Genomic DNA, 72089 nt, shown 5'->3' with positions numbered 1-72089 from the left:
GGAAACTAACAGGGCTTCAAATCATAGACATTTTGTTTTCGCATGTAACGCATGGTCAGAAGGCTGCAGGATTTGTGCAATAGTTGACCTGGGTATGACCTGGGTATCACAGGCACAGCAGGTTTTCTGTATGTTCCTCTGTACCCTGAATACACTGGAGCTTTAACTTCAGGTTTGGGAGCTTTGTGATTACAATGTGATTGCTCTAGTCCTAGCCAGCACACTCTTATCCATATTCAAGGAAGGAAGAAGGTTGAGATGTAAATTATCTTCTTATGTGTCTTTATCTTGCATTACAAACAAGTATTTATTTTTACTTTTTCTTTTCTTTCTTTTTTTTGTGGTAGTACTGGTGTTTGAACTCTGAGCCTTGCTGAGCAGATGCTCTTGCCACTGAGCCATGCCTCCATCCTTTCTGCTGGGGGTTTTTGAGCTAGGGTCCCTCTTCCTGCCTGGGTGCACACCTGGGTGTGATCTGCCTACATGAGGCTTCCCATTGTACTTAGGATAATGGACATGCACTGACAGACCCTGCTCGCTATGTTGAGATGAAGTTTTAAAAACTTTCAGGCTCAGGATCGCTTCAAACCTCAGGCTTCCCGAGCTCGGCTTTCTGAGTAGCTAGATTATAGGCATGCGTTGGGATTGGTACCCAGCTCAGGAGCCGTCAGCGGACTTCTTCTCAGGCCTTTCTTGGCTAGGTTTGGGTCAGTCACTGAAAGTCTGGCTTTGCCATGACCAGCGAGATTGACCAGGAAGCATCCCCAGAAATATAGGGGGGAGACACCCCTTCTTCCTACACGTGACCAGCATCTTAGTAAGGAAGTAGAAGCAAAGTGGGTCAGCAGTAACCATGGCTTATAAACCCCATTCTCTTCAACTGTCTCAGATCCACAGTAGGTTCTTATTGAATGACACACGATCTAGCCAAGAGGTGAGAAGTGCAGGGCCTGGGGCTCTGTCCTCCATTGGGCTTTCCTGGCCCACACTTGCCTGCTCTCTGCCTGCAGACTGCCTGGGCTCCCACTTCACCTGGCTGCAGGCTGTGTTCACCAACTTCCCTCTGCTGCTCCAATTCGTGAATGGGCTGCGGTGCGTGGCGGACCTCTGTCCTCGAGACTTGGAGGACTACGGCTGTGCCTGCCGATTTGAGATGGAAGGGCTGCCACTCGATGAGTCTGACAGGTGAGTGAACCTATGGTGGGCACAAATACTGCAAGCGCCCTGGACCAGAGACTCAGGAGGGCTCTCCCTCTCTCGGCTACTGGCAGGAGGCTTCGCTTCCTCCTCTCTGCGTTGCAGTGTCAGCTAGGATCCGCACTTCTACAGGCAGTTCTGCAGAGCCTATGTTATGACGGATGTACAAAAGTGCCCTGCAGACTTTTCCCACCTGCCTCAGAATCCCTGGGTACTATGTAACTCGGGATGCCTTTTGATGGAGTCCAGAGCCCTCCATGTTCAACAAGCTCCCCAAAGAACTCAGGTGCCTAATAAAGCTTTTGAATTTTGTGTATGTGGAGCAGTTCTGGCCACCAGAATAAAGGCAACTATAAAATACCAATGTATGGGAGTCCTGGGCTGAAGAGAGACAGAGACTGCCCCCCTACCTTTGAAGAGGTGAGTTCTGAGTGGGAAATGGAAGGAAGCACAAGGCCAGGAAAGATGCACTCCAGCTCAACACGCAAGCAAGGCACCTGCCCGACATGATGGCAAAGCTGTCAATGAAATTTAAAACCTAAAAGCATGGAGTGTCAGCAAAGGCATGGCCACACACAGACGGGGAGAAGAAGGGTCAGTTGGGATTTTGGCCAGTTTGCAATGTTAGATGCTCTCTGCTAAAATGTTAAGGCGTATTACCTGGGACCCAGTAATTCTCATTTTCAACCTCTATTTGGCTTTGTGATCTTAATTTACTTGTGCTCCACTTTCTGTATCTCCAAAGCAGAGGTGATAGTAATGTCTACTTTCTCATATTACCTAGCATCAAATGAGAGAATTGCTTTGCCTCTGAAGTACGTGAGCAAGTGTATTAGAGATTGGTAGCCATGGTAACAGCAGAAACAAGGTTGTAGCTACAGTAGTAACACTACATGAGTAGCAGCAGCAGCAACCCAGAGTAGCCACACTAAGTAAAGTACTGGTAATGACAACTGTCACCACAGCCATGGTACCAGCAGTAACAAATAGGAAGTGGAAGTGGATCACAGCCCCACTGCACTGGAATTAGCCCTAGCTCCAAATCCAGTGTGATGGAATATGTGCTTTTCCTATGAAAGCCCTGCTCATGGACAATCCCCTCGACTGTCTCCATCCCTAGGCACCAAAGACAGTTGCATGCTACCTGAATTGAGCCATGATTCTGTGGTTGAGTTCAAAGGAATACTAATTTGAATTGAACCACAAATCTGTCCTGTCACCAAAATTAGAGGACAGTGTCTAAGTTTCCAATGGACCCAAATGACAATCTTCCATGTGAAGGACCGGAAGCAGACCCCACACCTTGAGTAGATGGCTGGAACTGGGATGGGAAGGGACTAGATCTTTCTGGATCTTTCTGCAGGGGATATGAGGCCAGGGCTATTTCTTTCAGGCCTTCCCTTAACACTTTAACTGTTTAATGCCAGGTAGACCTAATCCTTGTCAAAGAAATGTAGCAGAAATTCATCATTGTATCCTACAATGGTGATCAAAGTGTGATCAAAGCACCAGGGACTTCAAAGTGACAGAATGTTGGCCCACACCTATGTCCAGGAACTTTGAACAAACAGTTCAGTTGATGGGAGAGATTTCTGAAATCTTGGAGGATAGCTTATTTCCATCTTGAACCTACACACTCAGCTGCTCTACTATTTGTTGAGTGCCTATCATGTGGTAAGATTCAGAGAATTGGGCTTCTAGAAATTTCTAAGGAATGCTTAATTGGTAGGCAGTATGAAAAAACGTAGCTTTTTGAGTGTCTGCACCTGTCTGTACCGTAGTCCTTCTTTACAACATCCTCCACTGTCCTCCTATCTGTACTGCAAAGACCCACCTGACCTTCTAGAACTTTCCTTCATGATCAGTATCATTGTCACGGATGATCCAAGCTGTTGTGGCTGTGGCGCCATGCTGGACTGCCTGTTTTTCCTGCTCTAACCCTGATCCTGCCCATCCCTCCCTCCTGCGATTCCCCCTTCCCTCCCCACCCCCGCAGCTGCTGTTTCCAGCACCGCAGGTGCTATGAGGAGGCCGCAGAAATGGACTGTCTCCAGGACCCCGCCAAGCTCAGTGCAGAGGTCGATTGCATCAGCAAGAAGATCACATGTGGTGAGCATCTCCTGGCCTGGCTGCCTCAGGGCAGGGCCCAAGGGTGCCAGAGACTCAATCGTGGGTCAGCAGAAGGTTCTTGGGTCCGCCTACATCATCCCCACCGTTGGTGTCTGTCACTGGGAGCCTGTGGATCTGTGCCTTTCATGCAGTAGATGCTGCACAGGCACACATGCAAGAATGTTTTAAAGTAATGGGGTTGATCCAGTGTAAGTTAGATTGCCTGATCTATGATGCATACTGTAGCAAAGCTGGGCATTTGTGAAGGGCCAGAAATTTGCAACCTATACACTGTGTTACAATGGGGGCATTTAAAAGAAAAGCTCAAAATAGGGAAGAGAAAACCAACGGGAGAGAGATGCTTGGGAAACAAAGCAGTGCTTGTCCAATGGTTACCGCAGTGACTGAGAAGCCTGGAGGTAGAAATAGTGCAAGATGACTGTGGCTTACGTTGACTGTAAAAATCAGATTCGTAAGTCCTAAACCGTAGCTTTCTACTTGGAAGTTTACTTGGTGTGTCTGGGCAATCTTGGCAGAAGACGTTGCATAGGAGAAGGTGTGGAAGGAAGAGGGAGCACAGCAGGCTGAGAGTAATGGGGCAGAGCGAATCTCCAATGCACGCCTATTTTACACCAAGGTCTTTACACCGAGCAACTCTGAGCTTCCTTCCTAACAACCCTGCGTGGCAGGACCCATGTTTACAGTTTTCAGGCCAGGGAAGGGAAAGTCAAAGAAATTAAATACCTCCCCGGAGTGGCAGAGCCCTTCAGGATTGCGACCTCAGTTAGGGAACCAGCCTTGCTGGAGCAGCGGGGAAAGACAGAGAAGTACCCAAGGATGGGAGGTACCCAGTGATCACAGGAAACAAAACCACTGTTCACTCCACACAGGCATGCTGCCTGTCTACACCAGCTCCAGTCACCACCACATGGAACCTGCTGACCTCGATGCACTGTCCTCAGCATGGTCAGAGGCTGAAAATACCCAGCAAGTGATATGTCAGATGATGAGGAGAGCTGTGGAGGAAAGCAAGCGAGGGGAGGCTCAGGGAGGGCTGCCTAGGTTTAAAGAGGAAGGGGGGGTGATTGTGTGACATTTTCCAGGCTACCCTGAAACGTTATTGAAGGGCTCTGAATGAATGAAGACATGCTTTGAAGCCAGGTGCCTGTGGTTCATGCCTGTCATCTTAGCTACTCAGGAGGCTGAGGTCCATCGGAGATCCACACACTCCAGGCAGGAGTCACTGGTGGCTTGGCCTGGAGTGGTAGCGTGGGGTGCAGAGACGTGGCCAGTGCCTAATGCAGTTGAACATCATGCCAGCAGGTGTTTCTGGGTGGGTTGGGTGTGCGATGAGAGACAGAGCAGGTGGGTCCCGAGGCTGGGTCCACCGAGCAGAAGAGGAAACAGTGACCTGCATAGGAGAGAAAAGACCCAAGGAGCAGGCCAAGAGTTCCACCTTGGAGCCCGCGTTAGCCCTTGGGATTCCAGATGAGCGCGGTGACCCCTGCACTGGCCTTCTCTGTCCAGAATCCAGGGACCCTTGTGAGCAGCAGCTGTGTGCCTGCGACAAGGCGGCCATTGAGTGCTTGGCTCGCTCTGGCATCAACTCTTCCCTCAATCTTCTGGACATCTCCTCGTGCCTAGTGCAGACGCCAGGTAGGGAGAGCTTGGCCTGCATTCCCTTGGGGTGGTGATCTGGGAGGGATCTGGCTTAGGGCCCACAGTGGCTGGGTGTCTAAACATGTCAAGAGCCATCCCTTCAAATATCCTCGACTGTGCTGCCCACTTCCCAACGTGTTCTCCCTTCCAGAGGTGACCAGCAGGAGCGGGCTGACCACACTGGTGCCTGCAGGTAAGGCCCCAGGTAGGTGGCTTCCAACAGGGCCCACGAAGGCCATGCTGAGCAGCCCGTGCCCCAGGAGTGAGGGAGACAGGGCATCCTCAGACGGGACAGGCAGGCTTCCCTGGCAACTCCCTTCTTGGCCCCTTCCTCCCTCAGCTCAGCAATTCCCAGCCATGGTTTTGACGCCATTGGTTGATCTGGCCACCATTGCTAGTGGGACCTCTCTTTCTCCAGAGGTTCCTGCAAAGCCCACGGACATCAGCCTGGCGGTCATTTCAGGAGAAGGTAAGCACAAGGTTCCGTATGTCAATTGCAGGTCCAGGAATGGGATCTCGGGGGTTTTAGGATTCTTTCTTCCTGGAAGGGAAAGTGGCCTGGGATGCAAAGGAAATCAGCTTCCTCCAGGAACCTGAAGGAGCTCAGCAGAAGGCAGATGCACATCCACGATCACCCTCATAGCTAGAAACACTCACTCCTGGGACTTGGGCAGGACACCAAGGGCCCATTGTCAGCAAGAGGACGCTTGGTTTGTGAGGTCACAAAACAGACTCCTGAGTGCAGGTTGGGGGAGGTCTGTGAGAAGAAGACACAGGGTTTGTCCTTGTGTGCAACACCAGGCGATAACACAGATTTCGGAACCAGGTAGATTTGGGCCTTGGCTTTCCCAAGTCACTGTGTGACTTCTGAAGGGATTTGACCTCTGTAAACTTCAGTTTCATCATCTGTATAAGCCACGGATTGCCCACCTTCTACTGTGGGTCAGGCGGCTCTGCCTGGGGTTATCTGTGAGTACAGCACAAGGGTAGCCACTGGTAACAGCAAAGCAGTGGGTGTGGCTGTAGGCCAGGAAAGTATTGTGTAAGGGCCCTTAGTTTACTAACTCCTGAAAAGCCATGATTCCTCCAGCTCGAGGGTGGCCTAAGGAGTAAATGAGAGCTTCAGATGAATGAGGATTTAACAAAAGCCCAGGAAAGTGTGGGCTGGCATCTTCCAGGAAGTCTGGAGTGGCTGCAATACTACTACTAATAATAATAATCATAATCATAATACTTCCCACAAGTCTCACGGAACAGTAGACAACTTGTTTAGAATACAGAATCTCATTTAGTGTTCATACAACCCTCCACAATAAAGACTACAACTGTATTTGAAGACAGAATTGAGACGCAGAGATGGGGCAGCTGAGGGGCAGGCTGGGGTTGCCGGACCCCATGCTGCCTCCTTGCTTCTGACCAAACACCCGCTGCCGCTGGCAGCCCACAGGATCTGTCCGGCCCACGAGGGAAATGACAGCTCTTTACTTCCAAAGATGGTGCTTGTTGGTCTTTCTGCCTGATGTAGGTCAGGTGCCTCCCTCATCTGCCCTGATTGGTGTGGTGGAACTGCTGGAGCACTATGGGTGGTTAGGCTTGGGCCCCTCACAGGTTTGTCATGAAGCCGGTTGGTTTATTTTCACAGTCACTGGTGACACCAGAGCTGACAGACGGACCACGCTCTCCAGGACAAGTAAGCAGCAGGACTCCAGAAATGCCACTTGTCTGTCACTAGTGTCCACTTGTACATAAAACTCAAGGAAATATCATTACACCCCATTCACAGAACACACAGGCACTGAGGCCCAGGGAGTGGCAAGTGCTAAGTTACTGGACACGTCATTTGTGGCCTGCATGGAGTAGAAGTCCGGAATTCAGGCTGTAAAACTGTTGTTTTGTTTGTTCTTGTTTTTACCCCGTACAATAGTGACTTACACGCTTCTCTACAGTTATCTAGGACAAAATTTCACCAGTACAATTTGATAGTTACAAAGGATGGATAAGTAAGCAGGTTCCTTGCTTAATAATAGTACTATGGTGCATGACTGTAATCCTAGCAACTCAGGACACTGAGATCTGAGGATCATGGTTCAACACCAGCTGGGGCAAGAAAGCCTGTGAGATTCTTCCCTCTAATTAACCACCAAAAAGTCTGAAGTGAAGTTGTAGCTCAGATGGTAGAGAACTAACTTTGAGAAAAAAAATCTCAGGAACAGTGTCTAGACCCTGAGTTCAAGTTCCAGTACTAGCACATGCGCGTGTGCGTGCATGCATGTGTGCACACACACACACACACACGCACACACACACACACACACACGCTACTGTGGAGGGCATCCAATGGGCTGACTTGATCTGAAGCTCTTCATGTACATTCTGAGCATGTCATTGCTGTGTCACCCTGTGAAGGAGAGGCTTTTGTCACTCACCGGGGTGACCTGACTTAGTGGTCCATGTTCTGAGTTGGTACATATTGTGTGAAGATCATGTTTGCTGTTAGAATGGTCCAGTCCTTCCCTCCCTCCCCACATGGTCATCTGTGCTTGTACCAGTGACCTTCCAAGCTAGATCATCACACACTACCATCAGGCCCTGATTTGTGAATATATTAAATAGAAGGCAGTTCCCCCCTTGCCACAGGATTCTTTAATCATCATCTCTAGCTCCTTGTGATTCAACCAGAAGCACAAGTTTGCTCTGGCTTAGTGTTTAAGAGTGCCAGCTTCAGCTGAGAGGTCTAGGTTTAAATCTTGTCACTGCATAGCTCTGTTGTAGACCTTGAGTTAGGGACTCCATCTCATCTTTCAATGAGGGCGAGCAGGTACTGCAAACCCATGGGATTGTTACTGAATTAAAACAGGAGTCTTGTCATGCTATGTGGCGGGAGGTCAGAGCTTGATAACAGCTCAAAATTCCCAGAACTGGGGCTCAGTCACCTTCCTGGGTCACCTAGCAGCACCCCAGTCTACTTACCTCTGTACGGTATGCCACTCATTGTTGCTGTGGTTTCTGTTCTTCCTCCAATTTCTGGAGAAGGAATAGTCCTCAAACCAAGTTAACTATAAGGTATATTAAATAAGTAGATTTCACTGGGTAGACGATGAAAAGAATACCATGTAGTATCCAGGCAAAAAGAAAAGAAGTTTATTTACTGAACTGCTGCCCCCACTGTGCCTGGTGGAGAGGCATGGCTGAAAGGAGGTGACCCACCCCTGGGCCAGGCCTTATCTAGGCAGGGATGGGAAGAGGGGGGGTGTCCACACTGGATCCAGATGTGACCTCAGGGCCTGGAACCAGGGGCGGCCCAGGATGTGACCTAGCAGGAGGGGGAGGTGACTGCTTCCAGGGTTACCAGTTACCTAGGTAACACAGATACCGGGTGGAAACGTAGCCAAGAGATAGGAAGGTGTCTGCACCAGGCCTGAATGGCCTCTATCTCCACAATGACACCAGAGATCTCATGTACAACAAGCAGAGGGAATAGCCGAAGCATAGCAGAAGTAATCTGGAGGCTATGATGCTAATGGCTGGAGCTGGTACTTAACCTTGTCTCCCTTCTCTTGGGGGCAGAGCTAGGCCAAGATCCAGAAGCTGACACGGCTAGGCCCACACTCCCAACAGGTAAGGGCCCTTGCCTCCTCCTGCCTTTTTATACATCACGGTCTTCCATACACTTATGAATCAGTGCATTCCAAATGAGCCTATGGGCCAAACCTGGAGTGGAAGAAGCCACTGAAGCCTATTCACTTATCACATGACCCCTCCCTAGAAAGCATCAAATGGCATCAGGACGTAGACAGATACATTAGCTGGAAGAAATAGAAAGGTCTAGTAAGAGATGCACCTAGCAAAATATAGAAAACTGTATCCTTTCCCATTTCAATAAGTTGCCATCCCATAAGTATAAACACTGTTTTTTCCCCATCCCTTCCCATCTCCCCACCACCACCACAAACACTGTTGAAACAGTATTTGAGGATACTTTTTGTGATGTCCTCCCTCCAAGCTTCTCTATGAACATAAATAAAAGGAACTTAAGATCATGTGATAAACCTAGCTTTGCAGTATGAACTGTGTCATGAGTACCATGTGATGCTATTTCCCTGAACTTATTATTATTTTGGTAACCTGAGTTTGTGGTAGCTGTAGAACAATTTCATATCTGGAAACATAACCATTTCTAACATTTCATTATAAATGGTACAAATATGCTTTCTTTAATCTCCCGCATCTCTGACTAATCTTTTAAGATAAAGTGTAGAATTACTGGGGAAAAGGAGTAACCAGGACCCTTGCAGACTTTGGGATGGACCATGCATTTAACTCTGAACAGCCCAAGAAGCTGGCATATTTGAATGAGAAAATAAGTTAAGGAGGACTTTTGCTTGTGTACCACAAGGCTTCACACTCTGTCCATTATTCCCTTCACCGCTTCACTATGATGCTTAGCACATACCAAGGGTGCAGGCATGAACACTGCAAGATCACAGGCCTGAGCAGCTGCCCTGGTTCTCATCGATGAGCCATCTAGGTGGTCTAGCACAGGCTCCTGGCAGGGATAAGGCTGCCATAGAAATATCATAGCTATCCTTACAGAGTTCATGAATCTCCGAACACTTACCACAATGTCAGCCAGCATCACTTTTCCCAGTGCTTCCATGTTCTAAGAGAACTGTCTCCACTTGACCTTGATCACATCTGCCAGTCTCTCCCTGAGCCCTCTCTGAACCTGAACCATCACGTTTTCATTGTCAGGATCTGCAGAGATTATTGCTACAGCTAAACATATCACCCTTGTCCCAACTGGCGTAAAATCTTCAGGGCTGGTGGTGTCATCCACTGACAGTGGTCCTGAGGAGGCAACTAGGAAAGGTAAGCGGGAGTCAGCAGAGGACTATGTGTCCTCACCACTGTTCAGGTCCTTTAGTTATATGTTAGCCAAGCACCGTGGCCACCTTATCTGATGGTGGCCCTCTCGTGGTGCTGTGACTACAAAACATCATCCCCTTTACTAGATGAGCATAGTAACACGTAAGGTCACGTGACCTGCCCAGCTATCTGCAGCTGTTCCAGGAGACGGCCCTCTCTCCATTCTGCTCCTCCCGTAGGAGGGGCTTGGCACCACACCACACTGTGGTTTCCCGGAAAAATGATGCATTTGGGTTTTGGTCCCTTTTTCCCTGGTCTCTCCTCTCTCTGATGCAGCTGAGAGAAGCCACAATAGCTGGACCTGGAGGAAGACTGTGTTAATATCTGGGCAAGCCCTCCATATCAGTCAGTGGGGTGGACAGAGTTGAAGTTGAAAGTTATAGGCAGAGGGGGAGGGGGAGGAGAGAACAAAATGTGGGTGGGGGGAGATAGAAGCCACAAAAACCAAGGGGCCTAAGAGGCACGCCCACCCCGGTGCTGAGCTCCTGGGGCCTGGAAGGTAAGCCCCAAATTCTGGGTTTCTCTCGGTGGTACAATGTGGTAGCCTCAATGTGGTAGCATCGTTGCTCCTGCAAGTCCTCATCGTAGGGCACAGAGACCCTCAGATTGCATGCATCCTAAAGAGAGGGCTAACCACCACCCAAGTCCCACAGCGGGAAAAACATATGGGAAGAGAGACAGAGGACTTGGGGTTTTGTCTGTCCAGCCTGGGGCACTGCCCTCCTCCCTCAGGCATGCCTGGCCTCCCTGAATCTCTGTTTCTCATCAGCCTGTGACAGGCTCAGCTTCCTGCACACAGGGGGCGAGGACAGCAGGGAGGCCATGCAGCAGCTTGGAGAGATGCTCTTTTGTCTGACGTCCCGCTGCCCAGAGGAATTCGAGTCCTATGGCTGTTACTGTGGGCACGCAGGAAGAGGAGAGCCCAGGGACACCCTGGACAGGTACGGATGGGAAGAGGGTGACCCAGGTGTGGTGCAGGTGCTGCCCGAATTCAGGAGGTAAGAGCCATCACTTTACGTTTCCCAGAGCTAGCTCAGCGCACTCGCTCTTACTCAGGGCAGCTCCATGGTGTGATGGGCTATTTCCCCATGAGAATCTGAGGCTCAGAGGCCAACCAGCTAGGAAAGGGCCAAGCCCGCATAAGCCAAATCTAGGGACCTTCAACCACAATCACAAGGATTTCCTGGCTGACCCAGGAGGGTTCATCTGCCAGCACTCTTCAGACAACCCCAAACTGACCTCATCTCCAATATGGAGAACTGGGGTCTCCACATGTTTCATCCCAAGAAAGCAATATTGGAATTAGCTTCTCATCAATTTCAAATGCTAAAACTTCTATCCACCATGCTGATCTCATACATTCATTATTTATTCATGTATACACACAATTCATGCCATGTTCTTGTGGTTTTCCTGTGCGCCAGGCACTATGCTAGGTGATGAGAATACAAAAATTGTAGCTAAATAAAGCAGGAAAAAGCTCCCATGCCCAACAGAAACTTGCATAGAGGAGATGTACAAGGAAGCAAAAAGAACACAGAATTTATGTAGTAAAAAGAAGACACTATGGGAAATTCAAGCTGCGTGTCACGAATATTTTGAAAGTAGAGATAGTAAGGCATAAAGACTAATTTCATTTGGGGGTTGTCTGTGGCTAATGGAGAAATCTGCATTCCAAAGTCAGACACCTTTTTTTGGGTGTGTGGTTGATATAGCTAAAGCAACAACGAAATAAATTGGAAATACACCAGAACAAAGCTAATCACAGTTCATGCAAAGGACAGGATAATGGTGGAACATGAAACCTTTCAAGAGCAGGACACACCGTGTCTGAAGGGATGGACTACTTGATTATTCACCCATCTTCATGCTCAGCTCCAGTACTTCCTACTCAGTCTTGCTGGCCTTGTTACCCAACATGAACAGACTTACTGAGGGGAACCAGAGCAAACCTTCAAAATGTACCTCTCCCACCATCTGAATGATATTTAGACTGTAGCAAAGTACAAGCCACATTATGGACGCATACACATGTTCACATTAGATTCTCTAGCATACCTTCCATTCTACAAGATGGAGAACACAAAAATAGTGTCCAGATTCCTGGGTCCCTAACACACAATGTGCTTAAAAAGAGGGAGGGGGACCTTCCCACCAGCAGCCTGTGTTGTGGTGAGTGACCACAATTCATCCACGTATGACGGCTTCCTGACATAGGAAGACTGCAAACTTGAATGCCATGAGAAGGCCTTTGGAGCAGTTAGTCAAAACTGGTTCTCTCATGATGTCTTTTCAAAACCATGTATTCTGTTCACTAGGAGCAAAATGAATGATGTACAAGAGTCTATGACTTCTGATCCATACTGACTTTAGATTATGACTATTACATTAACTGTCCACTTTGTCAAAAGCACATACCAGACAAACAGCCCAATGTGCAGGCACTGAGCTGCATCCCCTGGGTAACGTGGGCATCTGAGGTGGGGTGCTTCCCATGTCTGTAATGCTGACACATGAATGAGCACAAGGTAGGTCGACTTCAAGGCTGTGACTCACTCTTGCTTGGGCTGTGGTCTCTAAGATGTAATGACTGCTACGAAAGGGTAGGGGGCAGGTGAAGGAGGAAAGATTTGGGGAGTCATTTCAGTTTCCTGTTGTCTGGAGCCATCACAAGTCTCTGCAGAATGCCTTATGGATGGGTGTGAGGGGACAGTGGAGACACCACAAGACAGTGTGGGCAGGTGGACAGGGTAAAACGAAGACACAGATCCATCCCTGAGCGCTTACTGAAGTTCTGCTCAATGATGGGCCCTGTTCTAGATGCATTTCCTGATGGCTATTTTGCTTTTAGGCTAAGCATTGGGTGGGAGGTGGTTGTATCCCCTGTGGGCATGGACTTAAACTCTACTATGTGTAAGGTTGTTGGAGTGGGTCACTGCTACCCAAAGTCAACCTTTGTGTAAGAAAAAATGGTGACTGAAGACTTCATCTTTCCATCTGTTGGAAGACTGCTATAATAAATAAAGTCACCCGTACTTGCCATCAACCAAGTTATAATAAACATAAGAAAATACTTAAGGTCAAGGTATGTACAATGTGGCTGTTGCTACCCTGCATGTGGCCTCTCAGTGAAGTAACACCTACAACAGCTTCTGCGAGAGTCAGGTTAGGACATACCGGCTTCGCTCATCTCACAAGATGTAGAGAGCAAGGCAGCCTCCCTTCAGGAGAGACCTCAGCCAGTACGGAGCTCTGGGCAGTAAAGCGTTTCTTTGGTTTTAGGTGCTGTTTGTCCCATCGCTGCTGCCTAGAGCAGATGAGGAGGCTGGGCTGCCTACGCGAGAGGCATCCTGGATTGGAGACGATGTGTGTGGACCACAGACCCAAGTGTAAGTGCTGTCATCCACGGATCTCAAGACCCCCAGGTCAGCCTTCTGGCTATGGCCGCTTCTCCAAGTGTATCTCCATCTGTAACATGGTCTCCTCCTCTCCTCTTCCACTTTGAGATGCACATCATTATGCCTGTTCCACCGATGAAGAGGCTCAAGTTCAAAAGCTTGAGTCAGTTGCCTTAAGAGATGAAGCTAGTTAAGAGCATCAGGAGTGGTTTCCTAGCCCATGCTTCCTGCATGCATGCTATATGCTGGGCTAAGCTCTCAATAGCTATCAAAGGTTCACCCTGTGGGGCTGGGAAAGTGGCTCAGTGGTAGAGTGCTTGCCTTGCATGCATGAGGCCCTGGGTTCGATTCCTCAGCACCACATAAGCAGAAAAAGCCAGAAGTGGCACTGTGGCTCAAGTGGTAGAGTGCTAGCCTTGAGCTGAAGAGGTGAGGGACAGCACCCAGGCCCAGAGTTCAGGCCCCATGACTGGATCAAAAAAAAAAAAAAAAAACCCAGTTCACCCCATCAATTCCAGGCGGGCAGTCCTGTTCCTTCCCACATACAGCGGAGTTGCCAAGGGCCCCGCATACACAGGCAGAAGGGAGTCGTAGGATCATCACTTACCCAGTGGGGTTCAAAGCATTATCTTCTAAGCAGTCCTTGCTGTTAATGAGATATTCTAAGGCATCCAATAGGGAGGGAGGGAATCTTCTGATGAAGGGAAACGGAGGTCCTTTGTGGCTGTTCAAGGCCCCCAGCAGAGACAGTCTGCAAACTAGTTACATCTGTATGTGTACGTTTTCCAAACTTTCAGGCACATGGCCACGATGCATTTCCCTTGTGCTTTGCAGCTTAAAAAGAAATGTTGAGAATTTCATAAGAATCCTAAGAGGGGGTTGGTCTCATCTTCATTTTTGTCTGAGGAAACCCTGGTCATGTTCTTCTTCTTCCTTCCTGCCATTACACTTCCTCCATATGCTGCATGGTCCCATCTGTCATCTTGCCTTGCATGGTCATTTATGGCTGTGTGCTCACCTGTCACTCACCCATTCATTCATCCACTCACCATTTTTCATTTACCCACTCTTATTCATTCATTGATGCATTCAATAATCTACTCACTCAAAATATCTACTTATCCAAACAAAAACAAAAACTAACATCAAGAACAGAAAAGTAATGCTAGTAGTGTTTCCTCAGTGTATCCAAATACTAGAGAAAGCCAATTTACAGGAGGAACTGTTCATTTTGGGCTCCTCGATTCAGACTTGAGTCCACAGTCACGAACAGGCAAATGCCACCCTCTCTGACACTGCACCCTGCTCTTATCTGTCAAGGTGTAGGACAGAGCCTCTGTGAGAAGCTGCTTTGTGCCTGTGACCAGACAGCTGCTGAGTGCATGGCCTCGGCCTCCTTTAATCAAAGCCTCAAATCACCAGGCAGACAAGAGTGCCAGGGCGCCCAGATGGCATGTGAGGATGGATTGACACTGGGAGGGCACTCAGCCTCGTCTACGGGCTCCAGCTCTGAGGAGAACAGCGAAGAGGCTCCACCCCACACAGGGGGCCTTAGAAGAAGCAGAAGGTTTCTGGGGAAGATGCTTGGTCCCCTGGAATCCAGGCTACTCACTGGGAGATAGATTCTACGCAGCATGGCAAGCACATTGTAGTTCTGCTCCTGCTTCTGCCTTAGCTCTCTGGCCCCTAGGCCTCTCAGTTCATTGGAGCCTTAGTGGAGGTTTAAAGGAAACAGAGGAAACCACACTTGTGTCCCTAGGCCTTCTGACATGTCAGATCACAGATATGCTCTGGGAGTGGGCAAGGGACCAACACTTCTGTTATTTCCTGTAGTGCATGACTAGAGCTCAATAAATACTCCAATCCATGTGGTTTGTTTTTATGAATTTAGTTGCAGACACTATTGCACGAGTGAGCTATAAAGGTGAGATGACGAACATGGTGGAGGAAAAACAGAACATAGGTTTAAGCTAAACTACTGAAGAGAACATTTAATCAATCACCTCAGGGTTACCTAAGGGTAGCCTAGCAGGATGCCAAGGGCTGAGAGAATGGCTCTTCTGGGAAGGACCACAAATAGATTTCCCAACCTCACTGAAGAATAGCTTGGTGCCAGTTACCACCATGAGAAATCACTCAACACTATATCCTAGGTCTTACTTTTTTTCTCCTTACATAAAGATTAATCCTGTGGCCAACTTTGGGGGATACAATGGCCCACTCTGACAATTTAGTATTCTGGTGATTTTCAAGTCTGAAATCGCTTCCATCCAACCATTCATCCATCCCATTCACTCATGCAATAGTCAAAAAGACTTGATTGCAAACCAAGCACAAAGTCTACCAGAACTCCCATTAGTATCTAATAGGGACATACATTCTGTCACATCATGTCTTTGATTCTCAAGTCTCATAAAAAAAGTCTTGGTGCCAAGACATCAAGCTGACATTATTTCCCTGCCTTTAGAGACCCATGTGAGAAGCATCTTTTCATAAAGCCCAATATTTAGGATGTAACATGGAGATAATAAAGCCCATGAAGCCACAGCTGGCTGTGAACAGAGATCAAAGGGCAAATACTTCCCCTATTTCATGCTGTCTGTAGACAGGCCTGAGGTTACTTCCTGAGGCTCTGTGGCATGTTTTGTAGGAGGAATCTTTAGGCAGAGATTGTTTCTTGGCATTACTTCCAAAGGCACTATCTACATATAAAGCCTTGCCCTAAGCTCTGCTTTGGGGAATCCCAGACTATGGCAGTGCTTTGCTTAGTCGGCCTCTGTCTTTAAGTGTTGAGTTAAAGGCTGGATGTTGAAGAAGTCAGAGGCAGAGTTTGATCTCTACCTTGGCTTTGCTTTTCTCATTAATTCACATGCAGTACCAGAGGCCACCGTTTGTCAGATGGAAGAATAGGTAACAGAATCACAGCATGTGAAGTGGGAAAGCAAGCCTGCAGGACAGCTTTTCAGAGGGCTACAAAACAGATTCAGAAATGTGCACACAGTGCCCTACAGAGCTCAGACAGACCCAGCTTCCTACGTGCTAGTCCTGTCAACTCAAGGATTGTGATTAATGTTTATTGAATCTGAACTTATGGTGCCATGTAGGCATAATACAGTGAACTTCTATTCAGACCCTCAGATAGGAAGTCATGAAGCTGGATTTGAACCAGAGCCCAAGCTCCCATTTCTATGCTATACTGCTTAATACAGTGGATCTTTGATGTCCAGTGGCATAGGGTACTTCAGAGTAGCTACATTTTAAAGAGATGCTTCCTGTAATTAATAGAGGAGGTTGGATGTTTTTTGTTCTTTATATTCTATTGTAAAGATACTGCACAGAGGGGTCACAGTTACGTGTGTAAGGTAATGAGTCCATTTCCTATCTTGCATTGTTACACCCTCCTTTATTTCCCCTACCATCCCTTCACACCCCCTCCCTGGCCCCACCAAGTTGTAAAGTTCATTTTCAACATACTGTCTTGTGAAGAGCCTCGTGCAGAGAGGGCAACGCTACACATGCACAGGTTTCCCCTTGCTCTCCCTTGCTGTGACTGGCAGTTATTGTTCTAATGGATTCATTTCCCTACTTCCTGCCAATATATGTATGGATAAATCCACTTGGCAACTTGACATTTACCCAAAGCACTCTGTTTTCAATTAACACAAAAATGGAATAAGTTTAATTGAACAAAAATACTGGCTATTATAAGCTGTACTTATATACAAGTAACTCAGTTTCATTTTATTGCTTACATATGATTGCACAGTGAATTTTTACATTAAAAAAACTTACTTCATTACATTAACACATATATCAGCATGAATCAGACAAATAAGTAATATTCTCAAGGATGAGGAAAAAAAACCTTTTGGGGAGGGGGGAAGTTATCTGCTGGTTAAAAAATATGAAGTGTGAATATATTCATGTAAAATACAATTGAACTCTGAGCAGCTACAGACAACACAAGCCCAGTAAGAACACACATGAATGGTTCAAGGTCATGCAAAAGAATAATATAAGTGACTATGAAAAGCAGAGAATGAATGAAGAACTATTTAATTCGTTCTATAATCTATCAAAGTATAGCTACACAAGAACTTCAACAAATCCCGAAGTTGCAGTATCTGAACCAGCTACCTTGCAGCGTACACACCTGCCCCCTGCAATGCCTCCTGAGACATGGGAGGTCCGCCAGAGAGAAGAGCTATTTCTTGGGAATCCTTGTCAACAAGGCCAGTTCAGGCTACTAGACCTAGGTTATATAGAAGTCTACAGTGATTTAAAAATAACAACAATTAAACCTCCCCAACAAATAACAGTTTACAAAACCCAAGAGAGAACTATGGCCAACAATAATTGAGATGGTTTTCCTTTACATGCAACACATGCATTTTTAATATCACTGAGAAACACAAAATTTTGTAGAATAGTTTGGTTTCACATGAGTGCAAATGAATATATATTTTTCTTACACTATTAAATTATATTTATATATATATATATTTCTTCCATACAAAACCACACAGTGTTAATTTATAAAATGACATCCAAGTGGATGATGATTGTTTTTGCATGTCCCCCTGCTTATATCTTAAATGCAGTCAAAAATTAATATTCTAACTTACAAATGTAAAGAAGAGAAATAAAAAAAAATGTAAGACTTCACTGAGTAAGTGGTGATATGCTTTACCTGTTAGGAGGGGGAGTCACGTGACAGGGCCATGCAGGGCCTGTGCAGGGCCATGCAGTACTCCAGGAATAACTGCCTGTCACTTGGAAAGTAAGGTCTGGTTTATCTGCACTTAACCAGCAGCACCAGACCTTTCAGTATCTATGTTGCCCATTTAAACGACTAGACTCTTTCAAGATGTTACACTTCAATTTCAAGATTCAAAATTTTTTGTGGATATTTAGCATTATCATGTCCTTATTTATTTTCTATTTTACTAACAGTGCCCAAAACCATAAACACAACTTAACAAATCTCATTTTTTGCTGCAATTTTTCAAACAAAAACAAAAGACAAAATTGAATTTTTCGAACAACTTTAAATGCGTTAAAAAAACTTTTTTTTAAAAAAAAGAACCTGAGAAGGTAAAACTAAGGTGATTTTATAAAAACATCCTAAGAGAACTTTCTGAGAACTGCAAAGAAAGCTGTTCATTTTTACCCTGTGAAGAATTCACTGAAGTGTTAAGAATGCAGCTGGCCCTGTGTTTGGGAGCAGCTCACACTGACACACCTCAGCATTTGACTGCTGAGACACAGGAACTGTTAGGAAATAATGCAATTTACCCTAAACAGAGATGTGCCCAAGTTTCTGTTCAAATTTCACAAATTAAGATCCACTCTGGGAAATTTCTGACTATGAAGAGTAAAAGGAATGCACAATATAAAAATGTAAATTATGTGCTCTTAGAAACTGAAATGTATAGACTCCTCACAGGTGAACTAGTAGCTATTTTAAGTCTTTCTTTTCTATTCTAAATATATGTTTCATTCAATTAATAAAGCCAGGGCAAAATACGACTATAGGTTCAAAACACAGCCTGTAAACTATACATCTTATGATGTAAAAAATATTGCACAGTTCGGTACTCCAAAAAGTAAGCTCTAAGCAGTTGAACTTGACAGAAAACACAGTGTTACAAGAACCAGACAATTTTAAAATATGGCGATTTTCAGGGTCATAACCTAGCACTAGTATTCAATAGATGTGTTACCACCACACAGCAGCTGAGGAATACCTATTGCATGTGGTTACAGCAAGTGGCTGCAGGTGTGCTGCAGCATGAGCACAGGAAGCCGCACGGGAACGGTTCGGCAGGCAACCTCCGGAGAGGGAGGAGTACACTTACTTTTGCAGATAACCAGAAACAAAGCAATTCTACTTCTAAGCAGTTGTGCAGTGGTTTAAGAAATAATAGACACATTATACATCTTCAATTCTTTTCTTTTTTTAAAAAAATACATGTTTGTGAAAAGTTGAAAATATACTGTTTAACAGTGGAATTATGTGAGACCAATACATGTTCAGCTTTAGAAGCTAACAGGAACCTCAAGACAAATTCACATGGTATTAATCTATCTTCAAAGCTACTCTAAATAATATATGGTTCCCAAACTTCTGCTACAGTGTGCCAAACGCTTGGTTACAGATAAATTCCACTGTCATTTTCCAGAAGTATGATTACAAGCATTAAGTAAACCCTAAAAATTCAGCTGGGCCTTAAGTTTTAGGCTTTAAAATCCTATGCTGAGGTCTTCACTCAGTACACACAGAGGTCTGGAAACTTCATCTCATAGACTGGGACAGACTGGTACTGGGCATGCCCAGAAGTAATGGTCAGTGTTCCTGATGGACTGGGAGGAGGACTGTAAAAGAAGAACACAGCATTGTCACCAGGTGGAGTTAAAAGCTGTCATTTCACACTATTCAATGTAGTACCTGCAAACAGCCAAGTTAAGACTCCTTAGCTGCAGAGATCAAAACAATGTAGGTGCTAGTCAGCTACATTGATATGTAGAGAACAGACAATAGTGTGTGCAGTTAAAAACAAACATGGGTGTACACCTGTGTGTGTGTGTGTTTATACATAATATATATATATATATATACAATTTTTGTAATGAGATTATACTCTGTGAGTTCTTATGTTACTCTGTGTCCTAAATAAATCTTTTATATACATGTAGATTATTCTTATTGATGACAGTGTGATATTTCAACAAAGAGGCATATCATTTGTTTAATCCAATTAAAACGTAAGATCATTTTCACATTATAAATAAGGTACACAAGTGTACCTTTTGTGTACATAATCTTATCATGCCTGTCTTCAAGCAGAACTTCTGAGTCAAAGTAGATTCACAATTTTGACCCTGATATAACATAGCTGGAATGCTGACAATGTTAAGTCCAGCTGTGGAGTGTATTTATTCTCCTACACCGTTTTAAACACTGGGTATAGTCAACCTTTGTAATTGTTTTTGTATCCTTGCCCATCTGGCAGGCAAAAAGGAATTTCATTCATATTTTTGTTTTTAGTTTCGAGTTACTACTACAAATAAACTACTGTGTTATCTTCCTGCCACCACCCCAAAATACACACAGATTTCCTTAATATTCTCTAGGATTTCTGTTTTTCTAAACAAAGATTAATTTTTCTATTTTGGTAAAAGATAGAAAGTCATTTTTAGCAGCTGTCTGAATAACAGTAACTGAACATTTGCTCTTTTGAGAACCTGCTCTTCTTGCTATCTGAATTTTCCTCTATTCTACTTATTTGTTCAAAGGACAAACATCTACCACAGTTTTCTAATATGCAGAGCACTCTCCTTGCTGCTCTTGCATGTGGATTCTTCTACACTGCCCTCAAAATAAGTACACTGTGTGAACACTGACTAAAGCTACAGTTTAATCTGCAGAGAATTCCTTTACTGTATTATAAGTTTTCATTTACATAAATATTCTAAAGTATAAATGAAGAGATTCATAGTTACTCTGTAAGTCCTACATAGGTTTTTTTACTTGTTAATATTTTATTGTTACAATTTTATTAATATGAAAATTTAATAACTGTAATTATTTTCATTATAAACTTCTCAAGTTATTCAGCTAGTTTTGCTATATTTTCCTGACATGTTAAGTTCTGTTAACAATTATTTCAATATTTAATGTTGGGGACAGGTTTCACTGAGCGAAATACAGAAATCTCGGCTGCACTGTTTAACATGCATTGACAGATGTGTGCATACAAGTTAGTCAGATCACAACAAAGACTCTGAATACTTTCATCATCCAAAAATGTTCAAGAGCAAGCGTCATTAACCTTCAGTAACGGGGAGATGACCCTGTGAGCTGCCCACAGATGCATGCATGAGTGTGCTCCAGTGGGGAAAAGCTGGTTAGGGTCACAAGAGAACTTTCTGTACTCTATGAATAGCCACTCAAGTTGACTTACAGTATACAAATCTCCCTTATCATTTCTGAATTTTGGTTTACTTGAGTTATGTTTTGATATTTGCACAGAAAGAATGTAAAAATTTGTCTGTACAATTACTCTTTGAAACAAAATGACAGCGAATACAGTGGAAAATGAACAGGGAACATGGATCATGGATTTAAAATTTTGATTTGGCCACTCAGTAGCTGTACAACTAAAGCTGTTAGTTTAATTCTCTAAACTCTGGGGTTTACTCCTGGATAAGGAAGAAGAGCATCTCCCTAGCTTTCAGGGATGTGATGAAAATCAGAGATATAAGTGATATAGCTGGGTGCCGGTGGCTCACGCCTGTAATCCTAGCTACTCAGGAGGCTGAGATCTGAGGATCGTTGTTCAAAGCCAGACCAGGCAGAAAAGTCCGTGAAACTCTTATCTCCAATAAACCACCAGAAAACCGGAAGTGATGCTGTAGCTCAAGTGGTAGAGCGTTAGCTTTGAGCTGAAGAGCTTAGGGACAGTGCTCAGGCTGAGAGTTCAAGCCCCACGACCGACAAAAAAAAAAAAAAATAGGTGATATAAAGCATGCAATGTAAGAACAAGTATGCAGCCAATATTTGATATTACAATTAAAATACAACTTAAAAATAAAACCCTTGTTTAGCAACTTACTCTGAAAACAAATAGTCCAATTCTCTGAAATTCTGGGAATGTAGTAAATGAGTTCTGAACTTAAGTAATTCTCTTCTTAGTAAGAGTGGTAGGAATAGTGGGAAATTACCTAGATTAAAATGTAACACTAATGCAACTTACATATGGAAAGAGAAAAAAGGTGACATAAAAAAATCAAATGCGTCAGGCAGGTGACACATGTCTGAGTCCCACTGAAGCAGGGTCTCAAGTCCAGGCCAGAATGGATGACAGTGAGACCCGTCTCAAAAAGACAAAAACCAAGCAGACTAGAACAGTCACCAGCATTCTGAATTGTAAAACAAAAGGCAGAAGCAACACAGACTTCACTGATTAACCTAAGACCATGTGGAAGCTTTTTCTCTGCAGTGAATCTAGAAAATGCCTTTTTTATGGGCTGCATTAAAATATAAAATATGTTAGACACCATTAAGTTCTAGAGCCTAGTAACTCACAAAGGACTCATATGGCCACGATGTAGGAGTGCTTAAGGGAAGTCAATGATTCGAGTGTGCTATCTGCACAAGGTGCATTGTGACTGCCCTGGAAAGAATCACAGCAAACTGCAGTGATTCAAAGCAAACAGCTTCCTGGTGAAAGGTACTAGAACGAGTGTCTTCCTGGTCACTCAGAAGTCCTCTGGGTACCAGCATAAGGGAATGAATGTCTCAGAGGAAGCTAGAAAAGCTAGGAGAGAACTGGACAAGAAGCACCATCAGGCTCCACCTGTTAAACAGAATGACTATGAAGACTAAGGCTCACCTAGCACTGAGTTCAACCTCAATGAAAAGCAGTTACTCCAACACAACCAGCCACCTTCATAGAGGTCTACACGTTTCTATTTTGGTGCAGTTGTGGTATTACTATTCTGGTAACAAAATCCTTACCGTATGGTGAGTTCCAAGATCTGAGCAAGTCTATCATGAAGCAAATTTGCCTGTGAAGTTGAAAAAAGGTTAAGAAACCTTTTATTATCTTCAAAATACCTAAGAAACACATACTACTTAACTATTGAGCTAATGCTTTAATGTTTTGGTTTGATCTGTCCCTATTGCAATTTAATGTAGGATTCTTCTTTTTTTGTTCCCTTTTCTAATCTCACTACTAAAAACTACTGGAAAAAAAGTATCAAAGCCACAACCGTTATAAATATCTAATCTTTGATCTGCCATTCCCATCAGCCTTGCCAAATCAAGAATTATTTTGGCTTCATTCCGTGCCTTCTGTTCCAGTCCTGGTCTGATACACTTCCCTGTACTCCCCAGGCTTGTAACAGACCACAGAACCCAGCCCCCTCCGCCTCCTCTCCCTCTGCTCACTTACTTTGGATTCACACTGTGCTGCTATTTCTTCAAATGGTGCTTTCTGGAACTTCTCTATTACAAGTCGTCTCTTTTCCTTTTCCTGTTCTTCCATTCCATTGGTGTCTACATAAGTGTTTACAAAGACCCATTAAAAATTTCATGAAACAGAATGACCGTAAGAGTGAATGTTATATAAACATTAAAGCTCTTTTTTCTTTTTTGGGTCCCGTCGTGGGGCCTGGGCACTGCCCCTCAGCTCTTCTGCTCAAGATTAGAGCTCTATCACTTGAGCCACAGCGCCACTTCTGGCTTTTTTCTTTTCACTTATGTGGTGCTTAGGAATCGAACCCAGGGCCTCATGAATGCAAAGCAAGCACTCTACCACTGAGCCACCTTCCCAGCCCCAACATTAAAGCTCTTATAAAATATATATATAAATATTATTTTATAAAGTATTTTTTTTAGCCGGGCACCGGTGGCTCAGACCTGTAATCCTAGCTACTCAGGTGGCTGAGATCTGAGGATCACAGTTCACTTTGAACCCAGTTTAAAATAAAATTTTATAAACAGAAAATATGTAAGATTTAAAGGTCTAATTTTATAAGGAAAAAACAGAAAAGACAAGATACTTATCCCCCACATATGAAAATAGAAAAATGTCACAGCCTAAGATCCTCTTTCATAGAATACTTTTGTCAAGATATAATAAGAGAGAGCAGCAATTTCCTAGACTTTACACAACAGTTAGGTCTTTTCGTAAGAATGGTTCTACATCATCCTGCACATAGAAAACACTAAATATTTTCTTACCTGAATCTTGAGTAGAGTAACTAAAATTGAACGGGTTCATTTGGAACCATACTGTCTAGCCTCTTCTACAACTTTAAGAAAGATTATTTTTTTTTACTTAAGATCCTAAGAAAATTTGTGAAATTATTTAAAATTACAACTGTATCTTTTTGATACAATTCTGTTTAAAAGGCATAACTCTGCCAAACTACCTTAAGAACAGTAATGATGAGACAGGACGACTTCAACAGACTAAAAATAAATGATAACATGGTTTTCTATATATGCCTTGGTAAGGAAATTAAGGAATAGGTACACCTTAGGAGAAAGAAGAGAAAGTATGTCTCACCAATTGCTTTCTTCAGTGCCTCAAAGGTGATTTCTTCCGTGTTACTAACCTAGAAAAAATAATTTTAAGCATAAATAATTTTAAACAAAGTAGCTAAGAAATGTCGATACCTTTACCTAGTTACAGCTAAGAATGTTCACAATTACTTTCATCATCTTTGTGATTATACTCCAAACAACAAATACTCTCTGCTTTTTCTTAGGCTGTCAACCATGGCCTACTGCAATGTTCCCCAAACAAGTGCATGGACATATCCTTACAGTGGTGGAATCACCCTGGCTGCAAAACTCAACTTAGAGACAGAACATACTACAGTATGGCTACATGCAATGAGATTTGAAGCCCACTCACTGAATAGTACTACATAGGTACACAATGCTTCGAAACAGCAAAAGCTGAGATTATTACACAATCCAATCTAGCTAATATTCTATAGCCTTTATGATTTTCATGCAACATTTAGCTTTCTAATCAAACACAACATATCTAAGATTTTGAAAGGTTTCAAAGTAAGAAATCAGAGGTGTCCATTGTAAAGTAAGAACATTCCATCTCCTAAGGTTTTTAGTTTTTGTAAATACCCTTTAATTTTATTTCTCAGTATCTTTTTCTTCCCACCCCTGGGTTCTGTGTTTTGAACTTTGGTTCTTACGCTTGCTACACAGCATTGTAATTGCTGAGCAATATCTACAACCTTATTTTCTGTGTTATTTTTGAGATAATGTCTTGCTTTCTGCCATTCTGGCACTATATGCTAGTCTTCCTACTGTAGTTAGGATAAGAAGTGTGTGCCTCTGTGTCCTGCTCTTCACTAACTCTCAACAACCTCAGCCTCCCAAGGAGCTAGGTTTACAAGTGTAATCCAACAGCACCTGGCTCAAATATCTCTTACTTTGAGATATGTAAAAGATATTAAAATCAGCTGCTTTATTTTTTAAGATTTTAAAAAGCTAATGATACTTTTTGTGATAAAAGACAATAATACCTTCTGTGGCACCAGAACATTTTTAGAAAAAATAATATATCCAATCACTATAGTATCTCTGACTAAAACTTAAGAAACAATACATGAGAGCACATGCCTGAGACTTTGGTCATCCCTAATTTTAGCTCATAAGCTTTTTTTGCTAAGTCTAAAGCAGCAACACTATGAAAGCAAAAGACTTCATGTTCTGCATCTTAGCCTCTCTGCAATACAATGGCTTTATAGCTGGAAATCTGCAACAAGAGTTCCACTACCTCAGTTTTTCTACTGAAGGTTCATATTCTAGTTGAGGTCAGGTTAAACTTGGGAATCTTCAGTTGCTTTGTTCTAGATATTTGGAGCAGACATATAAGATTATGTTCTGGCTGGTCACTTACTTATACCTAGAAACAATCTAACATTTTAATGAGAAAGCTTGTTCTCAGACTTGGCTAATAGCTTTGGACTTTTGAAAAATAACTGTAGTAAAGGAGAAAGAACATGGGAAAAGTTAGGAAGCCATACTCTTAATTCCATTAACTTTAACTTGTAAGTACTTACTAGTAACTGGTCAATAACTACCTGATGTAAATTGCTCCTGCCCATGCAATAAAATTAGTTTTCACCTAGAGAGTAATTTTGTTCTACTGTCTGGAATTTGAACAATCATCTCTGAAATAAAAAAAGCATATTTAAAAAAAAAGCATAGCTACTGAGTTTGAAACTCAAACATGCTTGAATAAATGTGACAATGTACTGTATTTTTCAGATGTTCAATGTGAGATATATTTTAGTTAAGATTGATAGCAAATGGGAAACAAAATCTTTGGAGAGCTAATAAATGTATCACTAATGGACTTTAACATGAAATTCACATCTCATAAATTAAAAATTTTAAACACCCATCTTACCCTTATATTAAGTCATATAAATCCTTTTTTGGTTCATTTTATGCAATAGGCTCAAATGACAGGTACAAATTTTTGGAAGGCATAAAAACAGTTAGCAAAAGGAAAATGGAAAAATAGCAATGTAATAAAGCACTATAGAAAAGTCTATAAGTGGAAGTTTTAAATAAATTTCTTCATTCAAAAGGTAATAGCAATTTCTTAATCATTTTGTGATAGAACTAGCAAATAATCTCTTTGTTAGCAAGAACTGAAATTAAAGTGGCTTTGAACAAAGAGGTGAATTAAGGTTAAGTAGACAAAAAACTTTAACCAGAGGGGACTGAATTAAGGTTAAGTAGACAAAAAACTTTAACCAGAGGGGACTGGAAAGAGCGCTTGCCTTGCATGCGTTGAGGCCCTGAGTTCGATTCCTAGTACCACATAAGCAAAAAGAAAACAGCCGGAAGTGGTGCTGTTGCTCAAGTGGTTGAATGCTAGCATTGAGCTGAAGAGCTGAAGGACAGTGCCCAGGCCCAGAGTTCAGGCCCCATGATTGGACCGGAAAAAAAAACAAAAACAAAAACTTTAACCAGACTTATGTCCTAATTTTTAAAATGAATTCTTAACTACCTAATGTTAACCTTCTAGCTAAACTAGTTAATACTTAACTATTCCCAGTGCTCAAAAAGTCTTAACAGAAATTATTAATGGGAAGTTGAATGGTATAGAAGATAGAAGTTAGATGGTTGTTTCTTGACCACTGAATAATCTTAATTTCTGAAAATGAAAGAATTGATAGGGTTTGGGAGGGGTGGGGTGAACGAAGGCTGAGAGAAGATGTGTTCAGCCAACTTCCTTTCCTTTCTTTAATGTGGCTCTTTCCAAAGAGAAATCAAATGAACTATACAGAAGGCAAACAATGGATAATTCACAGGAGAAGGCTAACTTACAGACTAGCATTTCAGCACTTTTATTTGGCTATCAAAAAATTCAGTGGTGATTTGTATGGGATAAAACCTGATTGCCTGTTGCTTTTCTCATTTGTAACTTTGAAAATTAACTTTGGTGTTCTACCACATAGGAAAACACTAAGCATATAGGGAGGTGCAGACAGTCAGAGCTCTTACATAGTTCTCCAGCACAGCCTGAGATACATCCATCACACCTACTACTCAAGGTGATAAATTGGTCTGTACAGGGAAAGTCTGATGCTTTCTAAAGGGAGTAGATATTTGATTCCACACAAGGAATATAGTTCCACATACTACTGTAACTTATGCTTCTTGAATTAAAAATAAAGGCTCTAGAGAGTTTAGCAGTTTACTAACAGGCCTTGTATGGCATTACTTATGAAAAACTTTTATTATATTGAAATAAAATGTAAAAACCTGATAATATACAGTATTAAATTTATGTATCTTTCCAGACTGCTGAAATGAGTTCCATTATACCTAGTTAGATTTGGTATCTCCTAACAATGCAGTTGATTTGGGGATTAAACATAACAAAAGTAGAGCTGTAGCTATCCCTGTTTGTTAGTGTGGAGGGCAAAAGTTTCTTTTAAGGGATGTCAATCTTAGGACAGTAGTGCAGCTTAAACTTCCAGAACTTACCACATCATCAGAAGGAATGCTGTTAGATAAAATATCCACTTGAATTGATACAGTATCCACAATACTTTTCCTTCTAGAAATACGATCTTCATCTAAAATAAAAAAGGGTTTCTCCATTATTTGTTAGTCAAATGTTAACTGATTTTCATTTATACTCTTATTTCGGACCCTAAAAAAATTTCAGAAAGTTAACAGGTGGTATCAACCACTTGTTTTCAGACTTGAAAAAAGGTAATCATTTTATATATACACACACACATACACACATATATATACACATACATATAGTATATGTAGAGAGAGAAATGTTTGGGTTTATGATAACATAACACAAAAAGGATACATAATCAGAACTAAATATGCTTAGCTTAACTGAAAATTAACAGAATTGGCTCACATCTAGATTTTTTTTTTACAAAACAGTAGCTGTTCTAAGATCGTAGTTTGAGAACCAATGTATACAGTGTTTACAGTGAATTTGTGAATTAAAAATCTGGTTTGGTTTGGTAAATAGTTAATTCTCTACAATTTAAATCATTCTATCCAGTGTTTTTTTGTTGGTTTTTTTTTTTTGGTTTTTTGTTTTTTCCTTTGTAATTTGATCACCTGAAGAGAAAAATTTCTCTTCATCATGGAAATGTGATTTGCTCTTTACAAATATCTCTGCATACTTCCTTTACTATTCCTTTTCTATTTCAGTATGCCATATTCAACAGACCCACGTTAAGTGATCAGAGACTATGTTAGGTGTTACACTGACAGGACCAATTCGGGAGCACCAGTCCACAACGTCATACAGTTTAGTAAAGCAGGAAGACAGAAAATAAGCACCATTATACAAATAGTAAAGTGTGATAAAGATGCTGAGACCACCTACCAATTCTCACTACATCAGAAAGAAAGCTATCCTGTACATCCCAAAAATACAGTAGATTAAAGGCTGACTGACATTTTCAAGTGTCTACTGGCATTTAGAAATGGCTACTTCTAAAGAAGGATCTAGGAAGCTTCAAGTCAGGTTGTCTGTTCACTCAGATGCTCACACCAGTTCTGGAAGATAGCAATAATGCCTCCTCTCCTACGTTCGCATGTCTCCTGCTTCCCACTGCCCTCTCAGAACTGCAGAGCTCACGTTTCCTCCTCCATCCCTAAAAGAAGGCTGGAAGTGGTCTGTCCACCTGCCTAACACACAAGCCCTGAGTTTAAATCTCAGTTCTGCCAAACAACCACTGATCATCCCTAAAAGAAATCTAAAGTTACCTAAATCACATCTTTGGTCTCAGAGTTGCAGCTGGCACCTTAGATGTAATCTACAGACACATGGAAGACTGACAAGTGGAAGTCCAGCGTTTCTTTTTCTCTGTCTGATTTCAATTCATCAATTCTCTTTGGCATATCCTAATGCCAATTCTAACATTTTCTAATAAACCATCTTTATTTACACACTTTCTTTGAAAGAGTGTGCAACTATTCAAAATCTTGACCTTTTTTAACCTTAACCTTAACCTTAGGGTAACTTTCAATCTTTTTTACTAATATATCTCCTCCCTTTACAGTACTGAAAAAGATAGAAACATTAGAAAAGAGAATAATGTCTTTTCTAGAGTGGAAGGAACTGAGAAGTAAAAACCACTTGTTTTAAAAAATGTCTACAAACATTCACTACAAATGAGGAACTAATGCAAGAGGGAAAAAGGAAAGACAGCTAAAAGGAAGGAACAGCAAATTAATAACTAAACTAAATTTACAACTATACAGCCACGGGCTCCATTTTCTAAAAAGCACATTTACTGAAGCAAGGCAAGGGAAAAGGTCATCTACACTAATGGCTCAATTTACCTTTGTACTTGTGCCTGTGCTTATGAGGCTTTTTGCCTGAAGGAAAGAGAGCTAAATCCAAAGTATAAGAAAATGTAAAGTCTTAAAAACAACCTTTAATTAAAAAGTGGTACTAATTTATTTTATGTTTTATGTTTTTGATACAGGTCGCCGTAGGCAGCAGTGCGGGGTGACCACAGACTTGCTATGTAGTTCATGCTGGCCCCAAACCTGTGATTCTCCTGCTAGACTATGGATGTGGATCACCACACTTGGCCTACTCATTTTATTTTGAAAGAATTTGTGAGAACAGGATCTGCTATAATATTTTAAGGAAAATGCAAACGTATCTGTGGCCATCTGAAAGACTATAATGCAAATAATGTAAGAATGTGTATGTTTTGGGTCTATGTCATCGAAAAACTGCTACTTGCAAAAAGTATACTACTTTTTTGAGTAGTCTAAATGAACCGGAATCCAAGAGTTCCATTACAGCACAGATGTACCCCAAAGGAAAATCTAGTTCTTCTAGCACATTTAATATAATCATGAACTGACAATACAAAAAAACTGAATCTAAGATACCATGTAGAGTTACATTCTAACTCAACAGAACTATTTTAGTCAATGGAAAGAATAGAAATACATAGCAGAAAAAAAGTATTCCTATCATGAATATATCTCGTTTTTAATAAATTCTTTCAAATGAGAAGTTTCCTAATGTAAACTCAATAATCACAAGCCATTTATTAAACAATTTCTATACATTACTTTAGTGAGGAACTTCTATAAGGATACTATGGTTTAATGAAAAAAATTTAATTTTTCTTGTTTGTTTAAAAGACAGTAATAGGCATAATAACATGACTGAAATACTAAATAAAAACCTGTAAGAACACTTTTTGCTTACACTTAGAAACAAGGTTTTCAAAAGCAAAAACTTAAGAACTCAAATCGTTTAAAACAGTTTAAAAAGGCTTTCTATAGTAATGACACATACTCAATTTTCACTACCATGTAGGATAGTGAATTTGGAACTAAATCTAAATCAGTCACAAATGTCAGAGCTGCAACTCTTCCTCTTACCTGTTACTTGCGGCACATAGGGTACTGAGAGTTTCTCAACACTATACCCACTTCCACCTAGGGACTCTGCAATCTTGTTGGTCAGGAAGTACAAATTTTTGTCATGCTTTTCTAAAGACTTTGGAAGCCTGTTGGGTTGATAAAAACAACAGTCATCTAATATTAATTCCTAAGCAAAAACAAGTAAGCAAAAAATTCTAGGTTCAGAACCTCGATATCCTAAACACAAACAAAAACTGTAGTTAATGCAAAAAGCAGTGTATTTTAAGGGAGTAATCTGAGTTCTTTAAAAAAACATAGGGCTATTGTCCTATGTATTAAATATGCTATGATTTTTCTCCCAGCAATATTTTACTAATGAATTCAACCTTGTATCACTCTTCTGACATATAAATACTAAAGGATGAACAAATAAAGTTCAGTCTTAATTTCTGTGCTAAGTAAAAATCTACTGAGAGGGAAAAGCAAAACTGCAGTTCACTGATTGTTCACGGAAAGCCCATCAACCAGTAAGCTTCAGCGCACTTATTCAGCCACAGCAGGCTCACCCTTCCTATGTAATGCTGCTGGGCTCAGCATGGTGTTGTTTCCAGAGCCAAAAGTTTGAGTTAAATATGGGAGCACTATTATTCATACAATTGCTTTTTGGAAAGCAAGAAAGAATATTAAGTATAATATATCAATTTTATGAGTATTACTATCTATTACTGAAAGGTTTTTTTTGTGTGTTTTGTTTTGATTTTTGGGTCGGTTACGGGGCTTGAACTTTGGTCTTGGGCGCTGTCCCTGCGGCTCTTCAGCTCAAGGCGAGCACTCTACTGCTTGAGCCACAGCTCCACTTCCAGTTTTCTAGTGGTTTATTGGAGATAAGAGTCTCATGGAGCCAGGATCCAGTGGCTCACGCCTGTCATCCTAACTACGCAGGAGGCTGAGATCTTAGGATCTCAGTTCAAAGCCAGCCCGGGCAGGAAAGTCCATAAGACTCATATGTCCAATAAAACACCAGAAAACCGGAAGTGGCATGTAGCTCAAGCTGTAGAGGACTAGCCTTGAGCTGAAGAGCTGAGGGACATCAGGCCCAGAGTTCAAGCCCCACAACTGACAAAAAAAAAAAAAAAAGGCTCTCACAGACTTTCCTGCCTGGGCTGGCTTTTAACCGTGATCCTCAGATCTCAGCCTCCTGAGTAGCTAGGATTACAGATGTGAGCCACTGGCGCCCGGCTATTACTAAAAGTTTTTAATGGGATATTTTATTTTTGAAATGGAGTGCTCATTGAGAACAGGCAAAAAAAAACACTAAAGAGATATTTATATTTTAAAAATGAGATTTTTTTCATTTGTTTTCCATAGTGCCTCCTTGTGTGTAGGAGTCTACATTTATAATATACAAAATACATGTTATACATCTCCCTTCTTTATTAAGGGAAAAAGAATGACAGAAAAATGAGAAAATGATTACGATAAAGTATCATTGTATGTGTATACATACAACAATGATTTGTTTTCTATAATCATTGCTGTTTTCTCTAGGCAGCCTTAAAAATGTAAAGAATTAACTTACATGCACTTATCTCTGAAAATATGCTCTGGGAGAAAATAAGGAGCTTCCATAGTTCTAATTTCAATAACCTGAAAAAAATACAAACACCAAATAAAAGAGAAATCAAAAACTATTAGGACCCTGCAATAAAACTAGTAATCAATTGAAGAAACCAAAAAACAATCTTTAAACATATATGCAATACCATCACAGTTTCTTTAAACATATATGCAATACCATCACAGTTTATTTTAGGATTCAAGTTAAGAGTCCAGATATATAGTTCATTTTTTTTTACATTATTTTAAAATGTCAAGGGCTGGGAAGATGGCTCAGTGGTAGAGCGCTTGCCTTGCATGCCTGAGGCCCTGGGTTCGATTCCTCAGCACCACATAAGCAAAAAGGAAAAAGCCGGAAGTGGTGCTGTGGCTCAAGTGGTAGAGCGCTAGCCTTGAGCTGAAGAGCTGAGGGACAGCGCCCAGGCCCAGAGTTCAGGCCCCATGACGGGACCCAAAAAAAAAAAAATGTTAAGTATTAAAAAGCAGATATACTTAAAAAAATTTTAAACAGAGGCACTCTGCACATATTTGTGTCTCTGACTATATAGGCACTGCCTATTTTCTCAAATGCTTCTTTGATGAATTTTATTTTCCCGAATGTACTTAAGATTCTGTATTTTAATAAAGACTGAATATGTGCTTTTAGTTTCATAAAAATGATTACTTTTGACAAATGCGTTTAATGGAGACATTTTGCTGCCAAGTAAGTTAGGTATTCTGAAACATAAAATCATGCAAGTGGACGAGTTATTGTTGAAAAAAAACGAAATTAAAAGATGACAATATTCTAAGAGGCACACTAGTCCAACTTTGAGATCTACCTCAGATCTACTATTATAAAATAATAAAAGTAGCACAACTTATGGAAATTTAGATAAGATTATAATAATGGCTCAACGGACAAAAGTAAAGAAGAAATGATATAGAAGAACAAAACATATTCTAATGATTTTTAAGATACTAACAGCTGCAGTCTCAATTTAGTCACCTCATATTTTTATGGAATTGTATTTATAATTTGACATATAATTATCAAAATTAAAAATAATCATTCTGGAAAAAATTAGCCATTTTTTGAAACAAATTTTAAGGAATTTTTGTAACACATTACCTTGCTAATGTGCTGGCAAAATGCAGGAACAGCTATCATCTGACTTACGAAGTTGAGATAAGCGGCAACCAGTGCCATAATTCCACACCGATGGAACATGGGCAAATTATCCTCATTGATAATCGCACTGTCCTTTAATAAAAAAGAAACACATACCCAATAGATACAGATTTCTTCTTCTTCTTCTTTTTTTTTTTTGTCGTGGGGCTTGAACTCTGGGCCTGGGCGCTGTCCCTCAGCTCTTCAGCTCAAGGCTAGCACTCCACCACTTGAGCTACAGCGCCACTTCTGGCTTTCTGGTGGTTTACTGGTGATAAGATTCTCACTGTCTTTCCTGCCTGGGCTGACTTTGAACCATGATCCTCAGATCTCAGCCTCCTGAGTAGCTAGGATTACAAGCGTGAGCCACTGGCGCCTGGCTTCAGAACTTATTCTTTAGAAGAATCAATGCTCATCAACCATAGTTCAATCACAGAACTTAAATGGCTCTTTCTTAGGAAAGCCATTCCTGTTCACTGTCTCTCATACACAAAAACACATCACAACACAGAGACACTGACAGAGATAGAAAATGCCATCCTATGTTCTCTTTTTATTCTATAACATGCAATACACCTAACCATGTGACATATAGAATTTTTTCCCTTTTTTTTTTTTCAGTACTGGGCTTCAAATTCTGCCTTGAGTTTGACAGGCAGGTACTCTTTCACTTGAGGCTTATTTTCAGACCTATAATTATTAGCCTTGAATGAATGATATTTAGTATACAATATGCACTTATCAACATGAATGTGACCAGCATCTTGAGTACAACTAGATCTCAAACTGAAATTCTTGTTCTTAAATAAATGCAACAATTCTTTAGACAGTAAATCTGCTTCATTAAAAGGAAAGAATAAAAAGGTTATAAAAGCATACCTGTAAAGCAATGGCCAATCGGATAAGGTCAATAACTACCTCTTCATTGGCTAATTCAATAGTTATAAGAGCAAGAGAAGTATATAGTAGTTCATAGTTTTTTTGAACATTGTCTTCTTCTTTACACCCCAAATATATGTGCCGATATAGCTGTTGGCCATTCTGAATAGACAAAAAATTAACTCTGCTTAAAATGCAATAAGGGCATATTTCACAACTTTCTAAAAAGTAGCTATGTTACTTCATAATGTATCATGAAAGAAACTTAAGATAATAATCTGACTGTCAAATTGTATTTCATTATTAACATCAACAAATAGGCTGGCCTACAAACTAAGAGTTAAAAGAGTAGAGTTAAAATAGAGTATGAATAGAGTTAAAACAAGAAAAATAGTATATACACAATATTTCCAGAATGTTTTATAATAATCTGAAAAAACAAAAGCAAGACTGTGGATTGGTCTGAGGGAAAAAAACAAATTGGACAGTAGAATCCTGAGGGACAGTTCTAAAACACAGTGTTGACAATAATAAAAAATACTTTTTTGATGGGGACATGTGATTTTCTTATCTGGGAATAATCCTGCACTGCTGTTTGGGAGCATGTCAGGAAAAGCATGGGCAGGCGCTACGACACTTCTGAAGTTTCAAAGGCAGGTCTCAAGCTTATTCAATGGATGAGGTTATAGGTCCTTCTACTCCCACAGGGACTTTCAAGAAGGTCCACCCCTCAGCAGGCCTACACATGCTATGTAATGGAGTATTAGCTAATGAATATTAATTCATAATGGATGTAAAAGCCTAACCAAAGCATTCCAAATGAGAGCTAACAGAAATAAGAGTATATTTGCTATCTTGAGTCACTGTGTAGTAATGACCTCCAGTGGTGCTACTGTGTAGTAATGACCTCCAGTGCTACAACCACTCCTCATAATTCTGACACCATGTAGTGAACATTTGGTTCTTGTTTGTTGTTGTTTTGGCTCCAGATATGAAGCTATGCTCTTCTATCAGAGCACTTCAGGTCTGAATTTAGTATTCAAGTATCTACCTTTCTGAATCCAGTTCTATACTGAATCAAACAGTTCTATACTTTGGTAGGAAAGAAAGGTCTTATGTGTCAGGTTCTTTCAAGCCTAAGAAGGCCTTTAGGTTACTGATCATCATTAACAAACATTACAACAATAGTTATGAGTTTAGAGTTTAGGTCCCCTAAGTAATTCACATACCCACTCTACCAGGTAAAAATAAAATTTGGCAATATGTGCTATAACAATAATGTGTAATGATTTCATGAAGTAGTGAATTTAAAGAACGTATCTTCTATTACTTGAAATTATTTTACATGGACTCAGAGGAATGGAAAGACACAGCATAATACACATGCCACTATGTTCAGGAAACAGTGCAAATATTTTTCTACAAGAGAAGAGTAATTGGTGGCAAACTGATAGCACCAATACCACTGTAGGAATTTCAGGAAGACATTTTACTTAAAAGAAGGAATCTGGGGCTATAGCATGCAGCAGGCTAGGGTCCAAGTTAAACACAGGCTCAGGCCACTGTCAGGACCACTGTGGGAAGGTAGGGGAGGTAAAGCTGGCAGCACAAGGTCTTCCAATTCTAATTCTATAGAATCACTTTAAGATCGCCCATCAGTAGAACAACTAACATTCCAGTGACTATCGCCCACATCATCCATTTGTTTCTTAGGATATGCCCTTACCTTTTTCATGAAACTTGTGTCTTGCCTACAAATTTTTTCTCTTTTTATTTTCAGATCAGCTACATCTGGTATTATTCTAGAAACAATCAATATATCATTTTTAATCAACGGCACATTTATTCAAATACCTTGCCTTTTAAAATTGCTTCTCTCTTATTTTTATGAACATTCTTAATATGCTTCTATGAACTATTGAATTATCACCTTTAGTAAAAACTACATGATCTTGACTCTCAGAGCCATTCTAAAGTTTAAAGCAAAACTAAAACTAAAAATCCACCTGATTATTACTAGGTAGATAAGCTCTCAGCAGAGTACATTAAGTGATAGTCCAATAATTTTTACTTTTAATGCACTGCTTCAATAACGAAAATTATTGAAAACCTCAGACTGAAAACCTCACAATACTTAAACACCCTGACTTAACCTGAGAAGGTTATCATGAAGCCCATTTCACAATGACATGCTACCTGATGCCTCGAAGCTTTGCCCTGTTGTCATGGCGGTCCATGAGGTTGTGCATTACTTCCAAGACTAACTGCCGCAGTTCATAATCTTCCATGAGAGACGGGGATAACAGAGGGTCCAGAAAAGACCCTGGCAGTGCAGTCACAATTGTCTTGGCTTTGTATCCAGAGGTTACCTGGATACAGGGAGGAAAATAAAAAAAATAAAAAAAGTTGCGTAGAGTCCTTGGTAAAATCCTCACATTATTTTATAAGTCTATACATTTAAATCAAAAGAAAGAATGGACATCAGCCAGAGGAAAAATTATAAAGAAAATTTGTAGGGTGATGACTTTATTGAATTTTCAAAAACAAAAAAATCCAAGAATGAGAATAGTTCACATTTATTATGAGCTACACAGAAGTCTAAGTACTAAGTATCTACTTTGTCTTCACCACAGACCTATGAGGAAGCTACTAGTTTACCCCGATTTTATAAAGAGAAACTGAGGCTCAGATAGGTTAAGAATACATGTGATAAGCAGCCAGGAGGAAGAAGATATAAAGAGATTATGTGGCAAAAGATATTGGTCGATCTTGCAAGTGATAAATTTTAATTTGAAAACTATCATTCTCAGGTATGTAGTAGTTTAACAGCAATATATTTTCATTTTGGAAAACTGTAGTGTATTAGTTACTTGATTTGATAGCATGACTGCCTCCGTTTCATCTGAATTTAAAGCTTTTCAGGAAAGCTATTTATCATTTTAAGTGGTGTATATAGACATCATACTATAGTCTAGTTAGGATGTGAGGCACAATTCACATATGGAATCTGTTTAAAGGAAGTCAAGATTTACAGCCATTAAATGGCATTTTGGGTGAGGAATTTCAACTTGTTTTCAGGATTATAAAGCACATTTGGACAACCTGTGAGGTAGAGGTGATTTTTTTTAAGCAGAAAATGCGTAGAACAATTGTTACCCAGGGGGGAAAAATATTCATGCTTCATACCACATACAAAATTAACTTCAAAGTGAAGTTCTAAATGTGGGAAAGTCTAATTTTTGAGAAAAATTAAAGGAAATTTAAAACATGATGTTGATATTCTCAGAGCAGGTAATGAGTTCACAAACATGACACAAATGAAAAGGCACCTAACACATGGGAAAGGCTGTACAAATCTTCGTGTATTAGGTTCACAACTACCACAGGACGAGTAGCAGAAACTCTAAAAATGAAACAAAAAAGGCTACTTCTCTGCACTTACACTCAAGTATAAGATACTGTTTTTAAAAAATGAGATCAAGTACAAGGAAGAGCTCTAGAATAAATCTGAAAGTTATTAATTCTGAAAGAGCACACATTTCACACAACTCACCCTTACTTTTCTTTAACATTATGCCAGGTAGGTAAATGGAAGATGAACATAATAACCATGAACCAATCAAGGCTCAGTATCTGGTATGCCTTTCCTTTCGGTTTGGGTATGTCTTTCTTTCCTTTGTAGCTTTCTATAGCCAAAATTACAGTGGTAAATTTTCATTTTTATGAAATACTTTCCTAACAAGGCATTATTTGAACAGTATGTAAAAGAGCATGACATAATATGTAGAAAAATTAGTCTGAGTTCTATTCTTTAGCTCAGTGATTCCAGTGAACCCCCTCAACTCCTATATACTGTTTCTGAGCCCTCATATTTTTAATTCTAAAATAAAATTTCTGTTTTCTGGGCATTTCATCATAATGAAGTACAAACATGCAGGTAAGGTAAGAAACAAATAGGAAAACATACAGCATAACAAAAAAAATCATTGAGTTGAGTGTATACACTGGAAAAACAACTAGCTATAATTTTTTAACTGAATAAGATAGCAAGCTGACGATGTGAAGTTATTCCTTTAAATTTTTCAATATATTTAAAGTTTCTTGTCTGCCTCACCTGCATTAAAGTCCTTACCATAAGCAAAGATCTCAGCAACATTATTTGGATCCTCCTAGTTCCCAAATCTCTAAAATGTAAAAGGCAGTAGTAATATTAATAGCAATGAACATTCACAGAACTTTACTTACAGTATTTTTCTTGATTTTGAAAGTTTATTATTGGCTAAATAGATTTTATAAGTGATGGCTTACTTTAAAAAATAAGGTGAAATTGGGCTGGGAAGGTGGCTCAGTGATAGAGTGCTTGCCTCCCATTCATGAGGCTCTGGTTCGATTCCTCAGCACCACATAAGCAGAAAAAAAACAGATGTGGTTCTGTGGCTCAAGGGTAGGGCACTAGCCTTGAGCTGAAGGGCTCAGAGACAGCGCCCAGGCCCAGAGTTCAGGCCCCATGACCGGAAAAAAAAAAAAAAGACTTAAAACAGTTAAACGTAAAAGAAACAAGTCTGAACAAAAAAATTAAGTTATTGTCTCAAAGACAACAGACAATATAGATAATGATGAAATGAAAATTAAACCATACAAGTATAAAATTAAGCAACCAAAATTGGTACTGAAGTATTTTACTATATACAGCCTAAGTATGTACAACTATTTGGTGTTAATCAAAAGTCCAAGGAGATAAAAATGTTAAGTACTGTGGCTGATCACGGCACACCATACATAGGTAATGCATGATCACCCTCTACCTTCATAATTCAAATTACGTAATTTTAAAGCAAAATTGTACTTTGTTATTTTATTTATTCTTTTTACCACTAATAACCCTTTCCCATTCTTTGAACCGTCTGCTCTTACCCATTTAATGATACACGTTAAAAAACTATTCATCCACTACAATTACAGTATGTTTTCCAATTAATATTATACATATTAAATTATTAATATTTAAATTATTACTTTAATTGTACATATTTATTTGGCACTGTGTAAAAGTTAATACATGCACACAATGTGTAACAATCAAATTAAGGTAGTTAGCATTTCCATCTCAAATATTTAACAAATATGAGCACATAATAATTGTATATTTCTTAATGAATTAGCAAAACAAATGTCATAAATAAATCTTAAGCATGTCACACCAAATCAAATCTATAAAATATAGGGGAAGCTGGGCACCAGTGGCTCACCCGCCTGTAATCCTAGATATTCAGGAGACTGAGATCTGAGGATCGCAGTTGAAAGCCAGCCCAGGCAGCAAAGTCCATGAGATTCTTACCTCTGACTAACCACCAGAAAACCAGAAGTGATGTTAGGACACAAGTGGTAGAGCACTAGCTATAAGCTCTTGAAGAGCTCAGGGAGAGTGCTCAGGCCCAGAGTCTAAGCCCCACACCGACCAAAAAAAAAAAAGAAAATTATACACACACACACTGGGGAAAGAACAGATGACCTTCACAATTACTTTTGTTTCTATAATTATAGTAATAAAATAGCATTCATGATATTCTGACATTAATTTCTAAAAATTTTACAGAAACTTGAAGCTTAGTCCTTTATATATGCATACACATAATGTCCAGGCTGAAGAAATCTTTACTTGATTGATAAAGGCATAAAACTTTTGAGAATTTATGATAAGCTGAAAAATGGTTCTAAAAGAATGCAAATGTTGGTTCAATTACTTAGCAATATCTTTCATACCATGTAAATATTATTGATTTTCACTGAGCTTTTATAACTAAGATTAAATAAAACTCAACATTTAACTAATTTAATATTAAATTTAACCTAAGAGTAAATTCACATTTATATCTAAAAACATACCCTAGTTGGCTGATATCCAAAGTATGAGTAGATGTTCCAAATACAGGTACTTTGCCCATAATGAACATCATGATTTCTGACCTCTGATAATCTGGTAGGTTACTTCCAAAAAATCCTACAAAAATATTAAGATAAATCTTAATTTATATTTTGAACCAAAATTGTAAAATGCTATTAAACAATGATCCTGTTCACATTATATACAATACTAAAGGTGCCATAATTTTCTCCTGTTCAAAAATCAGGTACAAGATATGTACTGTAGATAAAAACCTAGATATATTATTAGTATTCTTATGAAACCTTTCCTTTATATTGTGAGTCTAAATTCTTGTTCAGTGGTCAGTAATTATACTGAGTTCAAATAGCGGTATCACCATAAACAAACATTGAAATCTTACTCGGTGAAATCTTTCTGCATTTATTTGCTCTCATGTTTTAATTCTCATGTTACTCTGAATGTGTTACATTACAAAAATATTACTTGAGTGCGCTATATATACACATTTCATAGTAAGATATTTAAACAATAAATGAAATGTCCTAAAGTGATACCATAATATTGTGTTAATTAGAAGTCACTGAAGCAATTTAATTCTGTGAAAATAAGATTAGCTGATTTGATATGCAAAATATCACAAAAAATTCATATAAAATGAAGTAAATGTAAGAATCACCACAGAAGCGGGTTCACCATATATTGGATCAGCTTACAAAATTGAAATATGTAAAGACTGCTAAAAATACAGCTTGAGTAGTATACATATATATTGCTCCTATTTGCACAACATAAATACTCATGCACACGTGTATGTACAAAGAGAGGAACTAGAGAAAGAGGAGAAGGGCAAATAAAAAAAAAGCAGTTGTGTAAGATGGTAATGTCATTATTAAACTAGGTAAAGAGCAGGGTATTCTTTGTCCCATTCTCATGCTTTCTTTTTCCAAGGATACAATTTTTACAAGTCCAAGCTATCATCCCTGTTTGGCAATGGTAATTTACGTGAGAACTTGTTCATCACTGTTGAATATGGTAAGTGTGAATGGTGAAATACTCACCTATTGTTTGGATGATAGCATTCTGCACAATCTTCTCATCATTGTCTTTGGAACTTAAGGTGACACTGCCTACAGATCCCCTGTGTGAATCACTGGCTTCAAATTCAACACTAAGACGCAGGTGCTTGAGTAAGGTATTGAAGACTTCCAGCACTGTGGGCCCTGTCAAGGATTGGCTGTGAGCAAATACACTTTCCCAATAATGAGCATATATGAAAGCAATCTGACTTCCCAACGGCTTTTTTCATTATTTTCTAAGTATCAAAAATGCATAGTAATTTATGAAATTTATTTTGTAATGTGAAATATTTAATCAACAAGGTACTCTAGTTATACCAGCAAACATTTACTAGGTATCTATCTATAAGTAATTCCCTGTCTGACTATGCTATAAACATATAAAAATGTGTATGTGCACATTTACCTATCTAATCTGTAAAAATCAAAACAATGTATACTGAGATTATATTTAATTTGATTGATGGATCAGAATCCATACAAATTATAGTATCTCACAGTTACACACACAAAAAAATACTGTATAACTTACTAAATTAAATGAAGAATTCTCTTAGTTATGGGACAGAAACTAATCAGCCTATCAGATTCACTTCACATCAACTGATTTATTCTCTGCCTTTTGACTACAAGTAATTCTTCACATGTTTCTATTACTGCATCTAGGGGTTTCATTTCTGGCCTTTATTCTCAATTAGAAATGTCCCAAGAAAGGGAGCCATGGTTAAGTACTTTTTCAAATGTACAGAGCCTAGCACACAATGCCTAACACACAACAGACATTACGTATGGGGCTTCAAAACATTATCACTTCAGATTTCAAATAACTTGCCAATCAATAGCTTACTTTTATTTTTAAAGATAAATTATGATTATGAAATGTCTGTAGACAAGTGCCCATCATTATTTAACACTGAAGAGCATTAGAATATCTCTTTTCATTTTGATTTTAAAGAAAAATACTTCAATATTGCTATTACAGACCTTTCTAAAGAAATTAATATACAGATGAAACATCTTGGCTCTTAACATGTTCTCTTCATTCCTGACTATACAGTTCTCAAGTCCTACTAAATGAGCACAAGGTCTTTCCCTTGTACAGACAGTGGGGTTATAATGTATCTCTCTTCTCTCTCCTCCTTGCCCTTCCTCCTTTCCTCCCTCCCTTCTCCCTTCCCTCTATCTTTCTGATGCTGGTCCTGGGGCTTGAACTCAGATACTGTCCTTGAGCTTTTTTGCTCAAAGCTAGTAATCTATCACTTGAGCAGCAGTACCACGTCTAGCTTTTTGGTGGTTTCCTGCCTGGGCTTGTTTCAAACTGCAATCCTCAGGTCTCACTCTCCTAAGTAGCAAAGATTACAGGTGTGAGCCACTGGCATCAGCTATAATGCATCTCTGATAAGACTATAGTAAGTCTTTAAAACTGTCAATGAATTATAGGACTTGGTCCAAAATACATTTGCAATTTTAACTTCATACCATTTCTCTGACTTTTTTCCAACACTACACAATCTACAAATAGGTCATATAAGATTTTGATGATGCTATCCATTTTATTTCCCTTCTTGGAGCCCTGGTTTTCTCATGATATGTGATCAAGTCTGCTTTATAGTAGGTAGAGTGAAGTACAAGTAAACTACAGTTCAGTAAACCTGTCACCAGAAGTGTTTTAGATTTTGAAATATGTGCATGTGGGTGGGGATGCTTATAGGTGTGTGTGTGTGTGTGTGGTTTGAATGTACACAGACATATCTACATAATCCATATAATGAGCTATTTTAGGTATGTGTCCATAGTCTGAACATAAAATTCGTTTGTCCTTCACATATACATGTTACACATAGGCTGAAGAGAAATTTACATTAGCTTTTAAATGCTCCTACATTTTGACTATAACATCACATGATGTTGATTGCAGAATTTTACTTGTGGCATCATGTCAGCACTAAAACTAGTTTCAGGTTCTGAAGCATTTCAGACTACAGATTTTTGGATTAGGAATGTTTAATCAGTACTACTTTTAACTCTGTCTTCTGCCAATGCTCAGTATATAAATTATATTTAAAAACCACTGTCCAAATAGAAGGAAAAGAGACTGATTGAGAAAAATGCTTATCTATGCACTAAATAACCCTGAGAATAATGACACAAACCCAAAATCTCAAGAGAAATCATAGCACATGCAAAACTATGTCTACATAGTCAGAGCAGTACTTCACACACTGCTATGCCTACTGGAGAAATAGACCCTGAAACACAGTAATGCATTCCTTGATTTTGTTGTTCTGACAGGCACTTACCTATGGAACCTTTAGCAGCAATGGCAACAGCTTCTAACAGAACCTGAATGATACCTGCACGAACCCGTGGAGAGTCTTTCTTACGAGCATCAAGGTGTCCAAGAATCTCCTGGATGACATGGTGAGAATACTGAGCCTAAAGGAAGTTGACAGCAAAAAAAAGTGGAGAATTCACATCCAGGTATTTCTGACTTTTCTTTAGTAACATAAATACCTTCATAACAATTTAGAAAGCTGAATCACCTGATGTGGGAACCCCATGTAATTAGAGTCTATCTTAATATGAAGGTAGCCATTTGATTTACTGCCCAACCAGGATACATTAGAGTCAGTGAAAGTACTGAGTATTAGATAGCATTATTACTCTTCAATTGGTGACTTGGGGGCTATTACATTCCTTCCTATAGCATTGAACATATCAGAAATGGGGACAAAATGCACTTTATTTTCAAAAGTAACCAGGTATCAGACACATTATAAATACTTTACATGTATGTACTTTATTTCATGCACAAAAGCACTATGAGAAAAGTTCAATTCAATTATAACATGCAATTCAGTGCAAATAGGTCAAATAGTAACTTGCCCAAAGTTACAGACAAATTCTAAGAATATACAAGTAAAGTCTACTCTGACCAAAGTATGATTAAGAACCGAGCTCAATGCTGCACTTACCCCACTGACCTCACAAAAAAAGTAAATGGTGTCTAAAAGACTTCAAATCCTGTTTGAATTAAGAGCTAACCAGTTCTTTTCACATTTTGAGGGGTAAAAAAACAACCCAAAAACCAAAACAAGTTTTTCCTTTGCCGTTAGGTATTTAATCATAAGGTTCTATTAAGACTGGTTAATAAGCCTGGTACCAGTGGCTCACGCCTGTCATCCTAGCTACTCAGGAGGCTGAGATCTGAGGATCGCAGTTCAAAGCCAGCCCAGACAGGAAAGACTGTGAGACTCCTATCTCCAATAAACCACTAGAAAACCAGAAGTGGCGCATAGCTCAAGTGGTAGAGCACTCGCCTTGAGCTGAAGAGCTGAGGAACAGCGCTCAGGCCCAGAGTTCAAGCCCCATGAGCAACAACAACAACAACAAAAAAAAGACTGGTTAATAAAAGTACGTCTCAATAGTAATCAGTAAATGAATGTTAGTTGTTACAGCAGCTAAAATAACTGCTGGTATAAGTGAATCCAAATACCAGTTCATCAGTTAATATAAATACATAATTCATATATTAAGCATATGAAAAATAAAGAGTGCCACCATAAAGAGTTTTAGTTCTTTTTATAAGACATTTTCCATCTTAGCAAATGAGAAGTGGTACAGAAAAATGAGACAAACTGCTAAGTTAAAAACATTTTTTATGCTAGTTTTCAATAGCTGCTCAATGTGTTTATCCATACAAATTACTTATATAAAGAATAGTTAACCAAATCTTACCTGAATAGAATACATTATGATTTTAAAGCAATGAACTGCAAATTCATTAGGATCCCATAATTTGTGATGATCTAAATGCCTGTAAGTAACAATTAAAAATTGCTTTAACAATTCCCTGGTTAAAATCTTTCCTGCATAGCTTCTTTAACATTGCAAAGAAAAAGTTCTGACAATCTCACAACTTTAAGCTAAAATCATCCAATAATTACAGGTATAAATATAAAATATTATCGTCTCTACAGTGTAGCCTATACTTTCTTAACTCACATTAGCACTTAACTTACCCAGTATTCCAGTCAATGGTATCAGTGTCTTGGTGCTCACTATTGATTTAAAACATGTTACTCAAAATTCTTGCTGAATCATTCATTTATTCCCCATAGAAACAAGTAGCAATGCAAATAAAAAAAAATCCTACTTCAGTATTAAACTAAAACATTCAGTAAAATATCCACAGCAACTTACCATCTCTGAAATTCTCAACGTAGGCATGAATTCTTTATAGTGAAATGCTAGATCACTTTTTACTTTTGTTCAGTCCATATGTTATCATTATCATGCATGTTAATCATCCATCAAGTATGTTCATTATATATTCCCCAAATATCTGGTACCTTACTTGTACATGGCCTTTCACATTTAATTAATTAAATAGCTAACAAATAACTACGTGTTATTTAATTAACATTTGGTTTGATTAACATACAATCAGGATTTAAGTTTAAGGATTTGTAGAAAAGAATGTAGCTAATTCAAGTTACTCAAGTTAATTTGATCATCTTGCTTCTAGTCTAGCTATCTTGAATCCTAACATTAAGTCAGTATACAGACATTAAAAAACAACCCCTTCCTTTAATATTGTTAACTTAATTCTGGTATTTTTAGTAACATTTTCATAAGCCCACAGCCTTCAAACAGCTGACCTAACAGATGAAACATCACAGAAGTTTTCAAAAATGTTTATCTGATTTCTAAGATAATTTCACAGTTTATAGATTCTTGTAACTTAAAGGTCAGTTTTGAACCCTGTGACAAAAACCTATATCCTAAAGAATTCCAAATGCTACATTCAGAATATTCTTTATATGCTAATCCCATTATCATGTTTTGATGAAGAAAAGCATATGGAAAACTTTAACAAAAGAAAGATTAACCGAACAGTTCAACAATTATGTTGTATAGAACATTTTCATTTGATGGGTCAGTTGGAAAACAAAAGGCTTGATAGAATGTTTACGTGGAAAAACTCAAAGCTCAAAACTGTATTTTACCTGGAGTGTAGGATGTAAGGACCAAGGAGATACTTAACATTTTCACTCTGAGTTTCTGAATGAAAGATAAATCTTACTTGGGAAGTGAGAAAGACCTAAAGGAGCCACGCTTGGTAAAAAGAAGGCTAAGGGAATAGGAAGAGCTGAATATATAGGAGTTAGTAGAACAAGGTCTTTCAGACTTGAATATTGTATTTAAATATGTCACTGCAAAATGCATCTCAAAGTCTGTAAATAGATAATTCAAGTTATCTGACGTACATGATTTTAAATATGTTAGTGTGGCTTGTATTTACAAGGGAAACACTAGTTTAGTTGCTGAATTTGAGTACTTAAACATACATTCAGATTGAATGTATGTATGTGTCTATAATCTGACTTAATATGTATGTATTCAGACTGAATCCTACATTACTTCCACAATGTTTCAGTTTCCAATAAAAGCTCAGTCATGCAAGTAAAAAAGTATTTGTCTTCTTAATTAACATATAATATAGGCAAGTCACAGATAACCAGGAAAACACTAAGTCCTTACGCAAAAACTGGTCTAACAGCATTATTCATATTTCCAAAAGTTGCTCGCCCCAGCAGTTCTCTAAAGCAGTTCTCAGCCAGCACAGCAGGATTCTCTTCTTTTTCAGCTGCGGAAGGAGAAGAAGGAGGGCCTAGGCGACTAAAAAAAAAAAGGAGAAAAATAAAGACTGAAAGAAGAAGTCTAAAATTAGTTTTACCAGTGAGACAAAATAGACTTCATTTCACAAAAATGTTACAGAGACATTTCTTTTATCCCTAAGTAACTTTAAGGCTTTATTCTGACCTCATGAATGTACTAACACCAAAGCTAATCACATAATCTTTGAATAGGGAGGACTAAACTCAGCTGGTAACCTATTCTAACAGAATGTCTTTTCATAAGTAAAATTCAGCAGCTTGCTTCTCTTGTACTTCCATATATCTCTACAGTACAGCAAAGTCTTAGTAAGAAAAGTGTCCAAAGGACCACAAAGACCCCGTGCTCATTTTAACTGCAATGGGATAAAAGTAAGATGCACACTTGTATATACAGATGTCTTTAATATACAGAATTTGTTTTGTTCATGTTTTAAAACATTGGTTTAGAAAAAACATGCAATAATAATAACAACAAGCATATCTCTGGCACTGTATACATGAGAAAACACAATTTCTTCAGATTTTACAATCTAGTTTGTTTCTTGAATCTTACATCTTAAAACTGGACTTGAAGAGCTGGAAGTAGGGAAAATGGGCTCCCAATTCATTAATTTTTACATTGTAAATATTTTAAGTAAAACAGCTTCAGTTATAGCACCAAAACAAGAAAAAGCAGGTGAAAAAATTTATCAAATTTCACACTTTTAAGAAAGGATTCTAAAGTTGGAAATCATCACATCTAAGGAACTAAGCATAAATCCTTTTTGTAGTTAGAATAAACTGATATGAACAGTTATTGAATAGCCAATTCTAAACTATTTTTATCTGGATGCTGTATATATCACTATGATGATAATTGTTTTTAAAGAATTAACTATAGAATTAAGTCTGCTCCAGATTTTCCTCTTTAAATTTCAGATCAGGATTGTAAGCAAATTAGAAAACTGTTTTTTTAACTGAATCACACAGTATCTCCAACAACAGATTATGTGCTTCTGGCACTTGAAGAGGGGATATAAATATGTGAACACTATGGAGGAAAAACAAAGCCAACATATATCCAAAATCAGTATATTACTCCAAAATACCTTAGGGAAAAAAAAAGGAACAGTGCCTTAACGTTTTGTTGAAAAATAAAATCTATGGAAACTCATTATTATTGCAATTATTATTAATTTTTATTGTATTATTATTAGTTTTAACTATCTAAGAAAGAACATGCTAGGTCTCAAAGGAATAATACGAGTTCAGCTACAATTTTTATTTCTCACAGTTTCATCTTTAAGTAGTATTAATTAAAAGTGCAACCTAGATGTCAATAGTATAAACATTCTCAAAGAAAATAAGGCTCTAGTGTGTGAATAAAAATTAGTGGCTAGTATGTTTGACGTCATTCCTGCAGTATTTTTTCCTGAAAGGCACATACTTTTAAATCCACTTAACTCTGTTATATAATCCTTAAGACAAAACACCTTTATCCTAGGCAAGTACAAGAGCAACCCAACTCCCTCGTCTTTATCCCGTACCTGTCAGCTTCCTCAGTCTTCTGCATGTTAAACAGGAGGGATGGAACAATCTTGTCCATATGCTGAGGTTCCCAAATGGTAGCGCGAAGCTCATCGTTAACTGTTTTGCGAACCACACCTTGAATTCCTCTTATTCCAGCAATTCGGATTCTGTGATGATGAGGTAAAAAAATGAGCCATGAGAAGTTATTTTAAGTGAATCCACTTGCTTACCTAAAGAGTGAATATTAAGAAAATATTGTGTCTTAACAATTAAATATATTAAAGTAAAAGTCTAAAAAATAAAAATCTAAACAAAGGAGGAGCAACAATGCTTGATAAGAAATGTACTCATGCAGGGCGCTGGTGGCTCACGCCTGTAATCCTAGCTACTCAGGAGGCTGAGATCTGAGAATCGCGGTTCAAAGCCAGCCCGGGCAGGAAAGACTGTGAGACTCCTATCTCCAATAAACCACCAGAAAACCGGAAGTGGCGCTGTAGCTCAAGTGGTAGAGCGCTCGCCTTGAGCTGAAGAGCTGAGGGACAGCGCCCAGGCCCAGAGTTCAAGCCCCACGACCGACAAAAAAAAAAGAAATGTACTCATTATCTTGCCCATGTAATTGTAATCCCTCTGTATGGTATTTTCACAATAAAAAAAAATAAAAATAAAAAATAAAAATCTAGGGTGGACAACAAGATATGTCCAAGAAAGACTTACTCTGAATACAACCTTTTGAAAAATCAGCATTTAAAGCTTAAATACAGAAAACACCCAGGACATATAATTTGCTGGTTAAAAACTAAACAAAACAGGTCTTCTTGTTCAATGCTGGAGACTCAAACCTCAAAAAAAAAAAAAAAACCCAAAACAAAAAGAAACAAAACCAAAACTAAACCAAACCAAAACAACAGGTTTCCCTAAGATGACGATGATAGTTCAAACTAATGTGAAGGAGATGTTCTCCATTTCTTGTCTACAAGTCTAAAGGCTGCCTGAGGAGGATTTCATGGTTTCTGAGTAGCTTCTCCAAACTTCTCTCCGTGTTTCTCCCCAGGGGCCCTCACCTCTTAGGATGAGATGTTCTTTTTTTATTATTATTCTATTTTTATTATCTTTAAATACTTGTACAAAGGGGTTACAATTGAACATGTCAAAAGATGTTGCTTCTTACAAAAGCATGACTCTATTTAGTGCACACATACATCACTTGTACAATACATAATTTATTAGTGCTGTCCCATCTTCCCATCCCAGTTCACAGTCTCCAACTTCCTCAAGCCTTTTTTTTTTTTTTTTTTTTGCCAGTCCTGGTGCTTCAACTCAGCTCCTGGGCACTATCCCTGAGTCTCTGTGCTCAAGGCTAGCACTCTACCACTTGAGCCACTTCCAGCTTTTTTGGAGTAGTTTATTGGAGGTAAGACCTCATGGACTTTTCTGCCCGGGCTGGCTTTGAACCACGATCCTCCTGAGTAGGTATTACAGGTGTGAGGCACTGGCATCCGGCACTTCCCTTACTTTCACTGGTGGAGGTGTTTGGGTAGAAGCTTCAAGAAAGAGAAAATTGATTAAACACAGCTTTTAAAAGCTGTAAAAGGCAAGGTAAATGGAGACCCTAAAATATATTCCTCCTGGCCAAACTGCTTCCATTTTTCTTCTACTATTTCCTACTACCTAAAATACTCACCATTTAGAGGCGTACTAGCTTATCTACATTGTCTTTCAGATACTATAAACAGATATGGAGCATAGACTATCTGGAGAAGGAAGCAGCAGTGCTTTACAAAGCATAGAGAAACAGTGCAGGCATTTCAGAGCAGAAAGGGAGAGTGGGAAACAGCAGTGCTAGGTGACAGATGAAAAATCAAGCTCGTTATCACGGACAAATAAATGTTGCCTATCCCTAAGCTCTGGCTACAGAGGCAGTTTTCAAAAACAGAAACACATCAGGAGGTGGACAAGCCTAACATGACTACAAGTGGTCTGATTTGCAAGCCTGCCGCTGCTATGCCATGGGTGACAACAACAAGGTCGCAGAGAGCCCAGCACAGAAGACTAGTGGAACAGCAGATGTCGGGCCTTACTGAGGAGTGGGGGATGCTAGTGCTACCTTCCAAGAGCTAGCACGCTAGCATCCAATCCAGATTGAAATCTGGCTAACTGCCTTCTAGCCATGGCCCCCAAAGGAATGTTAAGTTTCTCATCGGTGTCTATAGCCTAGGAATGCTCTAAAGACTTCAGTGACAGCTGACACTATGCAAAAGTGGAAGAAATAACTGTATTGTCAAAGCTCATAGAACTCATAAACTTTATTAAAAAAAAAAAAAAGACTTCAGTGAGTCGATTCACATAAAGGGCCTAAACAACTCCTGCCCCAGCCATGGTGAGGATGGCTCCACTACAGCAGAAAGGTCTTTGGGAGCTCAGAGCTTAAGCTTGTGATATAGGAGTTTACTAGTGAGAACCACGGAAATGTTTTACGAAAACCTTACTAGTTACCAGCCTCATCCCTACTGTCACTCCTCTGGCTTCTGTAAGACAGGGTTCTGATGAAAATATGTATCTAAGTTAGAATATGAAAGGGAATATAAATTCATCTGAGGAAACTAAATGAGCTTTTAATTAAAGTTAAGCAAGTAAAAAAAAAATCCTCTGTCCTAAAGCATTTAATTTACTCATTTGCTTCACAATACAAATGATATCTTTGCATTTGGGAAGTTCAAATATAAAATATCAGAAAGATCTATGATTAGGAAAAATAACTTTATCTAAGCCATTTTTTGTATACAGAACATTTCAAATTCATTTTGCAATCCCTAAAAGGGTAGAAATTTGTTCAAAAGACAGGATATTTCACTAGGGGGTGATAAGTGCCTAGAAATAAGGCAAGCTTATACAACATGTCTATGATTTTACTTAATATTTATTAAATGCATCCTTTTAGAAATACTATGACTAGAAACATGAAAGTTTTATGAAACATTTAAAACTGTCCTTTAGGAAGAACAAAAGAATTTTAGTGGTGAATGGAATAGACAAGAAACTATTCACCAGGCACCGGTGGCTCAGGCCTGTCATCCTAGCTACTCAGGAGGCTGAGATCTGAGGATTACAGTTCAAAGCCAGCACAGGCAGGAAAATCCCTGAGACTCTTATCTCCAATAAACCGGAAGTGGAGCTATGGCTCAAGAGGTAAAGCACTCGCCTTGAGCAGAAGAGCAAAGGGACAGCACCCAAGCCCAGAGTTCAAGCCCCACAACCAACAAAAAAAAGAAAAGAAACTATTCCTTGCCATCTTCTAAAGGAACGAATTCTATAATAAAGAATTAACAGCCCCTAGGCATATCTAGCAAGCTCCAGAGCTAGAGGTGAAACCTATGTATGATCAATTTAAAAAAAAAAGGACTGTAAAAGGCCTATTATTATTCTGAGGAAAAATTATAGTAATAGAAAAGTCATATCTGAAAAATGCTTATTACATCTTCCCCTTTTTTCAAATTAAAGTAACTTTCAGGAGAGGCTTCATTTAGTTAAAATAACACTACAGCTTGCAAATTCTAAGCTAGTTAAGTCTCTAAGTACTACTTTATTTTAAAAGAAACTAAAATTTATAAAGAAGGTTAAATCTTGATTACCAACTACCCACAATAACTCTAAATTCAGGTTGTTTCTTTTTTTTAGATGAATAGCATACAGTAATGCTTAAAATATTTTCTATAGTTAGTATAGCTATTTGTTGGCTTTAGGGTCAATGTTTCTCATTTATATATAGATATCAATTTATGTTTTGTATTCATATAAACACCAGATTTTTATTAGGAAATATCCAGAAGCAAGAAGAAGATGCAAAGTCAGTGTTCATGACAATCATAGTCTAACAATGACTCCTTCAACAGAATACATTCTTTTCTTCATTCAATTAATCTATTTATTCAAAAAGTACTAATTGGGAGCTTACTCTGAATAAAGCACAATGCAGAGTGCTTACTGAAACAGCAGTCCTCAAAACAAAGCCTTTGTCTCACTGGAGTTTATACTACAGAAGAGTGAGGAGGAGACAGATATAATAAACAGGAAGACCAAAAAGAACTAGGAGTGCGAGAGGAGGATTGATGTTTAATAAACGAAGTCTAAGGGAGAAATCTCTAGGTAAAGAGACATTTGAGGAAACACTGGAACAGACTGAGGTAACAAGCCTTGAGGACAGCCTGGGAGTTGTGATAAGCAGAGAAATCAAGGTGCTCAAAGGCCCTCAAGAAGTCTACCCATATGTTCAGTTGGTTTGGAGAGAGCAGGAGCAGATGACAGGAGGTTCAGGACAGGTAGAGAACATGAAAGGCCATTCTAGGCTACAGCCCAGGCTGCACTTCAGAGAGGAACTTGGGAAACCACTCTGCAGCTACAGTGGTTGTCCCAGCGCCTAACAGTGCAAGCTGGTTCACTCATATTCTCAATTCCTTTGAAAATCATGATCTAATATATGAACACAATATTCATCTTTAAGTTAACACATACTCTGTTCGTATTTCGGGGTCACTGTGACAGGAATGACACATGGCACTGAATCGAGATACAAAGAAGTCATATCGTCTGTGATAGGATGGTGTATCTTCTTCAATATTTGCAAATTTGACAAACTGAAAAACAAAAGCAACAATATGGACAATATTTATCTTTCTGAAAATACCGAACTCATTTATATCTCCACTATCTGCACAAGAAGCAAATAAAATATATAAAACATCAAATGCCAAAAAGTACTGCATATACACAAAAGAATTTTTTCCTTTTTGGTGTTGGAGCCTTCTACTTGCCACACACCTCCAGTCCTATTGCTATCCGCTTTGTAGAGACTCTTCTGCTAACTGAACTCACTGAGCCCACGTGAGCACTGGGACAGCTATCTGCCACTTTTAAGCTTGTCATGTGTCAAGGGGTCTTTGCAAACTTATCTGCCTAGGCTAGCCTCAAACTGTGATCCTCCCATTCTCAGCCTCGCAACACCACTGGTATCTGGCAGAAGAAATTTTTTAATAGTGAACTCTTCTAATATCATGGACATGCTAGTCTAAATATTAAGCACAATCTATAATGTGGGTGCGGCGTACTATGTAGAAGGAGAGTTCATACTCTATAAAGCTTGTTTCCATTTCTTGGATTCTGATAGTTTTCTTTTAGTAATGGGCATATTTAGGCTATAATCTCTACCAAATGGTATCTTTTGGGTTTTTTCGTTTGTTGAGACTGGGTCATATTGTACACACCCTGTTGAATCTTTATAATCACAATGTTCTTGCCTCATTGTCTTTCTCCAGTGCTAGGTTTACAAAAATCATGTACTACTATGCCTGGCTCAAATTGTGTTTCTTAACTGTGAATAGAAAATCTTTTTATCAGCTACTACTTGACAAGTGAAAGTACCCAAATGAATAAAATTTATACAAGATGGGAGAACAAAATATCTGGTAGGAAACATGATCACTCAATAGTAAATGAAAATACTTAAAAGGATAAAAATCTATTCTACTTCCTTTTATTTTTTTTTAGATAGGATCTCACTATGTAATCCAGGCTGGCCTTGAATTCATGCTCCTTCTACTTCAGTGCTCTGAGTACTAGGGTGATAGTACAAGCCACCATGCCTGGCTTGTTTTACCTCCTTTGTAATCACTAAAAATATCCATTACAGGGAAGTGGCGCTGTAGCTCAAGGGGTAGAGCGCTCGCCTTGAGCTGAAGAGCTAAGGGACAGCACCCAGGCCCAGAGTTCAAGCCCCACAACCGACAAAAAAAAATAATAATAATCCATTACAAGCTGGGAAGGTGGCTCAGTGGTAGAGCGCTTGTCTTGCATGCATGAGGAGCTGGGTTCAACTCCTCAGCACCACATAAGTAAGCAGAAAAACCCAGAAGTGGCCTGTGGCTCAAGTAGTAGAGTGCTAGCTTTGAGCTGAAGAGCTGAGGGATAGCTCCTAGGCCCAGAGCTCAGGCCCCACAATTGAGAAAAAAAAAAAAAAAAAAGAAATCCGTTATGTCTAGATTTTCAAAACTCTCCATGTGTCAGATTCAGTCCCTAAAACTCCTTAATACACATTTTTTTCTTGCAAGCTTTTTCATTCACCTGGTAATTTATTACTTCTATGTACTAAATTGCCTGATTTACCTGTAAATACAGAAATACATGCATATACTCCAACCAGGAGTATATAGAGACTGACAGATTTTAAAATCTCTATCCAAAAAGATTATTCAACCAAAATCATGAGTTATTAATCTTTCCTGAAAACAAAATTGAAATGAGCACAGAATAAATTTAGAAAAAATAAGATTACAAAAAGATATTAAGTTACTCTGACTAGGGCTAAGCTGTTTTACAAGATTTATATTATCTAGAAAAGGGTACTAAGTTCAGACAGAACACAGAACCATTACCTATTTTGTATTATATATTGGTTTCCTCTCTAAGTGGTCCAACAACTTACAAAGAATTCCATTCACTCTATAGCTAGAAACACTGCACGTCAGAGGTTTAGTCTTTTTTTTTTTAATTGACCTACTTAGTGAATGTTGAACTGCCATGACAGCACAGGGATTTGACTGCAATTCTCGAGAGTACCGTATTATATACAGACTACATGAGTAGAAAACTCCACAAAGGGAAAAAGGAGTGCTAAAGCACATATGATCTGTATATGCAATAACTACTAAATGTAAGAAAATAACCATTGAAGAATTACTTCTAAATTTTGAAATTGACTTTGCATTCATTTTACTCTTTTATAATATTTAGCATTTTCCTAATTTGTTATAAAACCTTACTTTTAAAACAGAAAAAGGTATTAGAAGCAAAAAAGTTCAGTGTTGTAGAGAATTTTTAGAAGGAAAGATTTGTTCTCTTGCCATTTACTGAAAAATCACAGTACTAGCAAGCTCTGGTAATTATTAATAGAAGTAGCTCCTATATCAAATACAGTGAAAACAGGTTATACTATGGGGGAGGAACATACAAAGCAACAAATAAGTATCTTATAAATATGTTAGAAACAATAGCAAGAAAGAAAAAACATTTGAGTCCTTATCTTGGGGTTCATTTTTGCCTAACATCAACTTATCTGACCGCTTCTGCTTGTCTCAGACATATACTAGTTATTGCAAATAAGGGAAACCATGAGACCTATGTTTCTTTGGGCTTGGCTTACTTCACTTAATATAATTTTTTTCAAGTCTTTCCATTTCCTAACAAATGGGGTGATGTCATTCTTTCTGATGGAGACATCTACTGAGGGGCATCTGAGTTGGTTCCATATCTTAGCTATGGTAAATAATGCTGCAATAAACATGGTTGGCTGGTAGCTTTAGTGTGGTCTTGTTGTGATTATTCAGGTAAATGTCCAGAAGTGGGATTGCTGAGTCATAGGGGAGCGCTATGTGGAGTCTTTTGAGGAACCTCCATACTACTTTCCAAAGTGGTTGAACAAGTTTACACTCCCACCAACAATGAAGTAAGGTTCCCTTCTGTCCACATCCCCTCCAGCATCTGTTGTTATTAGAGTTCTTGATTATAGCCATTCTAACTGGGGTGAGGTGGTATCTCAATGTTGTTTTGATTTGCATTTCTTTTATGGCTAGGGAGGTTGAGCATTTCTTCATGTGTCTATTGGCCATCCTTCTTGTTTTAAATAGGGATACAGGTGGATCCACTGCAACAATGAGATGTACAAGACATTATGTTAAAAAACAAACTTTACAACTTTGACGTGGGGGGGGGGGAAGATAGGAAGGAATGGGAAGGGGAAACAAAGGAGGAGACAACAATGCTTGATAAGAAATGTACTCATTACCTTGCCCATGTAATTGTAACCCCTCTGTATGGTATTTTCACAATAAATAAAAGTAAAAGAAAAAAAAAGAAGCAGCTCGTACTAACTGCACTTAAGCATAAAGAAACAGATAAAATTTGAGTGGCTGCTGTCTCAGAGAACTGGATGGAGCTCATCTTCCTTCCCAGTCGATGAGTATATTTTAACTCCCCTAACCTGGAAGCTTTTTAGCATTAAATTCTAACTATATAAGGTCTATGATAAAATGCATCAGTAAAATAAAGGTATTATCATAACAGATTTATCATATGTAAGGAAAGAGAAGGCATATTGAGGAGACACAGTATGAAGAGATTGCAGACTGGCTGTTAGTAGTGGATTTGAATTCTGGGTATAGAAAGTTTCATGAGAATTAAGTTACATAATATATGTAGAGCTTACCACATACTATATCTCTACAGACCTTGAGCCAAAGTTGTATAAAGTTAACATTCATAACCATAATGGATTATTTTTATAACAAAAATTAGTTTAAGTTGAATATTATTTAAAATGCTCAAAACTAAAAGTATTTCAGATTTCATTGAGACCTTATTTGCATAGAACATTTTCTTCACTTTGCTAGTTGAATATCTGTAATCTGAAAATCTGATCCACAGTGCTCAAAAATTTGGAGCATTAGCTGGGCGCTGGTGACTCATGCCTGTAATCCTAGCTACTCAGGAGGCTGAGATCTGAAGATCGCAGTTCAAAGCCACCCTGGGCAGGAAAGTCCGTGAGACTCTTATCTCCAATAAACCACTAGAAAACTGGAAGTGGTGCTATGGCTCAAGTGGTAGAGCGCTAGCCTTGAGCTGAAGAGCTGAGGGACAACGCCCAAGCCCAGAGTTCAAGTCCCACAACCGACAAGATAAATGTGGAGCATTTATAATTTGCTATTAGGGATACTCAAGTAGTACATGTTATTATTTATCAATAGTATTGTTGCTTAACATTGTTCTTGCTTGATTCAGAATATACATAAGTATACTCTATGTCATCTCTTACTCTTTTCTATATTTGAAAGTTTGCAAAACAAAAATAAACACAAAAATAAAAAATACCTAGCCAAATGCCTGAAACAAGAGAACCTAAATAATTACATGTATTAAGTCATACTGGGTTGGCATCAACAAAAAATGGCCATTTCAACAAATTAAGCATACAAAGTCCTTTAATAAATATAAAATACCATTCATGTTGGGGATGGGAATGTGGCCTAGAAGCTCTGGGTTCAATTCCTCAGTACCACATAAACAGAAAAAGCCAGAAGCGACACTGTGGCTCAAGAGGTAGAATGCTAGCTTGGAGCAAATGAAGTTCAGGATTAGTGCCCAGGCCCTGAGTTCAAGCCCCAGGACTGGAAAAAACAAAAACAAAAACCATTATGTTTGACGATATAATGCACTCAGCACTACAAAGAAACTAAAATTAGACTTCCAGAGATAGATACATTGTGTTGGTCAAGACACATTTACTTGAAAGTAGACAACTGGGGATTTTGGTCTTCTGACCAAATGACTCATTAAATTAATCCTAACAGCACTGTTAGCTGGAAGAAACTTCTGGAAACACACACTACCCATGCTCTCCAGCTATGGAGCTATTTCCCATAAACTTTCCTGACCTAACTGTAAAAGAAATAGATAAGTCTTAAGGAACTATCGTTCAGGAAATTAAGTTTATCTTATCATCTACTATATCTGGAAATACCCAGTATTTCCCACTAAAATAAAGGGACAAAATCATATAGTTTTTGTATAATGATTTTACTTATATACTTTTCTAACAAGCTACACCTGCCAGTAATTATAATTAATTCTACATACGTGAGTTAAACTTGAAATTAGGAGAGAATACTTTTGCTCACAGAATTTGTCCCAAGAACTTGAAGCTTTGGTTCCCCTGATTCCAGTAGCTTTGCTACCATATGAAGAAAGCTTTCTACAAATGGCTTGATGCTTTGAGAGTGGCAGGCCATAAGAAGTTGGTCCAAAGCCTCCATAGCAATTAAAACATACCTAAATGCAAGAGAAAAGCAATGTCAATTCATTTCTAGATCTCAACTCTCTAAGTGATTTTTAAAATTAGATTACAAGGAAATATTTAACAAAGTCTTCAGTCTTTAAATTAAAATTCAGTTTTTAGATAATTTTCCTTTAATAACCACTTATAAAAACCACCTTTGCCAGAACCTACCGACATGTTCTAAATGGTAACAGTATAAAAGCACAGAAGCTAATGCATCACCTGGAAGTGGATTACCCCAAGAAACTAGGTGATTAAATGACAACACAGGCAATAGTTAAAATTCGAGTGGCAAGGTTCACTCTTGTTCAAGAGCACTGAGGATGGATCAGGCTGGTTAGGTCTCTATTTAAAGGCAAAAGTATATTTAGTTCAATTCCAAATTAGTGTGCTCATATCCACTGGACCTCGATAGCAAAGCCAAACAAAGTTATCTTTTACTCTGAGAGGTCAAACTGAAACTATGTCAAGAATCACTTAGTTAACAGGATAGTTCTGTTTGTTTCAATTTATAGGTTGATTTGTAAATTATAGTATCACACGTTAAGAAAGTCAATTCTCAATGAATTATCATCAGAGGAATTCAAAACCTAATGGATGCTAAAGATAAAGGTAACTGATAACTTGAGTATATACCTAAAAATCCAAAAAAACATGAGCTGTAAAATCTATTTTACACATTTCTTTGTATATTACTGCAATGTTTTATCCTATAGTCTTTGCCTGACTAAATGGCAAGGTAATTTAGAATAAGATGACTTAGACTAGGAAGATAGACATGAGTAGCAATTAGTTTTCTTACCCAGAACGATGTCTGACAACATCCCTGCTCAGCCTTTCTGCTAAATAGGCACCTATGCGATCCAGCTTCTCTGGAGCAGACACAGCATAAAAGGTCAATTTCTCCATATCAGCTTTAACGAGGCCATCCTATAAACAATGACAGAATAAAAAGGTCATCTATATTTCTATGCTTCAATTATTTGGTTATCCTTTGCTGTCTTTATTGTTTTGGATTAGGTTTGTTTTTGTTAGACAGGATCTTGCAATGTAGCCCATTTTGAACTCATCATCCACCTGGCTTTAGCCTCCTGGGGTTTTTGGAGTGTTTGGTTTGGGGGGGGGTCTTTGTTTTAAGTGCTGCTTGCTTCATATTTCTCCTTTTGGTTTGATTCTAAGTATAACCTCCTTACTGCTACTAATAACCATTCTAGATTATATGCAACTTTCAAAAAGTTAAATAACTCAGTAAGGAAACCACTGAAATGGTACTTCATAAACAATGAATGGATTCTAACATTTTCCTTTCTAGAGAAATAGCTCAACTAACAGTAGTATATAGGTAATGAAATGCATTTTAGTGAAAAGATTTCAGACAAAATTGTTTCAATTTAAAATTCTTACATGTTTACTATACCTATAATCCTTTACATATACCACAATAAACCTTTTACATACACAACATACTGCTGTTACGTAATGATTCAGAACTCGGTATCACTATAAAGTTTTGTTATAACTAATGAATAAAAAGTATCCAGAACTGTATTAATCTACGTTTAGTCTGTATTTTTTTAAAAGTTACATCAACAGGAGTTCCCAATATAGAATTATAAAACTGTTCGCTGTCTCCAAAGATACAGTATTTGTCTAATTATTTTCCCCAACCTCATGTAACCATGTAATCATATTTATTATAATCATAACCCTAAATACTTTGGTCAGGCAGAGCTACTTTACTAAATGCTGTTTAGGATTACTAGAGTAGGTGGGAAAGGGGGTTAGAAAATTACGTTACAAAACTAAAATTTCATGAACTTGTACTTTCAACCTCAATTGACCTCTTGACATTCTCTGGTTAGTTTTCTGTTTCCCACTAGAGTTGCTCTCTGATATTTGGACCTATGGCATTTTCCTTAAAGTTGCTACTTTACAATGAAATCAGAAGACTTCAACAATTTTGTGCCTAACTTCTTTGACTTAGCCTGCCTTGAAAATCCTTTCCTGCTTCTCCCAGGTAACTCCTACTGGTAAGCTGCCAAGTCTCAGATTCCTCCAAATCACTTTCATTAACCCACTCCACGCCTTCTGGTGAGGTTGCTTATAGGATGTTCTTTTAGCTGGTGTTTAGTGTTTATCTTCACTGCTACATTTTATATTTGTTGGTGGTGGTTGTAGGGCTTGAACTCAAGGTGTGAGCATGGTCCCTGAGCAGTTTTGCTCAAGGCTAGTACTTCCAGTTTTCTGGCAGTTAATTGGAGATAAGATTCTCACAGACTTTCCTGCCTGGGGCTGGCTTTGAACGATCCTCAGATCTCAGTCTCCTGAGTAGCTAGGATTACAGGCGTAGGCCACCAGTGCCCAGCTCACTGTTTTATTTTATAATACTGTCTCTTCCTTCATTAATATTAATCAAATGTCAATTATGTGCCAGGCACAAGAGAAGCAACAGTTGGCAAAGAATTGTTATCAGCTGGGTCCTTATGAAACTTCATTGGACAGCCCATTTATAACTTCCATTACTGGATGAGAAATCAGAAGGCTCTTTGAAGGGAGGAACTCTGCAGCTACACTATTGTCTGACATGTTTGAATAAACTCCCAGATTTGTGGATGTGTTAATTAAAAATAAGAAATATAGCAACTGAGTAATAAGTATGTACAGCTGACAATTTTCTTTTAGCTTCTTTTTCAGACAGCTAATGAAATAAACATTAGCTGAGCCCTTGACAAGATAATCATTTTGTAACCACTTCTATTTTATTAGCTCTCACACACATGAGTACAAGTGAAAGTGATTGAAGATAATGCTTTGTTTGTCCTCCATATTCTGTTCTCTACCTCTTTCTTTAGTAACTATGTCCCAGACTTCTCAGGAAAATAATTATTTGAATATTCTGTCTTTTAACTAATACATTTGAAATTTCAAATAAGAAATCATGGTGAGCACCATTACCACCAAACACACTTTACCATTAGGCTTCAGGAACCTTCATTTGGAGTTTTAATAGATCAGCTTGCTCCTAACCTTGAATCTGTCTCTTACTTTCCCATACCTTTTCTTTCCCTTCCTTGCAGTAAAGGGATACTCTTCTGTATCTCTCCAGATGGCATACATCCTTTAATTCCTCTGAGAATGTTTCCTAGAGATTACTAAGCTACAGAGATACTGCCTTGCTTTAGGGATAACATTTTTACCACCTGATTCACTTAGCATTTTGCTTATTGATTTCACTCTGTGCCTTAGTGTTTAATAAGCTTTTGTTTTATGTCAGTTCCCTCAAGGTAGGCATAATACGTTAGGGTTTATTTATGCCACAAATTATCCAGGATATTGACAATCCCAACAGTATTTATATATAACTTCTCATATATAGATAAGTGTTTAAACAGATTTGATATCAATTTCAAGTTAATGTTAACATTACTGAAAGGTTTTGCATGCTTTTTAAAAATACAGCAATTTCTAGGAGTCAAACACATGTAACAATTTGTGTTCCTATTCATTTAATGGAATACTACAGGCATTTAGAAAGTTCAGGGCAGCGTCAAGCAAAACCATACAAGCCCAGCTACTTAGAAACCAGTAATCTTGATTGTGCTTCAATATTTTTTATAAAAAATTAAAATAATATTTAAGTAAAAAATATTTCAAGCACTGTCTACAACAGTCCTCCATTTCCTTTATTCTCTAAACACTGTGTAGCAAATTCCTACTTGTTCTTTGGCTCCTTCATTTTCTTAAGGTCTTTCTTAAAAGTACAAGTCATTGTGCTTCAATCTGTCAAGCAACATCTTGTACTTCATATATCTATTACAACAATATTGTGTAGCAAATGGTGGGAGTAGAAAGCTGTATTTTTGTTCACAATTTTATCCTGAGCACTTAGTGTAAATTATCTAGTACTAACTCTTAAGTTAGTGTTACTTAAATTAAGTCCTATCTAGCCTACAGAAGAACAAAGTACTGAATCTTTCATTCCAGATTTGTGCTGAACCTGATAAAAGATCTGAAAACTAGACAAGAAAGCAGGGATCCCTTAAGAATTGCAGAAGTATAAAAGTAGTAGTGTACATGAGGAGACATAGGGATAAAAGTAGAGAATGAAATTAGGGAAACCTTAGGGAGGTCAGCAGGGGGCAGAATGGGCAGCAAAGAGAAGGATCAGTAGATGTAGATCAAATTACTTTTGGGTCTTCAGGGAATATGTTGTCCACCAGGCGTTTGTAGCGAGGACGCAAAGCAGAGCAGCAGCAACATACTCCTGTTTTAAGAAAACAAAAGACAAATAACAGAAGGGATAGAAATTAATACTATAAACCAACATAGAAATACTAAGAAGGCATTTTCAGAGAAAATATTCAAACTACTATAAACAAAAAAGGCACATAAATTCAATAAATGATTACCAAAGGATAAATTTCATCTCTCCCCCAAAACCAGCATCAGCTAAGATTTTACATTAACACATATATATATTTATCTCCTCTGTCCTCACCTAACTTTCCCAACAAACTCCAATCTAATCTGCATATCCCAGACTACTTCACCCTAATCATATAGTCTCCTATAATGCTAACAAGTCAGGTATTTTCCAACTCTTACTTGCCTAGAAAAATCCAGGTATTAGACTGTCATCTCCTTCATTTTTTTAAATTATACTTTATTGTAAAGAAGCTGTACAGAGGGGTTACATTTCTTCTTGAACATTGTTACCTACTCCATTGTTGTTCTAACACTACCCTTTCCCTCTCTCCACTCCCTCCCCCAAGTTATAAAGTTCATTTCTGCCCTAGTGTCTTGTATCTTTGTTGCAACGGGTCATCCTTTGTTCTTCTTTCATCATTTTGTTATTTCCCTTCCCTGCCCCAAATCAGATAAATGTATATACAAGTACCAGAATCAACAACAGAGATTGCCAATGATAAACCAATGGAAAAAGAAAAATGAAGTAAAATAAGAAAGAACTAGATATAGTACATTGGTAACATCAAGGTTGAAAAAAAAAAAAAGGTTGACAACTCCATATCTTGGAGTTCATTTCAATTAGCATCATTGTGTATGGTCAGATGTACATAGCTCTTGAGCTATTATGATTCTCTGCCAGGACTATCCTAGGCATATACTAATTGTTATAAATGAGGGAAACCATAGAGCCTATGTTTCTTTGGGTTTGGCTTACTTCACTTAATATGATTTTTTCCAAGTCTTTCCATTTCCTCATGAAAGAGGTGAAGGATAAAATTCTATTGTGTATGTATACCACATTTTCTTGATCCATTCATCTACTGAGGGGCATATGGGTTGGTTCCATATATTAGCTATGGTAAATAATGCACTGTAATGAACATAGTTGTGCTGGTGCTTTAGTGTGACCTAGCTTGAGGACATTAAGATAAATGCCCAGAAGTGGGATTGCTGGGTCATAGGGGAGTTCTATGTTTAGTCTTTTGAGAAACCTCCATATTGCCTTCCAGAGTGGTTGAAGCCTCACTATCCTTACCCTCTCTAATTTGTTCTTCCTGCAGTGCTTATCATTCTGCATATTGAAGTGTTTATTGATTACCTCAGGTCTCCCCTCGAAAGGAAACAAGCTCAGATGACAGATGCTGCTTAGCTCACAGGTTAATCTTAATCAATTGTGGAAGCACCTGCACTGTATTAGGAACCCAAGTATTTGTTGAACTATTGTGTGCATGTATGAATTAACGTATTTGTGTTCAATCAGCTTCAGCAATGCCTTTTTTATTTTTTTATTTTTTATTTTTTTATTTTTTGTTAGTCTTGGGCTTGAACTCAGGGCCTGGGTACTGTTCCTGAGCCTCTTTGTGCTCAAGGTTAGCACTCTGATGCTTAAGCCACAGCACCACTTCTGGCTTTTTTTGAGTAGTTAATTGGAAGTAAGAGTCTCACAGACTTTCCTGCCTGAGCTGGGTTCGAACTGTGATCCTCAGATTTCAGCCTCCTGAGTACCTAGGATTACAAGCATGAGCCACCAGTGGTGGACATCTTTCTGTTTTTATAACCTAGTTCACTTACCCCTAACTTCTTCCCAGAGCTCACTAACTGGTTCCCTAGACAAACCCTGTGGGTGGTTTTTAGTATTTCTCTAACATATTCAGTAGTTCATCAGTAACCTGATTATATACAAATGACCTGCTGCTAGCTCAGATTATTCTTGTAAACATGTGACTCTTCTGTTGCTAGCCACTCTTTCTATGCCACAAACTTCAAATATGCCAAAACAGCTTAATTTTTAAATCAATGTATTATAGCCTGTGAAACATATCAGAGAAAAATAATCTTAAGTTAAAATTAAAATGTAAATGACTAAAAAAACTGCAACAAAGTATGAGTATTTGATAAAGCATATGTGTCTAACTTCCAAAATTTTGTATAAACAAGACCAATAAATAAATAAATAGAATAAACAAACAGGAATAAACAGAAAAAGGTGTGGCTACTTGACTCGGGCAAGGCACATCAGACAAGAATGAGAGGGATCAGCCATCCTGTCCCACAAAACAGCAAGTTAGTAGAATACTAGTCTTGAGATGTAACAAAATGGCTCCCATGGTTCATGAAATCGGAGTGCATATGTACAAGTATGCACCAAAACATGATATGAAAGATCACCTGAAACAGGAGTTAAGAAACTTGGTTATAGAAAGACCTCTGCCATCTTATGAAATAACGCTATACAAGAGACTATTTTATCCAGATCTCATGTTACTTATGAGGTGTGCATCATGTATTTATGCATTCATTTACCAACTGTTGACTGAATGCTCGGAACATGTCAAAATGAGATTGAATGAAGACATGCAATAGAGTGGAACCACTAAACTAGCGATGAAAGCAAGTCAAGAATCAAGATCTGTACATCATCTTTCCTAATCGAAAAGTACTGAAGACAGATTATTTAACATTTGCAACAACCAAACGTTTACTATCATGCTAAAGAAATAACAATTTCAGCAAAACCAATCATGCAACATACTCAACAATAATGACTGGGTGAGAATGAGTGTCTAAAATAAAAATCTCTGGGAGTATTTTTATTTTTTGCAGGTTTGAACTCTAAGTTTCCAACTTGACAGGCAGGTGATCTATTTCTGAGCCACGCCTCCAGCCCTCAATATACATAGAAGAGTGTATAAAAGAATAGTATCTTTGCTTAAGGAGCTTATAAAATGTTATAAAATAGTGAATAATTCAGGAATATGTACTAGTAATAAAAATTATATGCTAGTAATAAAAAGTTGCCCAGTTTCTAATAGAAAAAAAATACAAATTAGTATTCAGATCAACATCAAAATTCTTGAACTCATTTTAGACTCAAAAGCAAGGCACAGTTGGATGCCAGTAGCTCATGCCTGTAATCCTAGCTACTCAGGAGGCTGAGTGAGATCTGAGGATCATGGTTTGAAGCCAGCCTGGACAGGAAGGTCCATTAGACACTTATCTCCAATAAACTACCAAAAAGCCAGATGTGGAGCTGTGGTTCAAGTGGCAAAGCACTAGCCTTGAGCACAAGAAACTCAGGGACAGTGCTCAGGCCTTGAGTTTAAGCCCTAGTATGGCCAAAAAAAAAAAAAGAAGGAATATATAGATAGGTGCAGGTTTCATTACTTGATAAGGTAGGGAATCACAGCTAAATTAAGACAAATGAGCAAAAGATCTATGTCTACTATATCTAAGACAAAAATATGTCTGATACTATTACTAGACTAAATTAAAAGCCAACATGTAATGAGTAGTTATGCAAATGCTGAGGCACTGCACTGATGCCAAGCTTATAATCTGATAGGAAGATTAAGATGAATACTTGCTAGCACTACTGGAAGACCAAATATAGAAAATTCAAACTGTCATAGCAAAAAGGCTGGCAATGGGGCTAAAAAGGAAAGTCCTAATGCTTCAGATTTTCTGTCAACTTACAGTGAGAAGACTCTTAATAGTAAGCTATTAAGTTTGACGTACACTGTCACTTTCTGTTATTATGTGTCACTTTCAGTTTAAGGGATCCTGAAGAGTAAATGTGAACCTTGGTGGCAAAAGAGGGGTTGTTTGAGAAGAAAGATTGGAGAGGGAAGGAGAAAATAGTGTGATAGTGTGCATATGAAGTACATCATATATAATGTATACCAAAATAGCAAATAAACACACACCACCACCACCACAAGAAACAAACAAAAAACCCTAAGGAAGAGGGATTAAGAAACAGTAATAGGAGGGATGAACTTGGTTAAAGTACATTATAACTACTGAATAGAAAAAAAAATTGAATAGAAACATCACAATAAAACCCCTCTGTACAAATAACTTATGCCAACAAAATGGTAACTATAAATTTAGAATGCAATAACCTCTGTTCCCAATTCTAAGAAGCCTAAGCCTCCCGTGGAGGAGGCAGATGAGCAAAAGACAAAGTGCCCCACAGGCTTCAAACCTACAAAGCATGTGCTCAGGAGTCAGACGGGTGAAGGAAAATCTCCAAGCCTTCATACCATCCAGCCAGGCTGGCAGCATTCTTTGTCTAACTACACCAAAGTCTCCTTATCAATCAAATAATGCCTTATTATTGAAAAGGATGAAGTTGTGGGCTGGAAGGTGGCTCAGTGGTAGAGCGCTTGCCTTGCATGCATGAAGTCATGAGTTCAATTCCTCAGCACCACATAAGCAGAAAAAGCTGGAAGTGGCGCTATGGCTCACCATTTTCAGAATGCATGTATGGCACTACACATGTCTCCCGCATTTCTAGGCAAGTCTCCAAGATAGAAATAGGCTCAAAGAAGCCAATTTGCTCCATACCACATAACTGGTAAGGAACCACAATTCATACCCAGATTGATGGCTGTAAAGCAAATGCCACACTAAATCCAAGCACCAGTAAACTCTTTAGCTTTCTACAAATCATAACCAATAAATCTGACTTTAACCATGCACACCAAATAGATGAAGAATGGACTGCCATATACGAAAATGATCACAGTGAATTTCTCAGGAAGACTCCAAATAGAATGGAAACATTCTTCACCACTTAGAATAAAAAGTAAAGGAAAAGCTAATCACTATAAAGACACATGAAATTAGGTTAAAATTACTAATTACTCAGATTTCTATAAATTGTATCAAAGACAATATAAAAATGACTGAGGCAATTATCATAAAAATGGCACTTTTAAGTAAGATAGTACCATACTTATAAGCATCACAAAAACATATAGAAGCATTGGGACCTACTCAGACACAGGAACGGGGTAGACTCTCTTGGTGAGGTATATTCATAAGGCTTTTCAAGGTCAGCTGCAGGTACTTGCACGTAATCCTTCATGTTGTGTGGCACTATTTTTGAGTAGATCTTCCTGCTTCTGGATCCTTTTACCTACTGTTCCGGAGTTGCCTAGTTCATTTTACTTCTAATTAATTAGCAGAGGGCACTGACGTAGGTAGCTTATCTAACTTCTTGTTGACATCAAATATAAAGCTATCAAGAACTTGATAATATCCCTATCAAATTCTGCAAACAAGGCCAATTAGCTTAAATAAGAGACTATTAAAGTACTTGTCTTGCTAGTAAAGTAGGTTTTCAGAGCTGAAAAAAGAAAACAAGCTACTTGTACATTTCCTCTTAAAGCCATCCCTACCCTACACCTCTTACCCCAGCTTCTGACACTTTCCAGTAAACTCATTCAAGTCCTAAAACCCCATTACATTTTCAACTTCTTCCAAAATTTTCTTCATCATAGGAAAATGGAGCTAAGCATATCATAAAAAGCCTTAAGAACTGGGAAGTCTAAGATGTGAATCCCTTTCAATTTAATTTTTACACACATAAAATAAGAGAACGTAAGCATTATCATTCCCCTCTAATAGCATGTGGAATTTAGCTACATGTTACACCAGGAAGAAGAATAACTAGAAAGATGGAAAACTTAAGCAGGTCAGCTACACTAGGGAAATGGAACTTGTTTCAAAGCTGGAGAGAGAATACTATAGCCCCAAACACTACCATCTAGAGTGCAGTTAGGGTCAGGGACAATCTGAAATCTGAGCCTTGTGAGGAAATAAGAATACCTTATAACCCACCTCTCATGGTTAGCAAAACTAAAACAATGGAAAACGTGCCTGGAATGTCAACATTAGAAAAACTTATACTCTTTGATCAGTGAATTTTACACACTTCTAAAGTAACCATTTCTTCTCAAAGTGAAACCAAAAAAATCTTCTAACATCATTCTCAGGTGGATTTGACAATGTTTCCAAGCCCTCACCCAGGAATGAACCTATGAACTTAGCTCCTCCTTAGCTGTTAAATTAATTTTCCGGCTATTCCAAAATCCAAAAGCCGATCAGTCGCAGGAGAATGTGAGCCGCCACACAGACAATGTCACGGCTGAAATAAAGGATGAATCAGCACAAGGGCCCACAGAGGTGCTGGGAGAATTTTGCAAAATAGAACCAATCAATATTTTGCGGGGATGGGCTACAAGGAAGTACTTACATCCCTGGAAACACTTGCTTTCCCATGCAAATCTGGAAGCTTAGAAAGTAGGATATTTTATAAAGACCTTCCCAAAAAAAAGCATCTTTCACTTTCAGCCATGTTACTGGGTACTTGGAATAAAGATGTCCTCTAAAACGAACATGCAATACTTTGAACTCTACTTCAACCCATTATGGAAGCTCTAACAACTTGAACTACGTTTGTTTCATGATCTCTAAAGAAGGAGAAAGTAAACAGTACCTATGACACCTAAGTACTGACCTTACTATCTCACTGAATTCTTTGCCACTACATTCCACACTTTCAATGAAAATGTTTATGATTACTAAGTTTTGGTCCCTCAGTACTTCAATAATAGTCCCTAAACAACTTATTTACCTTATTTATATGAAGTAGGTATCACCAGAACGGAAGTTCTGATTAACTTTCATCAATGCTTCGCATAGAGCAGATATGGACAAAAATGTTTCCTCACTAAAGGAAAGTTCACTGACCTATCAATGAATATAATGTCTGCCCATCCATATATACTATAAAATCGAATCAAATCATAATACATTAGTTACCAGGAAGTATGACATAAACACCAGAACAGTGTGATTCCACCAACAAACAGATGACAAGGTCAACTGAATCATTATTTAACAATTCCTATTTTATTTTTAGGCCGAGCAAAGGCCCACTCAAAAGTCAAGGAAAAAAATGGGACAGACTGTTAAAAGATTTTAAAAATTCCTCCCTTTCAGAGCTCTATCTCTGTGATGCCTCACTCACATTCCCTTCAAGGTTAAAATGAATTCAATTAGTGTCAAAACAAGGTATCTGCACCATAGAGTCAAAGTCTTCTTTACACATACCTTTTGGAAGTAACAGAACACCATACAAACACACTATCAAATGGAAATTGTTCCTGTATTTTGACATAATATTGTACTACAAATGAAAACTACAGCAGTTTGAAAAGGTTAACAGACACAAGTTTAAAGATTAAGTTTTAAGACATTTGAGCATTTAAGTGCAAGAGATATTTAGTATCAAATGAGGCCCAGAAGCAGCTGCAATAGCTCAAGCTGAGAGAAAGCATGCAGCTCAGTGGCAGAGGTTCCACTGAGGGCAGGACACTGGGATTAGAATGCCGTGGGGTCTCATCTACAAGGATAGATGGTGCTACACACTACAACCAAATGGAACAATGACAGCACCCTGAGAAAGATGGCCAGAGAAAAGCCTAAGTATTCAGAGGCCCAGAGCTTTCAAAATACATGGACAAGGCCATAAGGGAAGCAGGGAAAAATTTCGGAGATCTATTAGATATGAGGGTCAAAGTAAGAGGAAAGAAAGTGAACCTTATCTTCAGGAAAGTATTCCTTTTAAAAAGATTTTAATCCATTAGAGGAGTATTTTATTACGTGGTTGTTTCCACTTGTCACTCTATACCATCTTTCTTCCCATTCTCAATTTCACTACTTATTCGTTTTTTAATTCTAGACAATTAAATATGAGAAAGAAGACAACAAAGCATAAGTGAATTAAAGCTCCAATTGTGTCTACAATGCATTTTTTTCTCGCAATGCAATTCTTTGCTCAACAGGCATAACAGCATATCTGACACACTTTCCCAACTATTATTTTGAGATACTACTGTATCTATAAAGAAAATAGCTTTCATTTTCCCTCTAAAGTCAACTAGTGATTGGTATATATTCCCCAACTGATTTTCCCCACTTATGCGATTTTTAATAACAAAGTATTAGCTACAACTCTATTTAAAAAAACTTACAGACTAAATTATGTTACAAATTTATATCATACTACTATATCTATCTAAAATAAAAATAAATAATACTCAGCAGAGTTTCCCAACGGCAAAGGCAAAAAAAGAATAATCATGGCTTTCAGAAAATATCATTTGGAAAAAGCCTCATTTGAAAAGCTACTGGAATCATCATTTAGAAAAAAGTTAAAAGTACTAAAATCAGAAAATATAATCCCTATTCATTTCATTTGATGCTAGCTTAGTCTGCAAACAAGAAGTGGCCTGATGCGTGACACAGAGACTAGAGCTACATTCAGGGAAGAAAAACATTCCCACACCTGCGCTGAAGGACACAGCACGTATCTCATCCCTAGTTCCAGGACCATGTCACAGGACCCTGAAATGCCACAGACTATCTTCAAATGAGCCATGGCAAGGGGAGCATAGCACTCCTGTGTCCTCATCCCCAGAGGTAAGTGCCTAGATGAGGCCGAACTGAAAATTAAAATAGTATTGATTCCATTTATTACTACATGAAATACAAACGTCCTTTAAGAAAATGTCAATAAGACTGCTGTAATACAAGAATTAGTATTTTCTTCATGTGCAAGTGTTAGTTATACAGCATGTAAGCTAAGATTTTTCTCTCTAAATAATCATACTGATGTCTACTTTGCAGAATTTATTTCAGATGGAGCGGGGCAATTATGTAAGTACATAATCTAAGATAAAGGTTAGAAACTATTATTTAAAGGATGGAAAATAAAGAAAAAGCAGATGGCTACATCAATTTTTATAATGGAACTAAGAAACTAAAATTTAATGTATTTTGGCATAAAAATATTAATAGCAATAGATTAAAACAAAAAAATCCCTTTCAAAGAAAATTTAATGTGCAGATAGGGTAAGTTGAAAAGGTCATTAAACAGTTTCCATCTCTGGAGTGCATTTCAAACAATTAATACCTTTGGAGCTTTCTACTCAAGTTAACTTTTAATTCCTCAGAATAAGTCTTGTAAGTAGGCAAAAAAAAAAAGAGAAACCCAAAAAGATAACAATTTTTCACTTTAAAAATTAAAGTATGAATACAAAGACTGGATCTTTTTCTTTCTTTTGAAACAATACAAAAGAAATTGAACTCACTACATTCCCTGTAGTTAGCCTGATAACAAGTGGATTATTTCCTATAGGGGCTATTAAACCCCTAAGAAAATTTGTGTGGAACATGCAAATATTGCTGAGTTTTTTTGGGGGGGGTCCAGTCGTGGGGCCTGAACTCTGGGCCTGGGCGCTGTCCCTCAGCTCTTCAGCTCAAGGCTAGCGCTCTACCACTTGAGCCACTTCCGGCTTTTTTCTTTTTGCTTCTGTGGTGCTGAGGAATCGAACCCAGGGCCTCATGGATGCAAGGCAAGCACTCTACCACTGAG

General features: G+C 38.6%; 2 protein-coding genes across 2 annotated transcripts in view; one reads left to right on the top strand and one right to left on the bottom strand.

Moving 5' to 3' along the window:
* Positions 1 to 14911, top strand: part of Oc90 (otoconin 90) — a 21705-nt gene extending 6794 nt beyond the window's left edge. The window contains exons 4-12 of the mRNA XM_013025129.1: positions 1011 to 1185; positions 3194 to 3306; positions 4834 to 4962; positions 5306 to 5434; positions 6491 to 6655; positions 9718 to 9834; positions 10661 to 10832; positions 13174 to 13280; positions 14610 to 14911. Coding sequence (XP_012880583.1) covers positions 1011 to 1185; positions 3194 to 3306; positions 4834 to 4962; positions 5306 to 5434; positions 6491 to 6655; positions 9718 to 9834; positions 10661 to 10832; positions 13174 to 13280; positions 14610 to 14911 — 1409 coding nt within the window. The remainder of the gene's footprint in view (positions 1 to 1010; positions 1186 to 3193; positions 3307 to 4833; positions 4963 to 5305; positions 5435 to 6490; positions 6656 to 9717; positions 9835 to 10660; positions 10833 to 13173; positions 13281 to 14609) is intronic.
* Positions 14912 to 16999: 2088 nt separating this feature from the next.
* Positions 17000 to 62599, bottom strand: Efr3a (EFR3 homolog A (S. cerevisiae)). Its single transcript, XM_013025189.1, has 22 exons — positions 62516 to 62599; positions 59199 to 59326; positions 58239 to 58389; positions 53026 to 53147; positions 48534 to 48683; positions 46871 to 47008; positions 45065 to 45143; positions 43627 to 43762; positions 41309 to 41470; positions 40250 to 40364; positions 38496 to 38547; positions 36560 to 36732; positions 36090 to 36165; positions 34364 to 34525; positions 33446 to 33577; positions 32297 to 32364; positions 30736 to 30863; positions 27832 to 27923; positions 24365 to 24413; positions 23246 to 23349; positions 22810 to 22859; positions 17000 to 19664 (listed from the first exon to the last, which is right to left on the bottom strand). Exons 2-22 carry the CDS (start codon positions 59303 to 59305, stop codon positions 19559 to 19561), a joined length of 2352 nt encoding a protein of 783 aa, XP_012880643.1. The 5' UTR covers positions 59306 to 59326; positions 62516 to 62599; the 3' UTR covers positions 17000 to 19558.
* Between the last annotated feature and the right edge of the window lie 9490 nt (positions 62600 to 72089).

Source organism: Dipodomys ordii, unplaced genomic scaffold (genome assembly GCF_000151885.1).
Source record: "Dipodomys ordii isolate 6190 unplaced genomic scaffold, Dord_2.0 Scaffold82, whole genome shotgun sequence".
Classification (NCBI taxonomy): domain Eukaryota; kingdom Metazoa; phylum Chordata; class Mammalia; order Rodentia; family Heteromyidae; genus Dipodomys; species Dipodomys ordii.
Note: the sequence above shows the minus strand (reverse complement) of the source record. Positions and strands in the feature narration are given on the sequence as shown.

Bases quoted from the DNA above. Each gene is read 5' to 3' on its own strand.
- Efr3a (XM_013025189.1), bottom strand. From the start codon at position 59,305: ATGGAGAAATTGACCTTTTATGCTGTGTCTGCTCCAGAGAAGCTGGAT. The intron at 45,144-46,870 runs GTAAGGACTTAG...TGTTACTTACAG, and splicing joins GCTGTTAGACCAGTTTTTGC to GCATTTAGATCATCACAAAT. The intron at 27,924-30,735 runs GTAAGAGGAAGA...TTTTTATTTTAG, and splicing joins CTATGTGCCGCAAGTAACAG to ATGAAGATCGTATTTCTAGA.